Raw genomic sequence first — 72,089 nt, 5'->3', positions numbered from 1 at the left:
CAGGTCGACATGGTCATGAAATAAAAAAGTAAAAGCAACACATTGCAAGGCATTACTCCATGTTGTGCAACATACAATGGCCATCTGTCAATTAGCACTTATGAAGAATTCTAGGGATAACAACAGCATTAATGCTACAACAAGAAGTATTAAGAGTGAGTGAACTTTGACAAAGAAGCATATCCTACTACATGCAGAACATGGCAGCCCCAGTTAAATTTTTGGCACATCCTGGGAATCCTATTTGCACATGGGGAAAATGGCAGGACAGCTTTCAAGTTTACCTGAGAGCAATTGGGGGGGGGGGCTAAATACAATAATGATTTGAAGGAAGCAACATTGCTTAACTGTGTGGGTGCAGAAGCGCTGAGAATTTTTAGGACATTGCCTGAATTAACAGATACTGACGAAGGGTCTGGAGACTATGCAAGTAGTGTCAGGAAATATGAAACTGCATTGGCAAAATTAAATAAACACTTTGGGAATAAAGCCAACATTGTTCTGGAAGGATATAGGTATTTCTCTAGGAAACAAACTAAGGGTGAGAGTGTCAACACCCATATAGCTGCACTGAGAGGTCTTATTTCATCGTGCAATTTTACTGGAGTGGCAGATGAATATTTAAGGGACCAACTGGTTTTGCATGTGGCAGATCCTCGGATTCAACAACGCTTATGGCAGGCGAAAGATCCAACGCTGGAACAAGCACTTGAAATAGCCAGATCAATGGAACTGGGTGAGAAATGCATGAGAGAAATTCAGAACAAACCAGAATATGGTGAAGTGAAGTCTGTACAGGACGTTCATGATGGAGGACATAATAAAGATGAGGAGGCTTTAATTGCCATTGCAAAGAAAATAGTCAAATCTGATTTTGGAATGGGTTCCAAACAAGATAGAGAAGCCACAAACAGAACACAAGGCAGATGCTTCAAGTGTGGTTGGTATAAACCCATGAATTCAGAAAAAGACTGTCTGGCGCTCTTAGCAGAATGCTACAGATGTGGTCAAGTAGGTCATTTTGGCAAGGTTTGCCGGAACAACAGGGGAAGAGGCAGGTTTAATTCACTCTATATGAGCAATGTGCAGAGGTATGCTTATCGTTTTGGAAGAGGCAACATGGCAAGCATAAAGGCATTGGAGGAAATAGGTGGTCCAAGCAGCTTCCTGGCAATCACCAATGGATTTGAGGAAGATGTACAAATACTGACCCTTGCACCAGCTGAAGGAATTGTTGGTCCATGGGTGCCTATGTCTATTAATGGCATAACATTGCAGGTCATGGTCGATACTGGTTCTCCATATACTATGGTGGATGTAGAGACTTTTTTGAATGTTTTAAGAGGGAGGGTAGAGGATTTGCAATTAACCAAAGTAAGAGCGACTGGTTATGGCAAGACACCTATTAATATTATAGGCTACACATGGGTATACTTGGATTTTGAAGGAAGAAAAACCTATTGCAGGTTATATGTGGCTGAGAATGGTTTCTCCGTTGTTGGTTGGTGCAAACAAGTGTCGTTGAGAATTAGAATACATCCTGGTGAAAGTGTACCAATTTTGAGCATAACAGAAAATAGTTGTGACACCTCTGAAAATTTAGCTAGAAGCTTTCCCAAAGTATTTTGAAAGGATTCAAACATTGCATTGTACTTAAAAGAGGGGAGAAACCAGTAGTGCATAAGGTAAGAAATATACCGATTGGCACTAGAGAAGCATTACACAAAAAATTAGAAAAGTTATGTAAACAGGACATAATAGAACCAATTGAGAATTCTGAATGGCTATCCCCAATTGTCATTGTGCAAAAACCCGATGGTTCGATCAGGATGTGTGTTGATTTGAGAGATCTTAACAGCAGTATATGGGTAGACCTCCACCTGCTCCCTAACATCGGGGAAATGCTCACCACAATGAAACCGGTGAAATTCTTGGCAACGTTAGACCTGTCTTCTGCATATCATCAAGTGGTACTACACAAAGAATCCAGGCATCTCACATCATTTATTACTCCATTGGGAGCATTTAGGTACAAAAGAATGCCATTCGGGCTGGCATCAGCAGCCGCGTTCTTTCAAAGGTTGATGCATTATTTGTTTAATGGCCTTCAAGGAGTATATTATTTTCAAGACGATATACTGGTATCTGCTGTGTCTGAAAGTGAACATGACGCAAAATTGCTGGGTGTACTGCAAGTTATTCAACAAAAAGGATTTACACTCAAGATTGAGAAATGTAAGGTAAAAAGGAAAGAAGTAACTTACTTGGGTCATTGTATCAATGCCAACACCATAAAACCTAAGGAAGCATTAGTGGACAACATTCTTAAAATCCCCGATCCAATCAATAAAGACCAGCTCCAAAGCTTTTTGGGTTTGACGGAGTATTATTCCAAATTCGTGGATCATTACTCAGACAAGACTAAACAAATGAGAGATTTGATGTGCAGGGGTGCAAGTTTTTCCTCTTCTGAAGAATGCAGTAAAGAATTCAATACAATCAAAACTTTGATAAATAAAACACCAACTCTTAAAATGTTTGACACTAGCGCCAAGACTATGATATCAGTAGAAACTACCAACATAGGTTTGTGGGGTTTCTTGGAGCAGGTGCAGGAAGGATTTGTGGTTCCAATTGCTTTTGCTTCCAGAACCCTGAGAGGAGCAGAGAGAAATTACTCAACTATCGAGAAGGAGGCTTTAGGAGTCAAGTGGATTTTAGAAAATTTTAAGGGACTCATTTGGGGTATTCCTGTAGACTGATCATAAACCGCTCATACGTGTTTTGAATTCCAAAAACCCACATTTGACATCTCCTCGAATTAGGAGGTGGACTTTGGTCTTCATGAAATACAATGTTAAGATAAAGTATACTCCAGGATGAACAAATGTTGTGGCTGACTGTTTTTCTCAGCTACCATGTGATATTGAAGATGACGATCATAATAATGCTGAAGAATGAACAGAAGATCAAGGTGCAGAATGCATTATAGCACATATACAGCCCAGTTCAAAAGCATGAAGGAAGATGCAGAAGAGGAACACCTGAGGAGAGCAATAGGAAATGGGTGGAAATATGTCAATGCAAGCATTAAATCGTGGGAGAAGATAAAAGATGAGATATCATGTGACAACACATGTATTTATCGAGGTAATCGTATAGTCCCACCAGTGGTGCTGAGAGAGAGAATTTTAGAAATCGCCCATGAAGGTCATGTGGGTAGAAGCTTAACAAAGAGAAGAGTGAGAGAAGCCTACTGGTGGCGCAATATGTGGTGTGAGTTAGAAGTGTTGGTCAAAGAGTGTACTGCATGTGCAGTAGGTTGTAGGTGACTTGTTCGAAATACAAAGGATCAAATGCCTTTTTTTCCGACACCAAAAGTGCTGAAAAAAATAGTTTTGAATGCTTTTTTTATGGGGAGTCTGCCCTGCAACCCCATGTTTTCTTTTTAAAAAAAGTTTTTTATGCATACTAAACTACAAAATATATAAATAAATAAATACATAAAAAAGCATTCAACATTTTTTTTTCGGTCCTTTTGGTTTTGAAAAAAGGGCATTCGATCCTTTTTATTTTCGAAACTATGACTGGACACCAAGCAGTAAGTGATAAAGGAAAATTGACCCGGAATACGCCACTGCAACCTGTAGAAATACCTAGTTTGGTTTGGACAAAATTGGCCATTGACATAACTGGCCCATATGAGATGCTTGAGCCTCAAAAAGTTTATTTCATTGTGTTAGTAGATTATACATCTAAGTCGGTAGATCGTGGAGTTATTGAAGGATCTGTGACGGTTATAAAAGTCATGAAGTTTTTAGAGGAAATATTCAGCAGAGAAGGTGATCCACAAGAACTGATATCTGATAATGGAGTGCAATTTTTATCGCTGAAAGTTCAAAACTTTTTGAAGGAGCGCGCTATCAAACACAGTACAACAGCATTGTACCATCCCATGGGAAACGGTTTTGTTGAAAGAATGAACCGATTTATAAAGGGAATCATTCAATTGGCCATTGCTAATAAATTGCCATGGAAGGAGACGCTCAAGAGAGAACTCAACACGTATAGGGTCACTCCACACTCTGTGACAGAGGAGGAACCGTTCACCCTTATGTGAAGGAGAATTGCTATGAATATACTTAGACCTGCTTGGATGGTGCTAAAAAAAAAAGAGATTAACTTGGAAAAGATTGTGAGTAAAGTAAAGAAAAGACAAGATGAATATAAAATTATTATGATAAACAAAAACATGTGCTGGAAAGCAGGATTGAGAAAGGAGATTGGATTAGGGTTAAAGAACCCAAGAAAGTAATGAAAGGAGAGCCAAAATGTTGTGATCCTCAAAGAGTGTTGGAATGTTCAAGGAAGTCAGTACTTTTAGATGATGGCAAGAAGTGATCTTGCGATGATGTCATACTTGCAAAAAAGGGAGAAATGCTGAGAAGTGAAGTAAGTCAAAGTCCTAGGTTAAAGGACAATTATATGTCTTCGAGAGAAGTTAGAGATGATGCCATCCCTGCTAGCGGTGGTGATGCAGCGGAGAAAATAATAACTCAAAAGTCTTCTGTAGAGATGCTTGGGAACAATTGTATGTCTTTGAGGTCCAGGAGAATTGTGCGGAATTGCAAATAGGATTTTATTTATTATTGATCATTGGTGGTGCACATGTACATTGATGGAGTCGAGCTGAAGCAATCACTTTTGAAAGAGTGCCACCACTGTTGTTTATATCCTTTAATATGTTTTAGTGAGATGTGTCTTTTGATCATTTAGTATTATAACTATTTATCATCAAATGTTCTCTTTTATTAAAACAGTTCTTTTACATGTGTGGTTGTATTTTTTTCTTTTGTTTATCATTATAAAATGAATGTGGAGCAGGAGATGTTATGATGTATTTAACCTCTATGATGTATATAGTTCTATACCCTGGCCATGCATTCGTGCATGGTTCTGGAATCCCCATTCCAGAATCAGACACAAAGATGAACCACCATTGAAGTTGGTCCTCCCAGGGACTTCCTGTATTATATATAATAAACCAAATCCAATAAGAACTTAATGAGGCAATAAGTTCTTCATTTTGTACAACTCCCTTTTGAGGATGGCTTAGGGGCAACGTGCTCGCCTTTGGAAGCAAGACGACCCGGAGCACCTGCTCTGCGCTTAGAAACCTCTGGGTTTTAAGCGCGTTTTAAACGACATATCATATCATGTCATTTTCCTCCAATGCGTGAATTGTCTGGAGGGGACCTGTTTTAGCTGCACTTACATGACTAAAGTTCCCCCCGGGTAATCTCCGTTATTTGCACTGCAAATTTCAAAAGGGAAGAGCAAAATGGTGGCAGAAGTGTCCTTTTAATATGCAGTGCAAATTGAGTAAACGCTGCCTGCCATTTACCAGCAGCAGAAGGCGATTACATTAGAGTCCTATGGAATCAGTCTGCTTGTTTAAAAGGCAGGCAGAGTCCATAGGAACCCATTGGTTTTACACGAGCAGGAAAATAACACGCTGGCATGAACGGCATAAAACTAAGGCGGTCATATTGAGCTGGGCATAACGTAAATGAAAGACATAAAAGCCTTGAGTAAGGCTTTAATACCTTTCATTTACGTCATGCCCCATGTTACATAATTCTTATGGTGTCTAGGAGGGGTAGAATGTAATTTACGTTTCTCCTCTCCCTTCCTTTCCAGATACAAATACTCCAGCATTTGCACCAATATGCCGGCTCAAATGCTGGCCTTTGCACCATTGCAATCCATTGTACATGGCAGGGAGTGTTTACTCAATTTGCACGGCGGAGTGCAAAAGGTGAGGGCAAAAGGTGGGGCAATGCTTGCACTCCTCCATTTGCCCTCCCCTGTTGCACCCCGCCATGCATCTGATGAACATTGGGCGGCAGGAATCTGTGAGATGAGCTCCAAAGGGTTTTATGGATTCAGAGGGGAAAGGCGAGGTTGACAGGTAACACCTGTCCTCCCTCAATGTTTGAAAAACACAAAATGGCCCTGGTAAAGGCAGTAAGGCAGACGTAACACCTTTACACATCTCTTTAGCGCATTTATGTACGCTCTGGGGATGTGGAAAATGTCCTCCCTCATGTAATGAGTTTTCGCGTCTTTTTTACACGAAATTATATTTACTCATCATAGATGGCTCTATTCAGGAATCGTTTGAAAACTGATATGTTTTTGAAGTTGTTTCTTTTTTATTTTTATCATTTGGTGGCACACATCAAAGAGGTATTGAAAAAGGTTGCAGACCTTATTTAATTTAATTTATTTTATTTTATTTTTACATTTATAGCAGCGCACAAAGCCCTGAGGCCTCTAGGCGCTAGTTAGAGTTACAGGAGGTTACGATTTACATGGTTGCAGGACGAATATAAGCTGTAGATCAAAATCAGATACAATGAAGGACAGGGTGTTGTGATTTCAGCCTGCAGGAAAGGATGCTGACACGTGCCCTGCCTACTGGGTCAGTATAAAGTACCATGGACGTGTAGGCTCACGGGAAGGCAAATAAGGGGACATTGGTGCAGCGGTCACCAGGCACCTGCTGGAAAAGCCACACCCGAAGGGTTTGGGGGGTTACATCAGCAGTTGGAGGTGCTGGTTACATTTATAAGCAGAGCCGGCTACAGATTACATGGTTGATGGACGAATTTCCAAAGTAGGTCAAAGTCAGATGCAGGTTCTCAGTAGGCAAATAAGGGGAACATTGGTGCAGTGGTCGCCGGGCACCTGCTGGAAAAGCCGCACCCAATGGGACTGGGGGGTCTAGGGAGCAACCTTCCTATGAAAAAATATTGTTTGAAATAGTTTAGTATTAGCTTCTTATAGTAATACTTTCATCATGGTGCATTTTACTCATGGGAACATTTTCATGAGCCTAATTAAATGGTCCTCATGAGGCATTCCTTTTGGAAACTGCTAATGCTGGTATTTATCAATACATGGGTCCCTGCTCCCAGAAATTGGGATCATTTAAGGATTTACAATGTTTTGTCTCTTTAGCATTTATGAAAACTTGAACCAAATAAAATGAAAACATCATATAGCAAATGTTTTCGTCAAGGAAAGTGGATGGAAATAAGTCAGACTGCAGTTTCCTCTCCGGGCATGGAACTGTTCAGTGTAACTTCTTCACGTTTCATTTTCCTAACTGTTCTGACAGTGCTTCGGGCCGTGTCAATCTGCTGCACAGTTGAAGAAAAAGATGGTGAGACACGAATGTGAGAAAATCCCGGAGCACTGCACCTGTATATGTGTGTTATGACTTCAACGTTGGATCAACAGAAGACAAATAACACAGTTTCACCTTTGTGAGGTTCTTCGTGGGATTGAGTGTTTGGCTCAAAATGTCAGAAATCGCAGTAGCTAACATGATTTCTTCTAATGTATGTTTAATTTATTGGTGTTTTATGGAGCGCAACATCACAACGTTATTTACTGCTCTTTGGTATTAGTGATATGTGAGAAGATGGACAGGTAGTCTCCAAAAACACTCAAAGGAAGAAACACAAAGGTCGATAGTACAGAAACCTTCCACTGGTGCAAGTGGTAATTAGCAGTAGGACAAACATTGCTTTACTGTATAAAACAAGTTTTTCAATGGATTTTCACACCAGGGCAGTATTTGCCCTGGCACTAGTGCAAATATTGGCACGGTTTAAACATGCATTGAAAATATGTTTTTTTTTAAAAAGGGCAATGCTTTCCCTAATGTTAATTGCACTTGCATCCATGCAAACGTCTGTAATAAGGCCCTTGTCCGTGTCCGCCTCTTACTTGCGTTCTAATGTGGGGAGAGTCTATTCAGACATCTCTAAGACACACGCCCGGTCCAGTGCCACCTTCATCCGAATGTTACTTCTAAAAACCGAATATTTACAATAGATTTGGGCAGGTTCTCTGACTAACCCTCAATCGCGATGGGCTTCTTCTGCTAAAGAGGTTTCATATGAACATATGTTCAAGACTGGAAGCATAATGGATAGGGAATCCATGCTTCTTGGTCTCTAGTGTTTCTCCCAGCACCCTCCCTCTCTCTGTCTGTCTCTCTGTCTCTTTCTCTCCCCCTCTCTTGCTTTCTCTTTTGTCCTTTCTCACTTTTTACCTACGAAGGCTGTATCAGAAGCTAAAAAAGAAGAGTCATTCTGGAAAAGGTTGTTAGATCTGATGTCAATGTGCCCGTAATGTAGCTAGCACAAGCATTCCTTCCTGTCTGACTGCTTATTCTGTGGCTGGGATGGTGGATAGCTCTGTTTCTCCGATTAAGAGCAGCCTTGCTTTAATTCCATATCCATCATCTAGTAAGGGGAATGCGCCCGGGTTCGGTGGTATATTACAGGCCAAAACATTCCGTGTATATTCCACAAGGTCAGGAGAAATAAAACCTGTTGATAAAAACATTTAGGGACAATGATTATGATGGTGCAAAAAAAGGAAAAAAATGAGCCAGGGGCTAAAATTGTGGTGGTCTACAAACATGGCACATTATTTACATATTTTGAGAACGGGCACGATGATCCCAAGATCCCAAAGGGCATTTACTATAGACATTTGGTTTAACCACTTTAAGATGTTTTCAAGTGTTAAACGAGGTCTAAGTGATAAAGTTTCAAAGTCATCACCGGTCAAAAAAAAAGTCAAGTCTCCGACCCATATTGGGTCCACATGGAGCTGTTTCAGGAAATGTGGACACGTGATCTCCAATTCTGACCCATTTATTTAAAGCAGTCTTTATTTCCCAACATTTGACAGGTGCCTGGTCCAGGGGATCATTGTTAAAGGTTTAAAAAAGGATGGTCGGAACACTCCTAGCTTTTAGTGACCAACTATGTTGGATGACACCACTGTGATTGGGCCTCATTAGGAGGTTGGAGGTAGTCTTGCCGGTAAGAGCGGCAAAGCTACCTCCATAACGGCATGAAAGACCGGCACCCGCGAATGAGCAATTATCGGGGTATTCTGACCCCACCAGACCCGGTTGCCCTGTCTCGTGTGCCGGTAGATCCCCATTCCCATTTCAGCCTCATATGGCTCAATGGGAATAGGGATGCCTGTAGCACCGGCACCGTTTATAACGGAGCCCGTGCTACAGGCATGCTGTGCTCGCGGTTGCCTTTCATTCCGCCAGGGCAGACCTGGCAGAATGAAAGGCACCCACGGCACAACTCGGAGTTTGCCGGTCCTGTAACAATGGTACCGGCAAGCATACCGGTACCATTGTTACCGGACCGCCAACCTTGTAATGAGGCCCAAAGCAAGGACAATCATATCTTGACCAATTGCCAATAGATTTGCATCTAATTTTAGAAAGTACACGCTGCTCAAGGGCGGGTGCTTGGGTCTGGCATTTATGAATCTTTTGGTAATCTCTCTGGGTGACGATATAAATCTACTAAGCATTATTTCTCAAATGTACAGCCATCTCGAGCCTGCAGTCCACTTTGATAGGGAATAATGTCAAGACCACTAGGGGTGTTCGGCAGGGTGCATGCTGACTCCACTACTCTTTTCATTGTATGCTAATGGTCTTGAGGATGCAAGACCTAGTGTAACAGTGGATGCACATACAATAGGGGAACATTTGCTGCCCCTCCTATTGTATGTGGATGATACTATAATGATACCCAGGACCAAAATTACAGAGACCAGCCACAAATATGTCTCCTTTACGTCAATAGAAAATGAACAGTTAATGGTAAATAATGATGAAATGTGGAAAAGGAACACTGCAAAGACTGCTTCATAGGGTGCAAGTAAATGAAAGGCTCTGTAGATTCAACAACAGGGGTCTGCAACCTGCGACTTTGATAATTTTTTGAAAAGTGATTCCTATGGTCCCACACAATTGACATTGTTGGCTAGTGAAGGAGTTATAGTCCCAAACATCCGGAGAGCTAAAGCATTCAGACCCCTGTTCACTATGTGTTAGGGAGAATTCTCATTCTGTGATTAATTTCCCTCACCTAGTGAGACCCCGAGCAGCTTTGCTGGATTTCTGGAGTTTATTTTTTTCACTTGGTAAGAGTGTGAGCCTTTTCCCACTCTTACATGTGTTTTACCATGTGTATTTTTACGATTTGTGTGATCTTGGGCTCTGGACCACACCACTCCATGAGTCCTACTTTTCTTGTGTGTTACAGAGCACCTTCAGTGCAGTGACACAGGGTTGTCTTTTAAGCTTCCCACTGACTCCATTTTTCTAGGGCTGTCTAGTGTCCCCCAGAAACATGTAAAGTTGCCATTAACTTTATGTAGTCATTTAAAACCTAGAGACCCTGTGCACCCCATTTTACATGGAGTACTGGAAAGGGTTAATTCCTATCCCTGTTTGTCTGTGCCTCTCTGAGAAAAGGGCACATTAATCTAGATTGATTTTTTGTTTGTAGAAGATCAAGTATTAAAGATACAATACAACACCTAATGGCGCAATAGTCCCTGCATTTTGTTCATTTTATATATTATAAAGATAGTGTTCTTGGGTGTGGTCAGGAGAACCCTGCCATCAGAGACACTGGAGCCAGCATAACTGTGGTTGATGAATGTTTTTTCAAGGTAGAGGATGTTGCTAAGGCACCCAAACACCTAACCAAGCTAACTGGAGGCCCTGTGCAAATGGTTCCCCAGTTACCAGGTCTCATCCAGTGCAATGACATGACTGTCAGAATACCTGTAAGCGTGCAAAGTGACGTACCTGGGAGAGTACTGTTGGGTAATGACCTTAAAACTCTTGGAGTTGCGTCTAGTACCCCCAGGCCTCCAAGCAAAAGGAAGCAGGAGCTCACAAGATCTGCTAAGGAGAGAACCTTGAGAGGCTCTCCTGGGGACTTGATAGAAGAAGCTGTCACCCCAAGTCCACAGGACTTACTGCTATTGCAGGACAGAAAGAGACAAAGGGGAAACCCAATTCTGCCAGCAAGAAACCGGCCAGCACCCCTGTGCCCCGAAGGACATCTCCGAGACTGTCAACTGGTGTAGAATCAAAGACTTAAATATCACTAACCTGGGCAGACTGTGATTCGCAATGGAGGCAACTGGCAGAGATTGAGGAATCCCCCGTGGGAGACCTGCTCTCTCTCACTCCCAGGATTAAATATCAGAGAGGAGGGAGGCAGAATCCCCAGGGAAACCCTCCTGGGGAATAAAACCCTGAGTCGCAGTGGCTCTTCGGAACGGAAGGTAGCAGTTTGGACGGTCCCTCTAGGCGAGCTGGAGCGTGAAGAGGATTCGAAACCTTTCCGGCAAAAGAAGATAGAACAGGTAAGTGCCAGGTAGGAAGGACTGAGAGAAAAAGAGAGTACTAAGGTTTGGAAGTGACAAGTACGTGATGTTCAGAATGTGATCCTCAATGGGATGAGGACGTTCTTGGGAGTCTCCGGATGACCGAGAGTCTGATTACTAGTATTAGAACTGTGGTGCTGAGCAAACGGATATGTAAAGGAATAAATGTTAGATATGGCAGGATTGAGTGTGCTGAAGAGGATGCTAAGTTTAAGGGAACTTACTGACAAAGACGGAACTCCTAACTTGAAACCTATGGTGGAGGCGGGATACGGCCTGAGAGTGCGCCTGCGGGTATGGGAGGCAGAAAGAAATGAGGGAAGTTAGATATCAGAGGAGAATGCAAGTTAGCAATATCAGAAGGAGGAAATCCTTGCGGCGAACTTACGGAGCGTCGGTATGAACAGTAGTGACGCGTATGCTAGCAACACTTCCTTCCTTATCAGGAGTCAAATGAGCAGACGCTGGAACGTCAGATGTGCGTGGAACAACTAGACCGCGGTCATCCTTACAAAGGACCGTCGCTTTGGGAGCCTGCATTATAACGTTATGTGCCGTTCTTCCTAATCTCCTGCTTTGCCACCATGACCAACGCTGATAATGTGTAACAGAGATTGTCCAAAGTCACACCTGTGACTCCTCCACCAGCTGAGGCTGAGTGTGAGGTTCAACCCTGTATGGTTCAACTAAATACTGAGGAATCAGATCTAGAAGAAGATCTTACTCTGGTTGGAGATCTTGACCCTGTTGAACATCCTGAGCTGCAGTCTTTGCTGGCAGAAGGTGGACCCAACAGGGCAGACTTCAGCCGAGGACAAAGGGAGTGTCCTACTCTTGAAGGTCTTTGCCTACAGGCAGCTTCTCCGCTCGATAGGACAGAGCCTGGAAAGTATAGGTTGCACTGGTAAGATGGCCTTTTCTACAGTGAACCGACTGAGTCAACCCCTGGAGACTGCAAAAGACTTGTATTACCTCTAGTGAACCGACTCCAGTTCCTACTGTTAGCTCACAAGATACCTTTGGCTGGTCACTTAAGTTTTAAGAAGACCAAGGAAAGGCTCTCTCTCTACTTCGACTGGCCTTAAATGGGTCCAGAAGTAGACCAATTCTGTAGGAGCTGCCACACTTGCCAAACCTCTGGCAAGAGTGGAGCCAAGAATGTGGCACCCTTTGTGCCTCCCCCAGTGGTGGGAGTTCCTTTTGAGAGGGTCGGGATTGACATTGTTGGTCCTCTTGATCCTTCCACATTTTCAGGTAACAGGTTTATCCTGGTTGTAGTAGACCATGCTACTAGGTATCCTGAAGCAATACCTCTGAGGACTGTTACGGCTCAGGCTGTGGCTAAGGCCCTACTTGGTATTTTTAACAGAGTAGGTTTTCCTAAGGAGGTGATATCTGATAGGGGATCCAATTGTATGTCCCACTACATGCAAGCCATGTGGAAAACCAGTGGAGTCACCTACACGTTCTCTACTGCCTACCATCCCCAAACCAATGGATTGGTGGAGATGTTTAACAGAACTATGAAGAGCATGATAGGTGCTTTAGAAGAACCCCTTAAAAGAAAATGGGACCTTCTACTGCCTTGCCTTCTCTTTGCATATGGAGAAGTCCCTCAGGAGGAGTAGGTTACAGTCCCTTTGAACTTCTCTATGGCCATCCGTTCAGAGGTCCATTGGCCCTGATTGAGGAGGGGTTGGAGAGTGCTCCTTCCCCCAAGCCAGTCAGAGTAACTGACTATGTGATAAGTCTCCGAAGGAGAATGTCAAACATGATGGCAAAGGCAAGTGATAACTTGAAAGCTGGTCAAGCATTGGCATGATCAGAAGGCTAACATGGTTAAGTTTACTCTAGACCAGCTTGTTCTTGTTATGGTACCTTCAAGGCAGAGGGCCTTACAGGACAAGTGGATAGGACCCTTCAATGTTGTGGGCAAACTTGGAGAGGTGAACTATCTGGTGGACTTAGGCAATCCTGAGGAGGCTCGTAGAGTCTTTCACACCAACCGTTTGAAGGCTTATGTCTCTAGACCTGAAATGGGAGCTTTGCTTCTAGCTTCAGCTCAGGAGGAGGAGGAGAGCGAACCTCTGCCTGACCTCCTCAGGGGCTTACCTTTAGATGAGCAAGTGGAAGGAGTTAATATCTCTTCTAGTCTAACATCTGACCGGCAGGATGAGTACAAATTACTGTTAAATCAGTTTGCCTCCCTGTTCTCACTTTCACCAGGCTTGACCCCTTGGGGCCAGCATGATATCCTCACTGGCGACTGTTTGCCTGTGAAAAGCAGGGGGTACAGAATGTCAGACAATGTGAGAACCCATATAAGGAATGAGGTCAACAAGATGCCTGATCTCGGGGTTATAGAACCCTCTACTAGTCCATGGTCTAGCCCAGTTGTACTTGTACCAAAGGCAGGATCCAAGGTGTTGAGATTCTGCGTGGACTATAGAGCTCTAAATGCAGTCATCAAGACTGATGCCCATCCTTTGCCTAGGACAGATGAGCTGGTGGACAAACTTGGTGCAGCCAAGTACCTCAGCACATTTGACCTAACGTCAGGCTATTGGCAAATAGCCTTGACAGACCATGCCAAGGAGAAAACTGCATTCTCCACCCCAGCAGGCCTCTACCAATTTAAGGTAATCCCTTTTGGATTAAAGAATGCACCTGCTACATTTCAGAGGATGGTCAATCAAGTTCTGAATGGGATGGAGGACTTTTGCATGGCATACTTGGATTACATTGCAGTGTTCAGCCCTACATGGAAAGAACATATTGATCATCTAGGATATGTTTTGCAGGCTCCTGAACAGGCCCATCTGACCATAAAGGCAAATAAATGTCAAATTGGTCAGAGCACAGTGGTCTACCTTGGACATGAGGTTGGAGGAGGTGAAATAAGACCATTGCCTAGCAAAGTACAAGCTGTACAAAACTGGGCCACCCATACTACTCAAACCCAAGTGTGAGCCTTCCTAGGTCTCCCTGAGTATTACAGGAACTTCATAGAGAACTATGGGACCATAGCTTCTCCCTTAAATGTCATCTCCTCTCCCAAATTTCCTAAAAAAGGTCAGGTTGAATGAGGAGTGCAATCAAGCCTTTGAAGGCCTGAAGAAAGCCCTTTGTCAATCTCTTGTCCTAAGAGCTCCTGACTACCACCAACCCTTCATTGTACAAACTGATGCTTTTAATGTAGGTAAAGGTGCAGTCCTTAGTCAACTGGATGAGAAAGCTAAGGAACATCCCATGTGTTTCAACAGCAGGAAGTTAAAGGATCCTGAGACAAGGTGGGCAACAATAGAACGTGAATGTTTTGCTATTGTGTGGTCACTGAAGAGGTCTAGACCATACTTGTATGGATCTACCTTCATTATTCAGACTGTCCATCAACCCTTGAGATGGCTGATGCAAATGAAAGGGGAAAACCCCAAACTACTCAGATGGTCAATCTGCCTGCAAGGGTTTGATTTTACCATTGAGCACAGCGCAGGAAGTCACCACCAAAATGCTGATGGTCTCTCTAGAAACATGTAAAGTTGCCATTAACTTTATGTAGTCATTAAAACCTACAGACCCAGTGCACCCCATCTTACATGGAGTACTGGAAAGGGTTAATTCCCATCCCTTTTTGTCTGTCCCTCTCTGAGCTTTGTTTTGCTCTTTTAACATTTAGACTTGGCTTTTGGCAGTGGTATCTACCCTAACTTTTCTACCGCGATTATACTATATAAACGTGGTACTGTTCCAGGCTATTATATTAGCCTCAAACATAAACCCGCTTGACCAAATACTCTTTCTTTTGGCTCCGGTTGGGTTTATTCGCCATTTCTTTTTGTTAAAGTCCTTCTTGTGTTTTACTTTGCGCGGCAAACCAGGTTTTCCTTCTTTGTTCACCGTCTTTTGGCTGGATTCTGCGAAGAAGCCATCCTCTTGGCGCCTGGGTGTCTAGGTGGGCTGAATGTGAGGGAGGGGTGTAGTCACCCCCTGCACAGAGTATCCTTGGAAATCCAAGTCACACTTTGTGTCCATTGGTTGTGTGATTGACAGTCAAGCTGTGTGAATGGGGGATTTTCACATAAAAGGCAGGACTCTTGGGCTGGAAGTCAGAGTCGCCACTGGAACTGCAAGGAACCGAAGAGAAGCGGAGAAGAAGACGACTGTTGCAACCCTGAGTCCCGGTGAAGCCCTGCTGCAGTCCTGAGTATCTACCCTTCAATGACCAGAGAAGATCCAGTCCGGAGTCTTCTTCCCTTGAGCCTGGTGGGGTCAACCAGCTCATCTTCCACAGCCAGAGGATCCTCTTCGTGGTCGAAATCACTGCACACTGCTGTAGTGGTCCGGATAGCCATCTGAAGAGCCTCTCCTCTTTAAAGGAGCGCACATTTTATTCACCATTGCTGCTGCTGGCTTCATCCCTGGGTAGTGCAGATCCCTCCCTGAATCTGCAGGAAGCTACCAGGAACAACTGCCGTGGCACCAGCTTTGTCATAGAATATGGTACTGAGTCCGACTATGAGGAACTAGGGTGAGCCCCTCTTCTCCTCATCCAAGCTTTGTCCTTATCTTCCTTCCCTCTTATAACTTTTACCTCCTCTTCTGACAATATCCAAGTACTGCTGGCAACCTTGAATCATGAACTGAATGACTGTGTGATCCTCGACAACAGGAACCCTGTTCCACTTGACTCTGGCGCAGGCCTATTGACTTTTATCTTCTTGTCAGAAAGTGTTCTCTGATTCTGTCTTCCTTGAAAAAAGTATTGCCTATGATTTTTGTCCCCAACTCTCTTGTGGTAACTCAGCTGCTAAGTGTGTTTTAACTCCGGTAACACGTCTTCCCGTGGGTACGCGTATCTTTAGTAAGACCGAACTGTCATTACTGTCAAAAAGTGATAGCATATGTATTCCCGGTAATGTCTTTGTCTCATAACACCGGTCTGTCAAATCCTAAGGTACTTACCTTGAGTTGTTCTGTACAAGGGGAATTGTTTGTGTGTAGTGTATTTGAAGTGTGGGTTTAATTTAATAGAAGTGAAGTGTTTTACAAACAGATGGTTTAAAATAAATGTACTTTTACTTTTTAACCAAAAACCTTGAGTCAGTGTTTGCTTGAGTCACTGTAATTTTAGTCCTTTGTGTAATCTCTACTACTGCTCATTTGCTCTTGAGATAAGTCTGGCTGCTCCGCTACTGCTACCACTTTAAGAGTGTAGTACAGGCTTGTACCAAAGGTGAACTTGTATTACCACTTGCAGTCTTAATTGTGTGTAGTGGTCCCTAAGGGCACTGCATAGGATTCTGCCTAACACCAGGAAGCTGTTGGGCATCAAAGTCTAAAATGCTCTTTCCATATATGAATCTAAGACCAGGGGCATTTAAAATGATTACTGTAAGATCTGGGGTATTATTAATGCAGGCGACCTATTTAAAGAAGAAGAATCATTTTAGAACAATTAGCCAATGATTCTAATGTCCACCACACATGAACCTTTACTTAGCTACCCCTCTGGATTCCATATATGAAAGGAATTCTGACAATGACACACCTGCAGCTCAGGGTGATGGATTTGGATACATTTCACAGGCCCTTTGCCCTCTTTAAAACAGTTGATGAGTTACATCATTGTTTTCGTTCTTTATTTCATCCTCACCCTGATCTTGCTTTCTTTAATTATTATATTTGGAAACTTCTATATATTTTTTTTTAAATAGGGTCCTTTTCCTGATGAAGGCTGATGAAGGCTTGCCACGAGGCATTGTTAATGCAGAAACAGTATGCATACTGATTCGGTTTTGCTAAATTGATGCTTTTGTTTAGTATTAGGTTATTTTTTATTTGTTTGACAGATTTATGTGTGGTAAATGGATGCTTATATTCATTATGATGTATTGATAATATATATTCTTGCTAATTTCATTTTTGTAGGAAACTGGTGTATTCTTGCATTTTTTGTTTGTTCTTCTTGTAATTGTATACTATTTGTTTTCTATTTGTCTTCTGCTGGATTGTGATTCTATCTTCCCAGTGGATGTATTAGTGAAAATTATTTATTTAGTATTTTTCATAAATAATTATATGACAGGGTCTGCTGTAGCGGTCCTGTCATTATGGTTAAGTTGCTCAGCTCATAGAAAGAACACTTTTTGGTCTGCTTATACATCCCCCTGGACAAATACTCAGCAAACTTTGCAAAAAAAGTAATGTACCACTTGGAATGATTCTGAAAAGTTTGGTGCGGTTTCATCAAGCGGGGGAAAAGCTATAGGGGGGTTCCCAAAATGTTTGAAATGCTCATAGACACAATGGACATTTTTTTTGTTGCTTGTGCATACAGCCCAAAACGCTGCATGGATTTTCACTAAACTTGCACCAGGAGGAGCAGCTTGGTCCCGAAAGCGTGCTTTTGTAAATTTGGTGTAAATCTGTCCGGTAGTTTTTTAAATGGCCAAAATTCTGGTCCATCTAATAATTTCCTGATTTGGAGTCCGTGGTCACCCCTGGACCAACCAGAGGGTGGCATGGTGTCTGCGGACACCAAAAACATGCGCTTATGGGTTATCCGAAAACGTAAGGTGTGTCAGAATTTTTAAACAGTCGCCATGTTGGATCTGCATTCAGCTTATGCGGTCAGCTTGTGCTGACGGCAGACACCGCTGTGAGCAAAAAGTCTGAAAACACGTTTAGGGTTATTTGGTGGCACGAAGAGGGCTTGGAAAGAATGGGGGAGTGGAATAAAGTTGATATGGAGCTGTTTTTTAGGTGAAAAAAAGGTTTGCAGGTGCCACCTTGTCCTCAGACATGGCCGCTGACCCCTGACAGTGCAGTGAGAAAACAGTCTGGAAAACATATTTGGTGTTATTTGGTGGGCGAAAGAGGGCATGGAAAGTGTGGGGGAGTGGAATAAAGTTGACATGGAGCTGTTTTTATAGGTGATAAAAGGTGTGCAGGTGCTGGCGAGTCCACGGTCAATTATAGTGTCTGCATATATTATTTGGATTGCAAAGGGTTCTGGGTGTGTCTTATTATTTGAAGGTGTATTGTACATACTTGTTATATGGTTTAATTATATGGTGGATGTTGTGGCTATGCCCCCAATAATCTGGCCACTGGCCATACATACTATAGTAATGTGTGTATAGTAAATATTGGTACTGTAGGAGGAGTATACAGTATTTGTAATATTGTGGAATTATATAATTGACGTATACATGATATTCATGATTTTAGTACAATTGAGAATAGTGCTTATGGAATATGTATTTGTTTCTTTGTGAAGATAACAAATAGGATAATACTTTGAATGGTTACTTAGTTGCATACGGTAATAAAGCTGGTATCTCTGGTTCTTTTTCTGTGAAACAAAACCAGCATAATTTGTTAAGCAGCATAGTTTAAAACCTTTAATTGAATACAATTTTACATATATATTTACTTTGTTGACTCTCATAAATAGTACATTCTATGCACTATGTTTGGTACAACATTAGTGTGTGCTTTACTGTTGTTATATTGACATGAAATTATCATTAGGTCTTTGCGAAAACTAAATCCATAGAGGATTAAAAAACACCTATTATAATTATGTGAGTGTAAGTGTGATAGTATGTTTGTTTGAAGTGTGTTATAATTAAAGGAAATTACAATTAACCTTTTCACAATTGACCGAATTGTGAAGGTCAATTGTAACATATATGCGGGGGAAACCCCCCGCAACCCGCCGCCCAATGCAAACCCCCAAAAACCCCATATATATATATATATATGTATATATATATAGATGCGGTCAATTGTGAAAAGGTCAATTGTGACCCTTTAAAATTGGTCAATTGTTCATTTGAACAATTGTAAACAAATAATTTGCGTACTACCTATATTCTAACTATCTTGGGTTTTAAAAGTACTATTGTAGAATTTTAGATGTAGTTAGATACCAGTTGGCGTATTCTAACTGTTCATTGTACTATAGTTTAGTGAGTACATTAGGGCTGAACGAATATTAAGTAGGAATTAGTTATATTTGGTGGTAACGTTGGCGTATAGTAATTATATTGTATTTTACAAGAATTATTACAGTAACAAGAACTGTGATGGGATATTTGAAGTGTATTGCACAAAGGGTATTTTTGAAGCAGTTAGATACTTGTTGGCATATTTAACTATTGTTGATTTTAAAGGTACTTATGTAGTATTTTTAATTTAGCAAAATACCTGTTGGTTTATTATAACTGTTTATTGTGCCACAGTTTAGTGACTAAATTTGGGTTGAAGGAATATTAACTCGGCATTTGCTAGGTTTGCTTGTAACCTATGTTTTGGAGTACCAGAGGTATTGTTACATTCAAACCAACCCCTTTTTTGACGTAGGCAGTATAGTGGCCTGAAGTGGTTGTAGTACCAGTGTGGTAGATTATGCCCACTGTTGTGAAGGTTTTCTTGCCAAGAGATACTTGGCCATGTGTGAAGCTTATACGCTTACAGTTGTTTTTGATATCACCTGCATTGTACCTTAGAAGCATTTGTATGGGGGGCGCTGTTGAGCAGCCTACAAAATGGCTGCTTAGCTCTGAAGCTCCGTGCCTAGCCGCTGATCATCCGGCTACATCTGCGGTTCTTGCCATAATCCTTCATTTTCATCTGGCCCCCTGCAGTGCTGACTGCCTGGGCTACCTGCACGTCTGATCCTGGAGCGAATCAGACCCCCCAAGGCCCCTAACTGACTAATACGCTGTGCCTCGCTGGAGGTCGACTCTGGGCCTGCGGTGTGCCGCTGTGGCCACTGCGAGCTGGATGTTCGCCGCCCTCTGGAGTTCCCGTCTGCTGCCCCGGACCTGGCGCCTCCAGAGCCAACACTTCCTCGGAAACTGGGCCGCTCCACACGCGCAGCCTTCCTGACTGTACCCGGGCTGCCAGAGACCCCCGCCCCTCGCGTGTGGAGCGTGGCTGCTGCTCGCCCTGGCAGTGAGGTGTTCCGGCCCTGCGCCGATCGGCGGTGGCTGCATTTTACCTCTCTTGCTCCGTGGACCTGCGGCGAGGATCCCGCTCTGACCGCCGCGGGGGCCCGCGCCCGGCGCTCTACGGCGGGCGTTCATCCCGCCACTACGTGCGGGCGCTCCGCCTCTGCTGAGCCGCTGGTGTTGCGTGGCGGCGCTCCTGTCCTGGGTCCTCTGCCCACTGCTGGAACTCTGGTGCCCCTGCTGAGTTCTCCCCGCTTGGGACTGCGGCCTACAGGTGAGGAGCTTTGCGATGGGTCCATCTGCCGGCCCTGTCCCCGCTGCGGCTGCTCCCCCCCCCAGACTGCCTAATAACAACTTTGGTCCCTATGGGGCTGTGACCCACTGGAGCTGCTCACGTCAACGAGGGCCCTCCGCCGCCCCCGGTGGCTGCGCAACTGGGCTCCCTAGACTGGGACCCCTCCATAATTTGACCAACTGGATGCTCGATTAGCTGCAGTCCCACAGTAGCTGGTTGCCCTCACTACGCCTAGCGCAATCTGCCGACACTGTCACACCCGCTGCAGACCCTCCACTCCACGGAGGCCCGCTTCCTCCACACCACCATCTTCTCCCACGGTGCGACCACACCGCATCCAGACTCTTACTTCCTACAATGTTGAGACGCTCCAAAGGAACTGCCAAAGGGGGTACCATGGATAAGTTCACTAAAGCGATTCCTCGAGCTGAAGCGGCCCACATGTCGCCCCCACAAGAGAAGCTCGATAATGACACCATTCCCGGGGTTGTGGCGCCAGATCTTACCACACTAATGGAATCGATGGCCAAAAACTTCGCCTCATTCCACGAAAAGCTTGACGACATCAATGCAAACGTCGCCTCACTAAAAACCCGTGTAGACCAGGCGGGATCTAGAATCACGGAGGCCGAAAATAGAATCTCCACTAATGAAGATGCTATACACACGCTCCAAGACACTGTGGCCTCCTTGTCGCGGGACATGAAGAGTGTAAGGGCGAAATGCGATGATTTGGAATCTCGTTCCCGCAGAAATAACCTGCGCATCATCGGGGTCCCTGAGAACGCCCTCAAAGGGCGGATGGAAGACGCTGTGGAGAAACTGCTTAAAGACCTGCTTGACAATCCGTCCCTCTCCCCATACTTCACGGTGGAGCGAGCTCACCGAGCCCTGTCACCACGACCTAAACCGGCCGACAGCCCTAGGCCCATAATCGCCAAAATTCTCAACTACCGCGACAGGGACCTCATCCTCCGCCTGTCACGGGAGAAGGGTGACCTACGACTGGAGGCCCACACCATTATAATCTTCCCGGATTTCTCGGTGGCGGTGCAGCAGGAGAGACGCCAATTCCTCAGTGTTAAGAAACTGCTCAGGGAGCGCAACGTCCCATATGCCATCCTGTTCCCCGCACGGCTCAAGATCACCCATAATGGCAAATTGTACCTTTTCACCGTCCCAGATGAGGCGGTAAAATTCATTGAGATGCAAATACCGCTCCACAATCCGGGGGACGGCCACGCTGGCGGCATCTGAACACGCACTGTGTGGCTCAACGGAACTTACTGAATCTGCTGATCCCTGATTCGTGATATGCTATTGGCAACATGGTTCTGTTTACTATGGGTTTGTGGTTCGCTACTGCATGCATTTGTATCGTGGTCTGGCTCCTGAAGGGTGGGTGCTGGTCACTCCTTTCTGCTGGACTCGGGGGCTGACCATCCGCCCCGGCCTTTGGCCTTGGCTGACCTGGGGGGTGCTCCTGGGCTCCAGGGTCCGACCCTATAATCCGCCCGTTGCAGTAACATGTCCCGGTCTGCACATGTTGCCTTTAGTATGCTTAAATTGACGGCTGCGTGGTGTCCACTCATCCCACTAATGCAAAACCATGGTCCGTGCCTTTTAGGTGCTTTGCTTACACTTGATCCAGGAATCTTACTAGGCAATGCTGGCACCCCCTATTAACCTCGTCTCTGTATTCACCATGATACATAGCCCTGGTACGCACACTTCATTTGTCATCTCAGAGATACACTCCATGGGGCCAATGCATTATTGATCCGGCCTGCCCTTTAATAATCGCTGTCACTTGTTGCTTAAATCGCAACTCTCCGATGCCTCTGCGGCAGCCCTTGTTTCCCACTTGGGATGACGGGGCATCCACCACGTGACTGTTGTAATTGTTTGTATTGTAACTGAGTTGCTACGACGCATATGCCGGTCCCGGTTTCCCACTTAGACAGGTGGGTCCATACATTACATGACCGCCAACACTGCTCGTCTTGTAACGGAACCATTTGGTTCCAAGCGTGCTAGTGCACGGCAATGGCGCACCACACTGCGATTGCACTGTTCTTGGATACACCTTTGTTGTGGGTTAGCCCCTGTTGGGCTTTTGGACAGTCTGAGCCAAGTTGGGGACGGCTCAGATGCGTACAGCTCGGGGAGGGTGATGTTCACACTACTAATCTTGGGTTGGTGGTGAGGGTGGCGGGCGGGAATGGGGTGTTATTGCAAAAAGGCACACAAGGTTTCGCGGCGCATGTATTGATGGGCAGCAAGCACACTTTCAATTCCAACTCCTTGGGCTCACACTATCACTGGACATGGGATGTTCACTGAGTCGTGCGTTGTGCGATTAGATATTTACCTATGAAATGTCTACCGTCATAATGTCCTGGAACATCCGGGGTTTAAGTAACCACACCAAGGCCCGTAAAATCATGGCCTATGCTAATAGGCATAGCTGTAGGGTACTATTTTTACAGGAGACACACTCCAATGGTCACATCCCAAGAACTATAGCCCCATCATGGGGCCCCGCCAGATTCTTTACCTCTTACTCCTCCCAGTCTAGGGGCGTACTCACGATGATCCATAAATCAATCAAATTCATATTGCATAAAAGCTACATAGATCCTGAAGGACGCTATGTTATATTACATTGCACTCTGATCAATAAAGAATATCTTCTGGTCAACAGATACCGCCCCAACATAGACTCTCCCGAATTCTTTGGCGCTGTAGCCACCATACTGCTGGGCTTCGTGGGTGTACCAATTATATGGGGAGGAGATCTGAACCGTATTCTGGAGCTCTGTCCAGTGCTGCACGTCAGTTACGCAGCCATATACAGATACTAAACATCTGCGACGTCTGGAGGACACTGCACCCCCAGTGGCTGGAGTACACCTATTACTCGTCTGTGCATGACAGCTCATCTAGGATAGACCTGTTCCTGGTGTCAAGGGAAATCATGGGCAGAGTGGGGGGCTCCTGGATCCTACCTCGCACACTATCGGACCATGCCCCAATTACAGTCTCGGTGGAACTGGGGATGCCCATCCCGACGTTCAGCACCTGGCATTTTAAATCTGAGGCCCTCAAAGACATTGTCTTCAAGGCCGAAATATTGGCTGACATCGAATCTTTCTTTGAGTGCAACTCTCTTCAAGATACATCAGCCGCGGTGAGATGGGACGCCTTTAAAGTGTATATTAGGGGAATGTCTATCTCCCGAGAGGCTGGAGTACTGAAAGCAATAAGAGCTGCCCTTGGGCGCTCTGAAGCCAAACTGAAACAACTAGAGCTGCAATGACCCACGGCTGCTGACCCCGGTGCACTCGCCCAAATTAGTGATGAACTCCAGATATATAACACACATGCTACCAACGAAGTCCAATACTTCAGCCGCCCACAGGCTGCCAGGAAGTATGGGGAGGGGGAAAGGACCTGGGAGAACACTAGCGACACTAGTAAAAAGGGAATCTGGTCGGACGCAGATTACCTCCGTCAAAGATCAACATGGCAACCCACAATGGGCGGACCAACGTATCTTAGACATATTTACCAAATTTTATAGGTCCCTCTACTCCCAACCTACCGAACACACCGAACAACACATGCGCGAGCTACTTGACCAGATCCCCACCACTGAGATATCCCCTCATACCCGGGATCAACTGGACTCCCCGATTACATTGGACGAGATTGTGACGGCCATTTCAGACCTGCCCAAAGGTAAAGCACCGGGCCCCGACGGGCTCACCACTGAATTTTTCCAAGAGCACATCGCTATTTTGGCCCCTAGGTTGCTCGAGGTCTGGGACGAAGCACTACGCGTCTCCATCCTTCCCCCTTCCATGCGTGAAGCTGTCATCACGGTGCTGCTCAAACCTGGCAAACCTGACGATGAATGTGGGTCTTACAGACCTCTTTCCCTGATGAACCTCGACACAAAGATCTTTGCTAAGATCATAGCGAACCGCTTTCTCCCCATCATGACAGACTTGGTTCACGAGGACCAGGCAGGCTTCGTCCCCGGTAGGTCCACCTCCCACAATATTAGAAGGTTGTTCAACGTTATGTCCCGTATAGACCAGGACGTCCAGGCTGTAGCGGTAACTCTGGACGCTCAAAAGGCCTTTGATATGGTCTCCTGGAACTATATGTGGCTGGTACTTGAAACAATGGGCGTTGGCCCGAACATGATCGGATTCATCAAATTACTATACACTTCCCCTGTTGCACGAGTAAGAGCTAACTCACTGACATCTGACCTCTTCACACTTTTTAGGGGTACCCGACAGGGTTGCCCCTTCTCCCCGATCCTTTTTGCACTGGCGATAGAGCCGATGGCGGATTATGTCCGTTCACGACATGCCCGCAAAGGAATAAGACTGCTTGATGATCCCGAAATCATTTCCGTATACGCTGACGATGTCCTTCTGTATATCAGGGAACCCACGGCCCATCTTGACCCTATACTAACAGATATCACCCGCATCGGCACCCACTCCGGGTTCACAATTAACTACTCGAAGTCTGAGATCTTCCCTCTTACTAAGTCTACTATACAACCTACCACCGAATACCCCCTTCCCTGGTCTCCAGATGGTGTCAAATATCTGGGTGTGCAAATATCCCTAACCAAATCCACCTTGCTCGCCGATAATTACTCAGCTGTAGCACAGATAGTTGAAACTAAGCTCTCACGGTGGCGCACCCTCCCATTATCCATGACAGGTCGTCTCTCCCTCATTAAAATGATTTTGCTGCCTAAGCTCCTCTATACTTTCAAGAACGTACCCATATGGCCTGGGGTGGACTACTTCTCCAAACTACATGCACTATGCACACAGTTCCTATGGCACTCCGGTGCGGTACGCAAGAAGTGGACTGATATGGGGCTTCCATACAAACGAGGGGGAATTTCTGCTCCGGACCTGATGCTGTATTGGACTGCGGCCCAGGCCCAACACGCCACTCATTGGTACCCCGGTTCTCCTGCTCGCCCACATGTTAAATTGGAACGACTGGCAGCCGCCGGCAATAACATAATGTCCCTCATACTGCATCAGCACTATATATCTGACTCCCCCATCGATCCAATCAGTGCGACCCTGCGTGCCTGGGCACGCCTGTTGTGTCTGACATCCGACTCCTTCCCTTACTATAAATGGCCCCCGGTATGGGCGTTCCCGGGCCTGGAACCCACACATGACACTGCTCTTGCCCGTCACTGGGGCGCACTGGGATACCAGGCATTATCGGATTTCTATACGGAAGGCAGGTTCATTAATCCCCAAACATGGAAACAGGGGCACACCAGATCCGCTCTAGAGACCCTCCAATACTATAGGCTCCGAGCTGCGTTTCGCACTAAATGGCCCTCATTTCCAGATGAGCCTCAAGATAATCCGGCGATCGCATATATCACCAACTCGGGCGGCGCCCGCGGCGTCGTCTCCTCATTATATAAGATCTTACAAGACGTCACCCCGATCCCAGCGCTCAGAGCACGCGACGACTGGGCGGCTGAACTGGGCCTAGAAATTTCCAATAGGGTCTGGGAGGAAATGTGCCTACACACCCAAAAGGTCTCTCTCAATTTCCGCCACTGGGCCATGCAATACAAACTCCTAAATAGGCTTTACTATACCCCGCACAGGACTTCGAAGTTCACCCGCACCACGGTGCACCCCTGCCCTCGCTGTGGAGCAGAGGGAGCCCACCATCTACATATGTTTTGGTCCTGTAACAGACTATCTGAATTCTGGGAAAGTATCCTAAATACACTCACCGAGATTATCGAAACGGTGGTCGACCCTGATCCCTTAGCAGTCCTTTTCGGGGCCTGGAGAACGGTGGACACTAGACGTCTGGCTAAATTTTTAAACATAAGCTGTATGATAGCCAAGAAATGCATACTCCAGAGTTGGAAAAGTTCCTCCCCTCCGGCCTTTAAGAAATGGCTGAATCTGCTAACCTGGTCACGAAACTGCAAGGAGGAATACCTGACCATGCTCCCCTCCCACTCTCGCCCCAAGAACACCTGGGTTGAATTTAACACCTATCTTAACAAACAAAGTGAAAGTACACACACAACTGACTTGTCCCCTGCCTCACAGGGGACATCCCCCACATCATGAGGCCTTATATCCCCTGCTTAAGGTTCGCCCTGATGCTATTGCTATGACTGCTGTACTGTGATTACTGTATTGCTCAAGAATAATATGTTATACACATGTGTTGCCTTGATGTATGTGCCTTGTGAACCTCTGCCTGCAAAAATAAAAGTTTAAAAAAAAAGAAGCATTTGTATCACATATGTGCCATGTGAGTTTATTTGTATGTTGGAATGATTCCTGAATTACAAAAAGGGTATAATATGCCATGATTTGCAATCTGCAGAAGCTGGTCAAATGGAACAGATTCAGAATTTGGTATGGATACATACAAAAATCGTTCTTAGGGATGTGCTCTTGTGAAAAAATGGTTGCAAAGAGTACATGTATGTTTTCACGTTTATAAAATTTGGAAGATTTCATTTACAGGGATGATTTTGGTTTCCAGTACTTGTAGTAAGTACATTAGGAATTCTTGTGTGTTTATGGTGAATGCTACCATTCCTGTACAGTAGTCCAATTCTTTCCTTATACCTGAGACATTATAAGTCCTGTCAGAATTATTTGTGGCATTTCTATGAAGGACGAGCGTTTGCAAACACAACTGTTCAGAGCCGTTTAAGTAAATGTGAACAATTGGTGGCAATTGGAAGAGAATATCGATTGCTACATTTTATAGCAATTTACTCCAGTTGTGTTGCTGAATTTAAGGGCCTGCAGATGTTTTTTGAGAAGATACTTTGTCTCTTTGTCTTCTGATGGAAGTGGAGTTGATTTTGAACTAGACAGTTTTGTGGTTGTATTATCTGATGGAGCAGCAGTTCTTTGTTTCTTCAGCTGTTTTTATGGGAGATCTGTAATAGTTCCTGTTTGTACTTGTTTTCTTTTTAAGGTTTTTCTTTTTTGAAATACAGCGCACATATCTAGAAGGGATGTACAGTGCACGTAGCCTCCTGTATTCTAGGATGCAAGGAATGGCAGCGCTGACTTTGTTTGCATCAAAGTTACATAGGAATAAACCATTGAATGTATGCAGACATAAAAGTTCTACCTAACTCCTACCTTCTTTAAAGACTGTGCTGCCAATATCAATCAATGTGTGATCTAGAGTTAGACTTTGCGATTTGTGAATAAAGACAGCATATGTAAGAGATAGAGAGAATTGTTCTCTTTGTATGTAAATGTCTTTGAAAAGATGGAAATGTGCTATTGTGCTGACTTATTTTTTTAACTTCTGTTAGTTAGTCAAAGTGGATGTTGAACATCTGTATGTTGTTGTCATGTGGATATGTTTGGAAGCCAACATCTGTATCAATTGCTCAGTGACTAAACCTTGTTCTGTGTCAAGGTTACATTTTACAATTGCTCTGCAGTTTAGACACCGAGTTAATACTTTTCTAATCCAGCTGTAATGGAGATACATTTGTCTAAGCTATTTAGTCATGCTGTTGCTTGTTGACACAAACGGAGTGTCATGCTGTGCTCTTCTAGTTTGTCTGTGGAGCTGATATGCAGTGTAGGTTGCATTTCGTTTTTCAATATCGTATCATTGACTTGACTACAGCTTGCAAGGGTTGGCATTAAGGAAAATGCATTTGATATTTTGTTCAGTTAATTGTTTCATGACATCTGGAGGACATGTGTTTTGCCCATATAGCTCATGGATTAGTCTAGTATTTAAGATGGAATCTGCATCTTTATTAAGCAGACCAGTTCTAATGCTTTTTTTAAATGTTAGCATATTTGAAATCTGCAGACCAATGCATGTTTTGAGTTAGTTCGCTGAAGCAAAATTGTTGTCAGAGATTTACATTTACAATGCTGCTGAGTCTGTTAGAGCATTGTTTGTGTCTTAATGTTTTGAAAATAGGTTGCCTGTTTACTTGTGTTAACTGTAGGAGGTCTCCAAAAACAATAACTTGTTTTCCTCCAAACAGTTCTTTGTAGTCGGTTTTTAGGACTTCTTGCATTCTGAGATAAATTAAAGCCAACATGACATGGGTGCACAACATACGGCCCGTGGGCCATGCTGTTTTTTTTGGCCCGCGAGGCACAAAGACTTTCCTAATGGAGGGCAGCCCGCAAGCAGCATTGGCCGCCCTCCATTAGGAAAGTCTTTGTTGTCTTCCGGGCCGGACAAAAAACTGGCCGTCATTGGCTCAGCACACATGCACCACGTCGCTCCTATGGGCCACGTAGTGCGTGTGTGCTGCACCAAAGGAGGGCCAGCACTACGGCTGGCGTGGCCAGTAAGACTTGATGCCGGAAGGCATTTCAGCCTTGCTTGCCACGCCAGCCGTAGTACGACTCCACTTACCTCGCCAGCGTTCCAGCGTACATGCCTACCAGCACGTCTCTGGTAAGTGGTCTGTGTGTTTGTGTTTGTGTGTCGGGTCTGTTCTACTGTATGTTTGTGTTGTGTATGTTGAGATGGGGGTGTGTCGGATGTGTATGAATGTTTGTTTTTGAGTGTTTGTGTTGTGTATGTTGAGATTGGGGGTTGAGGGGCGTGTCGGATGTGTATGAATGTTTGGTTTTGAGTGTTTGTGTTGTGTATGTTGAGATGGAGTGGGGGGGCGTGTCGGATGTGTATGAATGTTTGGTTTTAAGTGTTTGTGTTGTGTATGTTGAGATGGGGGTGGGGGGCGTGTCGGATGTGTATGAATGTTTGTTTTTGAGTGTTTGTGTTGTGTATGTTGAGATGTGGGTGTGGGGGGGGCTTGTTAGATGTGTATGAATGTTTGTTTTTGAATGTTTGTGTTGTGTATGTTGAGATAGGGGGGTGGGGGGGCCTGTCAGATGTGTATGAATGTTTGTTTTCGAGTGTTTGTGTTGTGTATGTTGAGGTGGGGGGGTGGGGGGTGTGTCGGATGTGTATGAATGTTTGTTTTTGAATGTTCGTGTTGTGTATGTTGAGATGCATGTATGGGTGCATGCTTCAGAGTTTGTGTGCTGAGTTGGGGAGTTTGGGTCTGTATGGGTGCATGTTTGAGAGTGTGTGTGCTGAGTTGGGGGGGTGGGGGGTTCGGGTCTGTATGGGTGCATGTTTGAGAGTGTGTGTGCTGAGTTGGGGGTGGGGGGTTCGGGTCTGTATGGGTGCATGTTTGAGAGTGTGTGCTGAGTTGGGGGTGGGGGGTTCGGGTCTGTACGGGTGCATGGTGTATGCTTGAGAGTGTGTGCTGATTTAGGGGGTGGGGGGTTCGTGTCTGTATGGGTGCATGTTTGAGAGTGTGTGTGCTGAGTTGGGGGGTGGGGGGTTCGGGTCTGTATGGGTGCATGTTTGAGAGTGTGTGCTGAGTTGGGGGTGGGGGGTTCGGGTCTGTACGGGTGCATGGTGTATGCTTGAGAGTGTGTGCTGATTTGAGGGGTGGGGGGTTCGTGTCTGTATGGGTGCATGTTTGAGAGTGTGTGTGCTGAGTTGGGGGGTGGGGGTTCGGGTCTGTATAGGTGCATGTTTGAGAGTGTGTTGATTTGGGGAGTGGGGGATTCATGTCTGTATGGGTGCATGTTTGAGAGTGTGTGTGCTGAGTTGGGGGGTGGGGGGTTCGGGTCTGTATTGGTGCATTGTGTATGCTGAGAGTGTGTGTGCTGAGTTGGAGGGATGGGGGTTCGGATGTGCATGAATGTTTGTTTTTGTATGTTTGTGTTGTGTATGTTGAGATGCATGTATGGGTGCATGCTTCAGAGTTTGTGTGCTGAGTTGGGGGGTTTGGGTCTGTATGGGTGCATGTTTGAGAGTTTGTGTGCTGAGTTGGGGGGTGCGGGTTCAGGTCTGTATGGGTGCATGCTTGAGTGTGTTTGGGGCATAGTGTTTGGTTGCGGGTGAGGGGGCCATGGGGCAAAGTGTTTGGTTGGGGGTGAGGGGACCATGGGGCATAGTGTTTGGTTGGGGGTGAGGGGGCCATGGGGCATAGTGTTTGGTTGGGGGTGAGGGACAGGGGCCATAGTGTTTGGTTGGGGGGTGAGGGACATGGGGCATAGTGTTTGGTTGGGGGTGGGAGCCATGGGGCATAGTGGTTGGTTGGGGGTGAGGGGGCCATGGGGCATAGTGTTTGGTTGGGGGTGGGGGACAAGGGGCATAGTGTTTGGTTGGGGGTGGGAGCCATGGGGCATAGTGTTGGTTGGGATGAGGGGGCCATGGAGCATAGTGTTTGATTGGGGGTGGGATCCATGGGGCATAGTGTTTGGTTGGTGGTGAGGGGGCCATGTGGCATAGTGTTTGTTTGGGGGTGAGGGACAGGGGGCATAGTGTTTGCTTGGGGGGTGAGGGACAGGGGGCATAGTGTTTGGTTGGGGGTGGGAGCCATGAGGCATAGTGATTGGTTGGGGGCGAGGGGGACAGGGGGCATAGTGTTTGGTTGGGGGTGGGATCCATGGGGCATAGTGTTTGGTTGGGGTTGAGGGACCGGGGGCATAGTGTTTGCTTGGGGGTGAGGGACAGGGGGCATAGTGTTTGGTTGGGGGTGGGAGCCATGGGGCATAGTGTTTGGTTGGGGGCGAGGGGGCCATGGGGCATAGTGATTGGTTGGGGGTGGGAGACATGGGGCATAGTGTTTGGTTGGGGGTGAGGGACAGGGGGCATAGTGTTTGCTTGAGGCGTGGGGGCCATGGGGCATAGTGTTTGGTTGAGGGTGGGAGCCATGGGGCATAGTGTTTGGTTGGGGGTGAGGGGGCCATGGGGCATAGTGTTTGGTTGGGGGTGAGGGACAGGGGGCATAGTGTTTGCTTGGGGGGTGAGGGACAGGGGGCATAGTGTTTGGTTGGGGGTGGGAGCCATGGGGCATAGTGTTTGGTTGGGGTGAGGGGGCAAAGGGGCATAGTGCTTGGTTGGGAGTGAGGGGGCCATGGGGCATAGTGTTGCACTCCAAGAGTGAACTCAATAATAAAGCTAAAACAGGCACAGTTAGGAGATGTACATCCTTTGCTTTTTTGAGGAAACGTGACTCAACGAAGGCCATACTCCTCTTGGGCAAACCAAACAGTAAACTATAGCAGTCCAAAATAACGGAATGTGCAATCAAGGGTCAATAAAATGTATATAATTTAATTAAACATACGATATACAATAACTAAATCGAAATAAATGATAACAATGGAAAATGTGCAATACAAAATGTAAGTTTGAAATGCAATACAAATCGTTACCCCTCAAAAACATATTCTTTTTCCATGTGTTTAATACAAATTGGGGGTTGAGAAAGCCTCCTGACATGTCCCGCCTACCGCCTTGATCACTTTTACTTTTCGGCCCACTATAGCCCTCATGTAAGGTACTTTCGGCCCTCTGTCAAAATCAGTTGTGCACCCCTGCAACACCAGGTTGGAAACCATGCTTACTTTATTTATCAGGAGCACTTTCAGAAATCTGCGTACTTCATAAGCAGCTTCTGCTAATAATTTGTACTATTCTAATTTGGTTTTCTGTTCTACTGGGAGGAGCAGTAGCTGGTGTAATGTTACACCTCCCATGTTGTAGGCAGCTAAACCTATTGGGGTTGTTACAACAGATGAACGTTTGATTTTTGTTAAGTTCTGTAGAAATGTGCTGTTTATTTTAAATAAGAACATTTTACTAGTACCAACTTCACCACTTACATACAAGAACAGGGGTTTATACGTTTTACAGCTACAAGTTTTAGTTTGATGTTTAAAACCTTTTCTAATGTATTCAGTGACTTCTAGATAAATGGTGAGTTGTTCATCATTTAGCTGTTATATAAGCACTGACAAGTTCTTCAGATTGTTTGGATTGATATATTGCATTTTCTACCTCAGTCACATCAATTCCTGCTTCATTTAGAATTAGTGGCTTTCAAAGTGGTTCTTGGCTTCCTCTAAGAGAAGGTTTACTGCCCTCAGGAATGTCTTTATCTAGTAGAGCTACAATGTATTCTTCTTGTTGGCGTTCATTGTCTAACATGTCTTTGTATTGTTTTAAATTGACATTTGTAATTCTGCTTTCATTGAATGCAACTTCAAATGAGTCACGGCCACCTAATAATTCTTCTTCTTTCTCCAAGGTTTAAAAAGTTGCAGTAGAGCCATGCAATAAAGTTCTCTATGTTGCAGAGATTTAAATGATAACTTGATATCATTAATTGGGTTGGTTTTGCAACGTTTGACAAGGCTTCCTTCACAAATTGAGACTGAATATTTGGCAGTTGTCTCATCTTGTGTGACATAGTTTTTGTAGGAGTAGTTTTGGGCTGTGTCGTACAGGCACATGTTTTCCAAAGCAGTACTTCTGTTTGGGCAGTATGTGTCAGCTAAATTGTCCTGGCTGTTGGGATCATTTGTGGCTAGTGTTTATATCTCTTGGTAGTATTTAGTACTCTTTTTGGGGATGAAGATGTACCAAGGTTTTGCCAGACAATGTATTTAGCTTTGCCATACAAGTTTGTACCTGTTGTATTGACCTGAAGCTTCATAGCATCAGCATTTGATATACGAAAGCATTTTTATACCGAAGCTGTACAGTTTTTGTGACAGTGTTTTGTCAGATGATATGTCATCCCAGAGGTCTTTTAGCTTTGTTTTCTCAGCTTTGGTGAGATGGGCTGTGACATATCTTACAACTGCAGTGGCATTGTCTGCAATGTATTTTATGTCTATGTTTGCATTCCACAAGAGAGAAATGATTGCATTGCAATCATAGATGTACTTGGATGCTTCGTTCCATTTAATGTTGTATGTGTTTTTAGGGGATTCGCCTTTTACATTGTGTCTAACAGAAGATATCAAGCTATTTACTTGTCCTTTTGCACAAACTGGTCTAGGGAAGCCAAAACCACATTTGGTATAGTATTTATCTTTGTATTTCTACGTCAGCAGTATTTGCCAAACGTATGTTTTTGGAAGCGTATGATTTGTGTACGTAGGCCACTATGTGTGATTTCTGAAGGGATGTCACAGGTTTTCAACAAACTGTAAAACAGTGGCATCACTGTCATGTTCAGACTTGGGAGCATCTTTTATCCATAAAAACATGTGGCTGTGTGGTGCTCTTCTGGATGGATATTCTTTTCTCCAAAAGAAGTGTTCCACTTCTCTGAGTGGTACGGTAGTTTTATAGCAGATGAAGTGTAGCATGGCAATGAAGTGATGGTGAAAGGACCTTGATACGTTGACAGGGTCAAGTGAACAGAGTTCTCCTGTTGTTTTTATATCTATCCTCTCTTTATTTTGTTTTGTAGTGTGTAAGAAGTTGTGCAGGTCATCCGATGTGTTTTCTGAACAACTTCAAGTAAAAAACCATGTGGGTGGGTCTAGGTCCTTTAACATACAACGTACATAATAGTGACTTTAGAACCAGTATTCTTTTGTACCACACATGTTTGATGACAGATTTGTGATACTTGACTGCAAAACTTCAACTTTGTTTTTTATCTTTCAAAGCAGTTGGGTAGCAGACATGTTTAAAAAATTAGAGCCCCTTTTTAATGTGTGTGCAACCCTGAACAAGCCTTTGGTACACCCCAAACAGTGGTAAAAAGCCACCACACCCATGACTCACTCTGGGCACTGGAGGTAGGCACTACTTCTACCTCATCGTGTACTTCCTCTTCATCCTTTCCTGCCTCTCGATGCCTGATCCCTTGTTCAGACCCTTCAAATGGTTGTTGTGGTGGTGGTGGAGGCTGGGGAGGAGGAATGGCTATGACAGATGCTATTGGAGCAGGGTTTAGACATTCTACAAAGCATGTCTTCTCCTGGTACTCTCTCCTGGGTAGCCAGATTGATAATTACTTAAATTTTGGGTGGATCCCTTCAGAGAAACCTTCTGTGTACATTGCGACTGTCCGCAGACTCTCAAGTTGAAAATAGCCTTTGGAAGGTTGTAAAAAGTTGACAGATCAAGTGAGAATGGGTCTAGGGGCACTGCAAGGGTAAATTGGACAAAAATGCAGCTTTAAACTGTCCTTGGTGACAGAGACTGTCCACAGTCACGCCATCACGCTGCATGGGTGTGATCAAATGATGACATCCCTGGATGTCCAAATCACCAATTCTTAAAAGAAAAGAAAAAAACCCATGATTAGATCACTACTACACGCGTGGACTATACCTATCAAAACTTACAGTGAACTCAGCAAGCGCTCATAAGTATATGTACTGTGCCAATCATGTAGGAACCCAACACAAACCTACCAAATCTAGATTTGAAATTCTCACTATCAGTGAACAAAAATAACTAGCCTAGATATGTCAGTGAACAAAAACAAGTGGCTCAGACATTTGATGTCATCAGTGATGTCATAAATGACATTTGTGAAGTCATCTTTGATGTCCTGGGTGTTAGTCTTAGCAGTGCACAGTGGTGGCATGAGTTATGGTTGGTAAGCTTACCAAAACTGGCAAATGTCTGAGGGATTTCATTTTTTTTTGTAACCATAACATCCTTTTAACAGAGTTGTTTCACTGAATATATATATTTATGCTTACATATAATATTGCAAATAAGTAGAGCAACATTCTGAGGGAAGTTATGTATTCTTATTTTTTTAATACTGCTGTACAGCTAACTCAGCATGTTATCAATTATCTTCTTTCTCATTTGGCAGCAGAGAATGTCCTTTGGATAACTAATTGTTAAGTGAAGATTGAGTGCCAAAGGTTGGGCACATTTCTATGATGGGGGTATTATTCTGGAGGTGCAGTGTCTAGACATGTGGGCAGATAACTGAAATCTGAATTGATGGAGCATATTCTATCTAAGAGTAGAAAAATACCTTCAATTGAGACCTACCTCCATTTTACAATGTGTGTTGGAATGGAACAACATTGGAATGCGTTTTGGTGGAATGGAACAACATCTTCATAGCTCAGTTTGCCAGAAAGGAATACGTTTGAAGACTAAAGTCACGTATGGAGCATTTCCCAACAGGCTCTCTGCTCACCAAGAAGATAGGAAAACCCCCTGCTTCAGTCATATGTGATTGAGAGAATAAAACATCTGACACTCCATTTGATATGTTGTTGTTCTGTGACCACTTTCTCAGAACAGTTTCTGAACCTGAAGATTAAACAAATAATGATCACACGTTATATCTGTCTCAGATGATGCTTTAGAAAAGGGCAATGGCTACCTAGTTAAACTGCGTCCAGCCTTACAATAGAAAAATGAGTGAATATTACGAGCAACTGGTTGATACTTGGTTATGGTGGGGAGGATAATATTTTTTATATATTTCTTTTTAGAAGGCTGGTGTAGAAAATCTTTATATGACTACAGATTTGTGTTATTTATTCATCATTATAATAATGTGCACATGTATTGTGAAGCGTTTATGAGATTCTTTCTATTTGAAATAAAGAAATATTGATATTGAAAATTCTAATTTCTCAGTGTCTATCTGCATGTCCACTTCTTCATTTCTTCTCTACCTCCCCTTCTTGTTTCCTCTTTATCTCAGTATTTTCCCTTAATTCTACCTCTCTCTTTCGTGTTGTTTCTTTCTCATCCTTTCTTATTACAGGTTATTAATGGTTATAATTGATCCCCTGAAAACTGGTAACTATAGATAGTCTACACATACAGAACCCAAACGTACTCTTTGGCAATATGCAAAAAAACGGAAAAAAAAGTGATCAAGGACCTGATAAATTCATTAGTACTTGAGCAAGGAAATAATTGTGAAAGAGCAGACTGAAAAATATGCGCACATGTCCACAAACATGATGTGAAGGATAGTGAAAATGAGGTCCTCAATAACTACCTCGATACAATATTGCTTCTTCCATTTTTTCCTTTCATTTATGTTTGGTTTCTTGTTTAAAAAGTAGGTAATAATTATGAAATATATTTTCCAAATATAAAACAATGGTTCATTATTTCATTTCCAAGCAAACAATTTCACTAATCATTATGTTTCCGGTTCTGACCGAAATGCTTGTTAAATTTAATTACATTGCAAATCGCATGGCGTTTACCTTTTCATCAAAACTGCAAGCTTACTCACCATTCTCAAACTGGATTTTAATAATACGAGTTTGAATATATTTTGCTTTTGACAACATCAACAACATTATATTTAAGGAATAACACCTACATCTGTGTACTAAAGCTGAGGGGAACAGACGGTCAGCCCAAGTTAACAAGACTGCGGTGCCGTTATAATTGAGCACAGCCTTCAGTATTGAGTTTTATTCTGCATTGCCCCCACATTTCTTAAATTAATGAAAAAACACTTGAGTGTGAGAGTCTTTAATTAATTGTAAAGTGAAACCGAATCCAACAAGGCCACTGAAGCAATGGGAGTCTTAAAGAAAGCCCCTTTCTATATCAATGTTACCCAGCGAGCAAAGGATGAGTGGGCATGAGAAGAACAGTTAAAAGGACGTTTTTGGGTTTTGGGTTGACAGTTCAGATGAATTCCCCAACCTTACTATGGGGGCATCTAGTGGGATGACCAAGAGCTAGGTGCATGCCGGACTATTGGATGATAGGCCCAGGGCTGGTACAGGGAGGATCCCCTGGTCACCTACACTCAGTCCCCATTCTAGGGTAGTAGACAGTCGCATAAGGCTATTTAGGGGCATTTTTGCTTTAAGGCGGACAGGTCTGACACTTGGGAAGCTAAAACAGAATTAAATCTGGGATACGATGTTTCTACTGTCCCCAAACATAACTACTTTATGATTTCAAGGGCCAGATAGCATTTTAAGCACTGTGCCTTTAAGGGAGTGGACTGAAGGAAAACGTGTAGCAAAGAAATTAGCTTCCTTGGACACCGGTAGAAGACAATGAATTAGACATAACAGCCACCCTGCTAATTCGTAGTCCACACACACTATGAGAACGTGCAGACTTCAGAGGTACCCCATATTTCCCTTTAGAACTCACAGCAAGTTCACAAAGACAACAGAAGCAAACTCAATTTTTCTATGGTGCTAACCCGTTGAGTCAGCTGAACAAACTGATGCTATATTTGTTTTCCTGCAGTGTAGGGACAAATAGCACACGCAGGGAAACAGCACAGAATTCAAAACTTACTCTGCTTCTGAACATTAGTTACTCCGACACAGTGTGAGCACAGTCTCCATGGCATGTATAAACAAGAGGAATGCTGCAGACAGCCTGGGACAGCTGCACCCCACAGTTGATGAGAGCGAAATCCAAAATGTTGGATCAAACATTTAAAGGCTTGGTCTGGCCCCAAAGACCTACATCCAGCACAAGTGAATCAAATAAAAATAGCACATCACAGCCACTGACCCATTCTTATCTATAAGTGTAGACCATAACAGAAAGCCCAACCAAAGGGAAGGGCTTACAGGGCTATATAAGTTAAGCTTTTCAGTCAGCAATGTTGTGTTTGGAGAAGGTGATTGTGGCAGACATTTGGAGAGAGTTGATGGTTTTTGAGGCAGGCGATGGATGAAGTTTGGAGACACAGAAAATGAGTCTGGAGAAGACAGGGGGAGAAGAGACATCAGGAGGATGGTTTGGGTAAAAAAAGTAGGAGCAGGATGTAGCTGAATACCAGGGGAAGGTCTGTGTTGAATATCCGGGGGCAGTTGATTTGAAAACAGCAGAAGGAAGAGGGTGTATTATACCAGGAAGAGGTTGGAATTGAATATCAGGATGTGGTTAGCTTAGAATAACGAGAGGAGAGTGAAGCAGTATAACATTACTTAACTAGTATATTTGTAGAGCACAAATTCAACCCAGATAGGTGTATCGGCACTGATAAAAGTTGTTCCTTGTTACCCAATTCAATGTTACTCATTGGATCAACCTCACAAGGCTAAGTAGACATGCAGGGATTCAAATCTGTGACCATGCGATCATAAACAGAAGCCTGTAGCCAATATGTTATTGCACAGAGCCAAAGAGAAAGGTGGCAGAAGGAAGTCAGCACTCAGAATTAGGAGTCAGTCGTTTTCGAATACCAGATGAAGGTTTTAGTTGACCATCACTAGGCGGGGGATGAGGTTGGGGTGAATAGCTTGGAGGAAAGGAGGGAGAGGGCATGCTTTGTTCAAGGCAGGTAGTAGGGGGTACACTATGATCTGAATGGCTTTAAGCCACAGTGGGAGGAGGAATGAGCAGGCGACATAAAATTGTGGAGGAGCAGTACTAGAGAAGGTGCTGAGAGGTTGTGAAGAGGGAAGAAATCAGGACCCTAAGAGAGGAAAGTGATAAGGCCCTACAAACCTCATCTGTGGAAGCTGGGTATGGGAAAACCCAGTTGGCTCTTTCCTAAATTTGAAGAACAGGTCCACTCATATGTAAAGACTTTGGCTGAGTTAAAGTGGTGTCTAGGAGAGCTACATGGAGAACAGGAGGTTGCTCTCCATTAAAAACAGTGAAAAGCAATATAAACCATGGCAGGTAACTTTAGAGCCTATGAATGACAGGGGTTCCCTGAACCCTTGTTAACATTATAAGGGGAACCCTCACACTCCTGAAACTGTTGTGAAGAGAATTTCTTGAGACACTATGATTTAAGTTTGACCGTGGAGAGAACCTGTGTATGTTAAATTAAATCTGCTTATTTCGGAAATTGTGGTTGGCTTCTTTGGTGACCCCACTTAGCTATATGTCACAAAACATACTGCATTTCAAATATCTCCTCTTTTTAAAATTCCACATCATTTGAGTTGGAAACACATCCAGTGTATACATTGAAAGTACTGCCTGGTGTAAATAACATATATTTAGCCGAAGTAGTACTTTCTATGTTCCAAAGCTGTATGTATCTCATGCAAAACCAATACATAGTTAAGTGGTATTTCATAAAGAGGATGTTTTTAAAATACCTACTCATAATGAGCCCCTTCCTGTCAGGACAGAGAAAAAGATGAATTACATAGTGAAACCTATTTGCAGGCCACTAACACGGGCCATGCATGGAAGAATTCCTAATGGGACAAACCTTTTTATTGATTGTCCTTAGGAACTACTAATATTTAGGGCTGAACAAACGTTTCTGCTAAAACCTCGGATTACCAGAATTATGGGAAATTCAAACACCTTGCACTTCAGATAAATCTCGTAAGAAGGTTGATTTAGTTCCACGTGATGGGCTAGAAAGGGGGACTAGTAGTTGGAGTTTGTTTTCAGTCTGTGGCCACTTAATGGAGACATGAAGTTGTTGCTGGCACCATCATTATATAATTTAGGGCAGGGTAATCAAAAAATGGAGTGGAGTAAAGTAGTTGATTTGAAATAAGGTGGTGAGAGATAGTTAATGACTGAGGAAGGATGGGAGATACTATTCAGTGTCGATCTCTTAAAGGGAGAGAAATTAGACACAACCTATTGGGTGACACTTGGGTGAATGACAAATGTAGACATGTCTGCAACACCCAAACAAGCCAGAGTCAGGGATGAATGTGCTGTTTGTGTTCTTTTAAACTCTGCAGAAGAAGTTCGTGTGTGTACTTTGGATGACACAATTGCATGTAGTCAATTGAAGGTATCATCAATTTCACGGCCCACATCCAGTCACAAGTCCCTATGGAGCACATGCACCAGTACAAGTATATGAACTGGCACTTCAGTGCAATGATGAACATCAGCTGAGACCAACAGAGAAGGTGGCACTTTTAGTTCCATCCACTAGCTCAGGGCAGAAAGTGAAGATGTGCAGATCTAATCAAATGAAGAACAACACACAGTGCATTTGAACAGTGTTCGAAGATAAACCATTCAAGGTCTTTAGTTCTGCTGCCACATCAATCCATTGATACTTCAACCAATAGAGACAAGGATCATGATCAAGGCAAATATTAGGAACCATCAGAGTCTAGGCAAGATCATATGTTGCTGCTAGACAGTAGTGATACTGAGTAGGAGGAGAAGAACCCCACCGGTTGTAGGAGTGCCAGAAGAACACTTACCACCTTTGAACAGTGTCTTCCCATCTTGGATCATAACAGGACATGTATTGTTAGCCAACAACACAAATCCAAAGTGTGCAGTATTGCACAGAAAATAAATATCAGCACACTTGCACACTCCGAATGAAACGGGTGTGTCAAAAAAAGGCAGAATCCAACACGGGTAACATATTTATATGGGCCCAAACACTGCAGCACCAGGTCCAGCCATGGGAACCATTGAAAAGATCTAAGGTCAACTTTCCCCATACAATTAGACAAGCAGGATATCACCACCAGTCTGCCCAATTACCCCTGAAAAAACTACATATGCGCCGTCCTTCTTGTGTCACCACGCCCTAGCCTACACCGGTGATTCCACATTGTGTCAGGCAAGTCATGTGGAATTGTTTTAGCGGTGACAACAATATCACAAGTCAGATGACAGATTTCGCCGGCTCGATGCTAACTTTGCAATAATGTTGGAAATAGTCATGTTGCCGTGCCATTTTGTGGAAAATCTGGATTCCAGTGGCATGGTATGGGAAATGCCAATAACTGATGGAGAGTTCCAGGTCACCATCTATTCTCGTGAAAGGCAGTACCAAAATTGTATGACTGGGTTATGGCCATGGTGGGGCTGGTACAACAGATGCCCATGGACTAAAACATGTATTTCATATTAAACAGCATTGAATAAATGGCCATCACAACATTCTGGATGACATGCCATTCCTCTAACAGCCAAGAGGTATGCCATTGTAATGCAAGGGGGCACAGGTGTATGCAGTTCCAGGCCAAGCTAAGATTTCAGGACAGAAGTCATACAGGAGATGATATAGAAGAAGGTAAATGAGGTAAAGGCAAAGTGCCTAAGGCCACATAATTTGCATGTGTTTCAGTGGGCAATAGATCAAATGGCCTCAGCGCCTTGTAAATTGTGAGGATAATGCACTTCCCCTGTGATGATGTCACCTTGTTAAAGAAATGTTTGCTGAGGCCAGAAGATCAGCTAACATTTCTGCCTGGATTACCGGGTGAGAAATGTAAAACCTCAATTGCAGGCTTGCCACAAATTGCCACAGCATAACCTAAAATACTCAGCCAGGCCATGTGAGCAGTTCAAAGCATCACATATTTGTGCAACACATTGAGCAGAGTTCTAAGTGGTGCATTTTTGAAATGGTGTCAGTGGCTGGTGCTAACTTTTTTAATAGGCCACCAAGTCCTCAGGGAGTGTCACTCTCTGGAGCAGCTGCTTGGCTGAACCTGACCAATATGGTGAGGGACCTACTTTTCACTTTTCGCTATGATCCTTAGGTTGTTGAATTTAAAAGTAACATTGAGTACCTGCTGGCTTCTTGTAAAGACCCATATTGCAAGGGAAAAGTGAACACTTTTCATCCATATGTTTTGATGATGACGTCAGGAGAGGAGGACTTGCAGCAAACATCCAATGGAGACAGTCGGAGCAGACACACTGTGCAAATGTACAATGATATTTGCTGCAGCAATTACAACATTGATTGGAGAATGAATGCATGCAGCAGGAAGAATACCAACCATTGCAAATTCTTCCAACTTTATTGGGAAGGCCAACCTCAAAATCAATGGTGTCAACGTGAACCGCATCACTGTCACCCATTGAAGGTTATGTGCGAAGTGCGGCTGCAGGCTATGGGGAGGAGATGCTGTGAAATATCTTCCCTTTTGACTCCGGCAGCTTGAATATAGGTGGTTCATCAACAGGAACAGACATTGGACCAGTTGCCTATCTACCCGAAAATGCAGCTGTGGAACGAGATGATGTCCCAGTAAACTATTGTTACAACAAGAGCAAGAGGTATAATTGAGAAGTGGCACATCTGTGAGTTGCTGTTAAATTTCTAAACTCATCCAACAAGTGTGCAGTCAAAGAGAATTTTTATGGGGTCAGCAGAGCAATTGCCTCTAATAACATTCCCTTGTTGACACATGTTGAACAATTTACTTTTATTTAATGAACAGTAACTTCAGCCATACAGTGGGATATATTTACCCACTCAGCAGTACTTCCCCACATCACCAAGCTGCGCATCTGCAGTCAACAGCAAAAATGTCTGCGCTGGCTCCTGTGAGCACCATGGCCTCAAAACTGCGTTTTGCTGTGACAAAGGGATGGCTGCACCACCTTGCCAAACAGGAAATGGGCGAGTTGGAACAAGGAGAACACTGAGAAAGATGCCTGTGTGTGCTCTTGTGTGCACCCAAAAAGAAGCAAATCAAAGCGGCCCTGCTCTACTGTTTACAAAAAGTCCCCTTTGAAAAGGGGATATTTTACCTTGACAAAAATGCTGTTCTGAGGCTAGTTTCATCTGTTCTTCATCAAACTACTGTTATTAAGAAGGTCCTGCCTTGCCCATTCATACCCCATTGTGCTTTAGCAAAAGAAAGCATGACTGGGAATGACAGGCTCTGTCAAACTAAATCTGGAGAAAGAAAAAAACAAGAAATTTCACTTTTACCCGCACAAGAAACACTGTACCTTTTGAACTACAAAGTGCCAAGGATCAATAATTCAAATAAATTCCAGCCCAGTGCATCTGTGTTTCAAACAAACTGCTGCCTACCAGAAACTATGGATGCAAAAATAATATTGGAGAGGCAGATAGAAAAACCGAATTTGAAAGTAAATTGCTAGCAGCTTGCACCACATGTGTCAAAATGGGCCTTTGCAAACTAAAGAAGAAAATGCCTGTGTAAAAAGTAAAATGCCTAGCAATGTGAAAGGGGATTGTGCTGTGAAAATACATGTATGAGATGGTTTTACTCAGCAGGTGTTCTTCCAATTCAGAGCAAAAATAAATAAAATAAATCAAACTGCAGTGGCTACATGGGGGGAAAACTAACCCAGACAGGTCTGCTGGGAGGATGCTAGCAACAGAAGGACCCCACAGTAGATCCTCGAACACACAGGTAATAATTACTAGGTTGGACAGACTGCTGTCTGTGCTCCAGTCTCTTTCAATAGAAGTTCTGGGGCACCAAAGTGCGAAGTGAATAAGGGGCAATAAATCTTCAATCAAGCTGGGAAACCCAATTCCTACTCTGGAGGAAATGACAGTCGTTGGTACCTGAAGAGAAAAAAAAGGGTCCAGTGAAGGACAAAGGCCAGCCCATTTCTTTCCAGAGACTATTTTATAAACAAACTTCAAAGACTTTTATCTTTGCCATATGACTTTGCAAAAATGTGAAAATTTAACAGTTTTAATATGATGTTATGGGCTTTCATTTAAGACGTCATAGACTTAGTTACCGCATGGGGAACAGAAATGGCAGAGAATTGGGGATTTTTTATGAAAGGATCCAAGATGTCATTGCAAATTTTCATACTTACATCCCTAATGATAATCCACACATATGTATAAAGTTATGGAATTTTAGGCTGAATATTTATCCCTAAAAACAACAAAAGACTGTTAAACGGAGAAAACAATGTCTCACAGACTGGAGAATTGGACTGCAGTGCTCTACATAAAATATATAATCTGCCCATGTGATTTGTTACCATGCCACAACTGTACAAATGTGTAAATTCTGTTATGACTGATTTTTGGGAAAAAAGACTGTGGGAAGGCTTTGTACATCATAAAATGCAACCCCTAAACTGAGTCACATCCTAGAGGAGACAACCAACATTGATTGTCCAATTCAGTTGTTTAGAGGTGTGCTAGGCTAAGCCTGCCCCACCGTATCTGCAATCCTCTTTGACGTATCTGCCGCTTTCGGCACAATCACTCAATTCTTCTTGACCGCCTCCACTCCCTAGGAATTCGTGGAACTGCCCTCAAATGGATAGCATCCTTCCTCAATAACAGAAATCAAATAACCCTACTCTCAACCTATTCCTCCCAACCCCGACCAGTCTACACCGGAGTGCCACAAGGAGCATGCCTATCCGCCCTCCTGTTCAATCTCTACATGGCCACCCTCCGACGAATAATTCGCATGCACAACATCCTGTGCTACAACTACGCTGATGACACTCAACTAATTCTGAAACTCCTGAACTCAAATCCCAACTGCCGACCTGACCTCGCATCCTGCTTCCTGGACATAGAGCTCTGGATGACCACAAACCACCTATTGCTAAACCCCTCCAAAACCGAAATCATGGTATGTGGCAACACCAAACTTCTTCCACACCCACTACTTCTAGCCATCTGCCATGGGCAACTCACCGACCCCCTCTAAATCAGTTAAAAACCTTGAATGCGTCCTAGATTCTGACCTCACACTCTCAAGTCAACAACGTCTCAAGGTCCTACCACTACCACCTCAAAACACTTAAGCACATTTTTCTGTACCTCTCCTTTCCAAACAGACTCTCTGCTGTCCAATCAGTTGTTATATCTAGACTGGACTACGCTAACCCCCTCTACCTTGGAGTCCACGCATACCAACTAACTAAACTACAAAGAGCACAAAACGCCACAGCCAAACTGCTACTAGCGCTTGGCCTGAGAGACCACATTTCCCCAGCCCTCAAAACTCTGCACTGGCTTCCGGTCGCCCGAAGGGTGACTTTCAAAACCTTATGCATTTCTCACCGAGCACTGCACAAAACCGGACCACAATATCTTCAAGATAAACTAAAACGCTATCACCCTGTACGTACACTAAAATCTAGCACAGCAGGCCTCCTAGTCATACCAAAAACAAACTCAGTCAGGTTAGGCAGATCATCATTCTCAGCCTTGGCTCCCAAACTGTGGAACGCACTCCCGCCCCACATCCGACTCACTGAAGACCTTATGTGTTTCCGCAAATTGCTTAAAACTTGGCATTTCCCCTAAAACCGACCCCAAACTCAATCTAACTCGAACTGGATAACAGCATCTCATAGGCGTTGCCAAAATACTTGATCATAAATATCAATGCAATATCACGATTCCGAGCATGAAATCGTAAACCAATAACCTCCACCGATTGGCTAAAAAGGACAAACTAAATAGATTGAGTAAAATCGATCATATCTGTAAAGTAAATAGAAAGAATAAGTTGTGTGAAGACAGTAATACCGCTGACATTAATGAAATAAACAAATAAATGTAATGGACAACAGGATCTATGATGACGTAAGGAATAATGTGGATAACAACCTGTCAACTAACCCAGATGACTAGATTTAATTAACATTAAAACAAATAGCAATACAACATCATGAACGAAGTGAGAAATCAACAACAAAAAAAACAATAACCTCTAATGTAATCTAAAAAGGACATACAGAATGGAATGAATAAACCAAAAAAAATAAAATGGGTTTAGGAGAGAGATCAGTCCACAGACAGATGGCATTGATTCTTTGAGTGCTTGGCATGAATGGACGATTCGAATAGATGAGACGGGTGTAGGGCATGGGACTGAACAAGAACTTGAAACAAACTGAATGCGTACGACATGTGACTTGGACTAAACTGATAATTAGGATTATTGAACAAAATGAATGGAGTGGATGAAATAGGTGGAGCAGATGAGTGCATTGAACACTGCGCTGTGCAGATGAATGTATAGAGCCGATGAGTGTGTAGAGCCGACGAGTGTGCAGAGCCGACGAGTGTGCAGAGCGGACGAGTGTGTATGAGCGGATCAGTGTGTATGAGCGGATCAGTGTCTATGAGCGGATGAGCGCATAGAGGTGATGATTGCGTGGAGGGGATGAGTGCATGGAGGGAATGAGTGCACGGTGGGGATGAGTGCGCGGAGGGGATGAGTGCGCAGAGGGGGTGAGTGCACGGAGGGGGAGAGTGTGTGGTGGGGGTGAGTGGGTAGTGGGGATGTGTGGGTAGTGGGGATGAGTGGGTAGAGGTGATGTGTGGGTAGAGGGGATGTGTGGGTAGAGGGGATGTGTGGGTAGAGGGGATGAGTGGGTAGAGGGGATGAGTGGGCTTAGGGGGTCAGAGCCTAGGGGTGGTATGGGCCTAGAGGTGGTGAGAGCCTAGAGGGGGGAGTGTTGAATGCGGATGAGCGCGCAGAGCAGCTGTGTGCATAGAGCGGCTGTGTGCATAGAGCGGACGAGTGTGTAATCCAGATGGCTGATACAAATGGCCTTGAGCACAAGAAACGGTCGGAAAGGCATAGAACAGTTTGAGTACATGGAGCGGATGGCGTACATGGAACCTTTGGAGTGAGCGCGACCACAAGCACCTAAAATAAACCACCATATCACTTCTCCACGCTTACACTTTTGCTTACACCACCACTCATCTAGAACACAGCGATACTATGACACCATTCGGTATAGCTGTTCTCATACCATCACTCTGACTCATACCGCCCAACACCCTATCTAAACACTGCTGGTTATACACCTCCCAGCCTAGGCGTTCTACCCAGGCCTAACGCAGCCTGTATCGGTCTGGATAACAACCTGCCAGAACGAACACATACTATTGATCTCTCAACCACCACACCTACCGCTAAGAAGCAGCTATCACACGAATATCACACAAGCTGCACACATAACTGGTGCTCACACATGCCCTTTGACTTCCTCTATCTCTCTCTACTGACTTGAACTTCGGTTCCCGAGGGCGTTCAGCCTACCAGCGCCTTGAGACCATACCAATGGTACATAAGGCGCTATATAAATGCAAAATAACATAACATAACATAACATATAGTCTATGATGTCACTATGCATTATAAAAAAAAGCCCCTAGCAGAACTCTAGACACACTCTCTCCTGAATTCCTGTGCTGCATTCCTGATCTGCTATTATTCATCTTCCTGATCACATATTTCACTGCAAAGCCAAAGCATAGCTGAGTCCTACTCCAGCAAGGCCAAAGCATAGCTGATTTTCTCCAAGCAAGGCCATTGATCCAGAAAAACCCACTGAATCCCATTAAAAACGGCAAAGCTGTGGTACCTTAAGCATCCTGAAACCAGACCAGCTTCTTGCCACTACCTGCATGCCCGCTGACCTTTATCATCCGGTGACCAGACCTTGCCCAGCTGTCTTTTGCCAGGAGAGTCTACATCCGGTCACCAGAATCTTTTGTGACCAGAAACTGTTGGCTGTCCAAAATCCCTAAACTTAAGTGTGGACTGTGAGTATAAATCCCCACCCTATAGAAACAAATAGCCTACCTTATCTTGACCTTTTTGTCTCTATCCTACTCTGTAGGCAATCCTATCTTACCCTGGTAACTTGTTGAAACTGTTCGAATTCTCTGTGCACCCTGTCCTTAATTTCTAAGTGCTGGCGCCATCTCTTTATTAATTTTGGCTTGTGTAAATCCTAAGCCATTAGTCATATTTTGAGTGATCAGACTGGTTTCCGCCTAAGGTTGAGCGCTGGGGGGACAAGGTTGAGGTCGCAAATTAACCTTGGGGCTTACTGTGTACCTCTTTGGCTGTCTAATCTGAATACTCTAGTTTAAAAGTAAACCTGCTCTTGTCTGAACTGATTTTCTTTCCTATTTCACGGCTTCATTTTACTCCAATTGAACCTGTTTCTATCTTGCATAACTCATCCAATTTCATAGCTAGAGACGTCCTTTGACTTTGATATTGTCCCTGTCATATACAGCTTTCCCCCAGACCAAAAGACTGAATTGTGATTTTCCATATTTCACCTGTTTTTATTAAAAACTGTTTGGGTCATTTAAATGGGAATTGTGAAAATTGGAACTTTTCAACGTGTCATTCGGCCGCTGCATGTTTTAATTTTCCACTCGTTTTCTAATCGTATGCTTCTTGTTGATCCCTTGATTATTTGTGGGTTGAGGGAACCTTGCAGGGGGAAAACTTACCTTGGGTGCTATCTATCCTAATTCAAAAGTGTTCCTATTCAATTGTGCTTTGTATATGTTCTACTAGAAGGTTAACCAAGTGCATTGCTTACATTTACATTATCATTATCACCCTATTGGTGATTGCTGCCCCATGTTAAGATTTGCGTGATTTTTGTGAACTTTAAAAATAAATAAATATTGGATTTTCACCAAACGGCTTGGTTCATGGTCCATTGTGACCCAGGGTATTTGTAAAAGGGGGTGTGAGACGGGTCGGATACCGGCTCAATTTGAATTCAATTCAATTAAAGAAGAACCAAGTGTCCTGGTCCAGTGTGTGATGCCCAATTGAAATCCTTAACAAATTGGGGGCTCGAGTCGGGGATTGAGTTTATTTATTCACCCGTGACAGCCTAACATAGCAGACTAACCTCTAAGGTAGGAACACTTTGTGTGGTTGGAATACTGGGTTACACTGTACAAGCGCCTCCCCAAAACAAAAATCCTAAGTGCCAGGCCTGTGTATAAAATTAAAGTTAAATCAACCCCAAAAATAGACAAAAAGCAATAGAATACAGATTACCCTTCCATTAATAAATTCATAAAGAAAGAACACTTTCCAAAATGGCCACTGTAGAGATCAATATAGCTAGGGAGCACCTTCTGCACAAACTATTTGTCAGGGGGGGAATGGCTAGAATAAGATGAAAAAGTCTGGATAGAAGAAATAGCTCAACAGGTCACCACCATAGAAATGGATACATGGCAGAAAGGTGGCCTATTTACCAAGCATTGAGAGAGTTATATATGACTCCAAAAATTAAAGAGGAGCAGAGTAAAATTGTTAGAATTGCGGTTTATGTGCATCTTCATATGGGAGTAATGCGGGAAAAGCATGATGAAAATACAATGCTTGCGCAAAATCAATCCAAACCTCTAGCTGAAATCCAGACTGAACTGGAATTGGCAGAACAAAAATTAAAAAAGAGCAAAGAGTTTGAGGCAGAATCTGTAGATTATATCAAAAAGCTTAAATAGGACTTGATTCTCCAACAGCAGAATATTGCCGATCAAGATACCCAATTAGAGACATTGAAAGAGGTGTGTAGGGAAAAGGTTGACTCTCTGCAAGAGAGTCACCAGAAGTTAAATGAACAAATAAAATATAATAGGGTCTGCGCAGAGCAGATAGTTACTCTACCAGATCAGTTAAGAAATTGGAAAATCATAAATTAATTATGAGAGACCTCCACTCTCAATCCGAATTTGATGAGGAGTGCCAGGAATTAGGCGCCATAATAAAGAGATGACCTGGATGAACAAAGGGGCACCCTGTGTCAGGAGAAAGAGGCACTATACCAGGAAATTTGCAGTTTAAAAATCAATCTGGAGAAAAGGGAGTCAGACCTTCAGGTACTGACTGGTGTAAAAAAATTATGTGATAAAATAATGGGACACAGGAGACAAATGGAACTCGAGTTAGAGCAGGCCTTGGAGGCTCCTTATGGGTAGAAAAAGGAGGTTCACTGCCTGCAACAGAAATAGTCTCATTGTTCCCAAACCATACAGGAAGCGCAGAGAGACAATGAGGCCCTCTGTGAGAAGAAAGAGCGGCTCCACCAGCAGGTGGCAGCTCAAGAGCGGGTCATAGAGGCCAGTAAAGCCTTGATAGCTGAGCGAAAGGCTCAAATCTTTGCTTATTATCAAGAAATAGGGGCTGAAAAAGAGAAACTAGTGAGGTTGGAGAAAGAGGGTGCTAGATCTAATAAAAAATTGGAGGGTCCTCGAACAGGTAGAGAGAGAGAGACAGATTAACCCCTGATCATAATACGATGACCTCTGTACTAAGGGACTAAAACCCATCTAATGCATTGAACACTGCTGACTTCCTGTCTACTGCTGCACATGGACCAGAAACCATGAGGCCGACAGAATTCAATAGGTTTAGTCAAATGGATCTGACAGGTCAGTGCCCCCCAGAAATTGATGGACGGGTGTCCCTGTATAGATACCCAAACATTAAGGCTGATGTCTCTGACCAGGAAGTCTCCTATGAGAGGAGAGTCAGGGAATTTGATCCACAGAAATACTAACTTCCAAGGGACCAGTTGGTTCAATTTAATGGAAAACTGAATGAAATGAAGCCAAAAAAGAGCATCCTGAAGGCCTCCAGCCAATTAGGGCAGTGGGGGGATACTCTGCCAACCCTAGAAGCAGGGAGGTGTCAGAAGACTACTCTCCTGTGCGCCACAGGAGTGAAGAAACAAGACCCTCCATTCTGCGAGCCCCTCTCAAGCTCACAGAATCAGGGAGCATCAAGAAGATCAGGAGGGGTCCTCTAACAGTAGCGCCTCTGAGTCTGAGGGCGAGTGGCCTCGGGTGACTAGGCCAAAGAAGGCAAATAAACAAAAGAAAATTATGGCAAAAGACCCCATTAGGCAGATTAACGCCATTAGGATTTTCATAACCCCATACCACAAAAACGCCAAATATTCTGTCTGGGAACATTTGGAACTCTACAAGCAAATGATGGACACTTTTCACCTTAAAGACAATCAGAACTGCATAGAGTATGTTAAATGGACATTCTCTCCAGAGTACTCCAGCTTCTTTGCTGGACTGGAGGACCAGAACCATTCAAGATGGTCCACCTACAGGGAGGCCATCTTGAAACATTTTTCTGCCCACATAAACCCCCAAGAGGCTTGCAAAGTGGCCTACAATTTGCAGTGCAGGGAAGATCAGGCCCCACGAGAATTTACACAGGAGCTAAAATGCGCCTTTGACCAAACCACTAGGAGGGTGCGCACGATAGCAGGGAGTTCATAACTACCTTTTTTCATGCACTCCCAAAGTATATTATGACCCAGTTGGTGAGGGATTTCCAAGATAAAATATCTCTGAACTGGGTCATAGAGCAGGCAACCCGCATTTATGAAGTCCAAAAACCTGCAGAAAACAAAAATCAGACCAAAACCCCAAAGCCAGCCAACGCCCTTGCTGCGGCTAAGGTAGCGGAGGTGAAGGTTGCCCCCATTTTAGACCTAGAAGTGGGGGAGCCTAAAAATACACCAACACCAAATCAGCAAAACCAGAGGCCAAGAAGGCCTTCAGCCAATCACAAACAGGTGGCAGTCAGGGAGGTAATCCCATTAATGGGACCCCTAATTCTCCAGAGTATATCAGTCCCAGGTACAAGGGCAACTGGCCTATTGTGGGGTATTTATGGACACCTCCCACCCAAGGAGGGGGTCCCACCAGGTAAGTACTTCCCCCGGAAACTTCCCTCCTAACTTCCCGCAGGAGGGCAGTAATCCCCCAAATCCAAGGTTAAGTTTCTTTCTACATTACCCTCAAAACCCCAACCTGCAGGGCAACAATCCTTTCTTGCCCCAGTTTTAGGAGGCCAGACAACCCAATCCGGGAGCTGGGAGGCCAAAGGGGGAGGGCTACCAAAATCCACCATCTCCAGGGTACTACGGGAGAAGGGATAGTTACCCTTCCCATGAACATCCCAGGTATGAGCAAAGACCCCGTACCAGCTGGAACGGGTGTCCCAACTGCAGCACCAGGTCCAGAACCTTACCCAGGATCTAGGTCGCATGTTGAGGGCTCAACAGAACCCTCAGATTGGTGCCTCAGAACCCCACCAACCAAGGGCCTGACAGCCCAGAACAATGACAGGCAGGCAACCCTGACAACTCACTGGTTCCAGAGGAGGAGGCACGGGGGAAGTGGGGTGTAAAGCCCTAGAGGAAGCTTCCTTCCTCACCTGTGAAAAGCCCCTGGACACCCCGGAACCAGAACAAAAATCTACTGCCCCTGAAAATCTGCAACCCAGGGAACAGAGGGTGGTTAGGAGAAATGAAGACCTTAAAAAGGCCCATTTTATGGAGAAAGTTAGTGTCCTCCAGTTTGAAGGGGAAGAATCCTCAGAGGATCCTGGGAAAAAAAATCTTCTCCTTCAGGGACGGGGGAACTCCTCCTAAAGAAAAATGGGTCTCAAGAGATCTAAATGAAGACTGGGTGGATGGGGCGACTGGTTCAGAATCGCCCATCCTTGAACCCCAGAATGAGCATCCAGAGAATCAAATATTAAAAGAGGATTCCCAAACTTCCCAAATCAATTAAATTCTGGTGACTGCCTCCAAAAGGGGGGGGGGGCAGCTCAGAATCAGAAAAGAAGGAGCCAAATTTTGCTTTCAGATTCCCAAACTCCAACACAGAATTATGCCCAAACTACCCCTGTGTTGGAATGTAAAATAAAGAAATTGACCACCAAGCTTGCCTGGAATGCCCATTACCTTTGCCCATTGCAGGAGAAAGAGGGTAGATTTTATGGCTTGGGATCCAGTGTCCACCAGCGCTGAAAATGTACATTGCCCCTGCACTTGGACCGGATTTTATGCCCCGGTCCAAGTGCAGGGGCAATGTACATTTTCAGGGCTTGTGGACACTGGATCCCAGGCCACTCTTCTGTCAAAAAGGGCCTTTGGTCAGCTAAATTCAGGAAGTGGGGAGAGATACCAGAGCCCTCTGACCCCTCTTCCTGGACAACTCCAGAACTTTGACAGGAATTAAATTCCTGTCGAGGGGAGAGCGGATTTGGAAATAAAAATTGGGTGACACTAAGTGAAACACCCGGTCATAGTTGTGACTCCAGAGGGCACACTCTGTCTACTAGGGAATGACATCCTGCTCAGGTTGTCCCCCCCAATAGACTGTGTGAACAAGGTCCTCTGGACTCAGACTAACAAGCCAATACAATTAAAACAGAGTGTCAACCATGTTAGTTTAAATGACTCATGCCACATGGTTGAACAAAAACCCAATCATATTGAGTTTCATTTCCAGAACAATCAAATACCTGATGTGACAGTAATTGCTGTAGGACAACAGAGTGGTGATGGGAACTCCTCTCCATTCCTGAAAATCAACCTTCATTCGAGTCTCAAGTGGCATTCCACACTGGAAGGAAATACTTTGAAATTTTATACTGATTCAAAATCTGAAATCCCAATTCTATAGTCAGAAGTGATGAGAAACCACCTCGAAGTTTAGCTGACATTCAGAAATTTAGAGAACAGTTGTTCATCCCTATTCAGTTAAATGAGGGGAAGGAGGCTGTTCTCGCCTGAGTGTGCATGAACAATGGTAAGAGCTTCATCAGCGAAGCCACGTTCAGGCAGCTCCCAAAAGATCCAGCCGTTCCCACATTTAAATTGATCGATAAATGGGAAATGGGCCTGGAAACTCCCAATTCCAAACATCTCCTGCCTAGCAGGTTTATGCTCAAAATGTCTATAGGTAACAAAAGCATCAAACATATTTGTTGGGTCGTGCGAGATGTCCCTGTTGCATTCTATTTAGGCAGTGACATTCTCAATAATTTTGCCATTAATTTGGATCTGATAATTTACAAAGCATGGTCCCGACTAAGGGGCAATCCCATGGATTTTGATGATTCAGAAAAATCATTTCGGTCAGCCCAACTTCTGCCGTATGAAGTTGAAGTTCAAATTGGGGAGGTCACCATCCCAGGACGGACACAACTATCCCACTTGAGCTAAAAATTAAAAGGGGACAGAAACTGCAAAATCCTGACGTATATGTACATCTCAATGCCCATCTCCAACAGCAAGGGTTGGGGTTAAATCCAACACCATTAGTCGATGTAGACTACAACACCATTCCAATATTGATGGATAACAGCGACCCTAGAAGAATAACTCTGGGCGCAAGCACCATTATTGGAATGGTGGTTGAGGACCAACATTTTTCCATGGATCTAGGTAATGAACTGATAGGACCAATCCCCAATGACTGTTTTGACAATGATAGTGACAATGACCTACCACCAGACAGGATCTTCACCCGGCAAGGGGGGAATTTCCTGGTGTACTCTTCCTGCCCTTACATTGAGGAAGAGGTGACCTGTGACATTAGGCAGTATGAGGTGAACTTGCAGGTCCACAATGGCCCCCTCTCCTACCTGAAATCCTCTGTCCATGTCAATACTCTAACCAGGGACCTCTCCACCCAGCTGGAGGAGGCCACTGAGATAGCAAAACCGGAAGTCTTTCCAGGCTTCAGGCAAATGGTTGAAGAGCGGGTCAACCTAACTGATGCCTGTGAGACTCCGGAGCAAAAGCAAAAGTTGAAACAGGTGTTCTTAGATTTTGAAGATGTCTTTGCGGTGGACTCGTATGACTGTGGTCGCACCAAAATCCACACTACAATTCCCACTGACCCTAGAATGACTCCAGTGTTTGTGAAGCAATACTGCTTGCCCCTCGCATCCATGGAGTCCCTGACAGAAATCATCATAAGCCTTGAGTCCCGTGGGATAATTCGTCCAGTCCACAGCACCTTTGATAATCCAGTGCTGGAGATTTTAAAACCGAACGGCCAGTGGAGATTCTCTGCTAACCTTAGGGTGCTAAACAAATGGGTCCACATGTTCCGATGGCCTCTCCCATGCATTGACCAAGGACTGGCCCAGATCCAGGCGTCAAAGGTATACACTGCCATTGACCTGACCAATGGGTACTGGACAGTGTCAGTAGGGAGGACCAATACAAGCTGGCCTTTACCTTCGGGGGGCAGCTGTACACGTGGAACAAGACTCCCTTCGGATACATCAACTCCGGAAATTAATTCAACATCTTCCTACATAAGGCCATGTCCGACTTGGATGAACGGGGTAACTGAACCTATGTGGATGATGTCCTGATATAAAGCTCAACTGTGGAGGAAAATATAGTGGAAATCAGTTATGTTATGACCCAGTTGAGGGTTACTGGAGCAAAACTGTCCTTCCAAAAGGCACAGTGGTTCAGGACCCATGTCAACTTTTTGGGGCCTGATATACATCCTGAGGGTCTCTATCCCCAGGAAAAGAAAGTGGAAGCACTCCTAAAACTGAAAGACCCCACAACTCTGCGTGAGCTAAGAAGCCTCCTTGGACTGACTAATTAAAGTAGGAAGTTCATTGAAGATTACGCAGAGGTCACAAGACCCCTGATCCATCTGTTGAAGGGGGAGGGGGGTGAAGTGGGAGTGGGACCGAGAACAAGCCAAGGCAGTAAAGCAACTCAAAAGAAGCCTCTCACAAGTGAATTGTCTAGCTTACCCTGTCAAAAACAAGGAGTTCTTCTTGGAGACAGAGTTATCAAATACAAGCTTGACGGCAGTATTATATCAAAAGCATGAGAAGGTCAATAAAGTAATCTCCTATGCAAGTAAGACTTTATCCTCAGTGGAGGAAAAATTCAACGATTGTGAGAAGGCACTCTTGGTAACAGTGTGGGCATTTTAAGAATTACCGCCCGTTCATCCAGAGGGAACACATCATAGTGGAGGCTCCACACCAGCCTTTACAATTCCTCCAAAGTGACAGAATCTGGGCCAGAAATGTGAGTAATTCCAGAATTACTTGCTGAATTCTGACAATGCAAGGCTTTCCTGTGGAGGTCAGATATGGCCAAAACAAGAAGAGTCCCCTCGTGCAAGGACTGGCTGACTTGCATGATTGTGCCAGAGAAAACTGTCTTGAGGACAAAAGTCTTAAAACCCAGGACAACATGGAGGCATACCTGAATTCCCCGCACAAAGTCTATGAAGAAGACAAGTGCGAGGGAATGCCTACGGTTTATGTGGATGGATGCTTCTACCATGTTGACAAAAATGGGGAAAAGGAACTGGTGGCCGGCATTGGGAATGCCTGGGTATATGTTCCCCCGCAACCCTCCGCTGGGTACAAAATTGGTCCTCGTAGTAGTCAGGTGGCAGATTTGATGGCAGTTCACCAGGCCATCCTCAGTGTCGTCCAACACCAACTCCACAAACTGGTCATAATCACTGATTCAGATTATGTCCGGAACGGGTTAGTGGAGAACCTGGTTAATTGAAAACCAGAGGCATGCTATGTGCTAACAACAAACCGCTTAAATATGGCAAGCTAATCCAAAATATTGATGATCTGGTCACCTCTAGTGGGATGACCGTCTATTGGAAGAAGATCAAAGGTCATTCCAGAATAGAGGTGCCAGACAAAACTGGAAACGATCTAGCTGATCAGCTGGCCAAAACCAGAGCCATACATCTCCTTGAGATCGAGTTCCTGTTGGGGGAAATCCAGGTCACTGCTATCACTAGGTCCCAGACAAATGCTCACAATGAACTCTCAACTGCCCAGTGGAGTAAGGAGACCCCAGATGCTGATTAAATCAAGGCACAAAAAGGGGATCCAATTATTGGAAAATGTTATCAACACATCGAGGACCCTGAGAACTTTCACCTGACGGATACCGATTACATTGGGAAAGAGGACCTCAGAGTGTTGATAAAGTATCCCAAAATGTTCCTAATCCAAGACGGTTTGTTGGTAAGGAGATCCATATCTGGCTGTGACCAGTGGGTGGTCCCTACCTCATTCCGAAGTCTAATGCTTAGTCATGCCCATGATAGAGCCACAGCCGGTCATCAGGGTTTTCACACTACTTTAGAAATCTTGCGGGTGGTTGCATACTAGCCACACATGGGGCAGGATCTCGACCAATACTTAAAGGGGTGTTTTGTGTGTGCACAATTTCAGCCAACTTCACTCAGACACAGAGTTCCCCTCTAGAAGAGGGAGATGACACTACCTTGGTCAGATTTACAAGTAGATTTCATCAGGCCTATGATTCGCTCCTCAAGGGGGAACAAGTACATGTTAACCGTCACATGCTTGTTTACCAAATGGGTGGAATGTCTCCCTGCCCCAAATTGCAAGGTAGAAACAGCAGCTGCCCTGATAATCAACCACATCTTCTTGCGTTTTGGCCTACCTCAAAAGATTGAGTCAGACCGAGGAAGTCACTTCACCAGTGAAGTGACGACAAAGATGTGGGAGATACTTGGGGTAAAAAGGAAACTTCACATTGCATACAGCTGCCTCTAGTGGTGGAGTTGAGAGGTACAATGAAACCATTGTGAGCATTCTAAAAACGTTTGTGGCAGATTCTGGGCCAAGTTGGGACATCCGATTACCTCTTTGTTAAGGATTTCAATCAGGCAATACAACCGGGTTTCAGCCTAGTATGCAGTGCGCAAATGAAATACTTATTTTATTGTGTCTGTAGGTTCAATATTCTGAAAAAAAACATGTGTTTTAATACATGGGTCAGCAATCACCAATGTGGTGACAATACAAATAAGAAAGTAGGTAAGGCAGTTGAATTGAACCTTTAGCAACACAGAAGAATATACAACACAGAGAAAAGAACAGTTTTAGCTTGTTTGAAAGATAGCACTTAAATTAAGATTTCCGCCTGCAAATTTCTCAACTCGCAAATAAGCAATTCTACAAAGATGTAAGGGAGCAGCAGGTATTCAGGAATAAAGAACAGTGTACAGGATTTGAATACAACCTTCCCTCCCCAAATCAGAGAGAAAAACGGTTTGGAAATCTTACACTTTTAAAATGACATTCGAAAATGGCTGAGCAAAACAATGAAAAGTGTGCAAAAGTCCTTAAAACAATATAACTTCCTATGGGAGCAACACTGAAAAGATCTAACAAACATAAGGTATACTATGAGCAAAATTAAACACTTTTAATCTTAATGGAAGTTTGGAAATAATTGAACTTGAAAATCACACATGTAAACTTTTGCAGAAATGCGAATTCCCGCCTAAAATGCACTAAACGGTTTTTAAGAAAAACAGGTGAAATATATTTTCAGATGCACTTTTTGTGTTGTGGAGTAGCTAAAGGTCTTATGTTTAAGTCAGAGTTGAAATGAAGTCTCTAGCTATTAAATTGAGGAAGTTATGCAATGTTGAATGAGAGGTGTTTTTAGAAAACTAGAACAGAGAAAAACAGAAAATCGGTTTTAAAATGACAAGTTGATTTTACTTAACTAGATTAATGGCAAAGAAAAAGATAATGCAAACAGTAAATCTCCACAGTTACACGGCTGCTTGTAACTCTTCACGTGGCGGATACCCCGTTTTCTTTATGGGAATTACTTTATTTAATGAAAATCACTAATGGCTTATGGTCTAGTAAAACAAAAATGAGTAGAAGATCGGCACTAACACTCGGAATCACAGACAGGGTTGTAAGAATGATTTGGACAATATTACAGGTTCTTAAGTTAATGATAGGATGGTTCAGAGATTGGGATAGGACAAGGCAAGGCAAAATATGCTATGGTTTACTATGATTCCTATTAATACTTACAGTCTACTTTAATTTACAATTTTGGACCGTCAAGGGCTCTGGTTATCACACAGATTCGGTCGAGAGGACAGCAAGGCACATCTGGCGGAATTGGGTCAGCGGGGCGGTTCTGGTCACCTGGACTGATACCTCGGACTGGAGACTGCACTGGTTACTGGAGACCGGAGATCAGTGAGATGGCGAGTTTGGAGCAGGCAAGCATTTAGTGGCAGCAAGCCAGACTGGATCAAATTGCTTCCCTTAAGTTTTGGGATGGTTTCAGAATTTGGGCCTAGCTGAAAAGGAGTTCAGCAATTCTGAGGCCTTGGCTTTGCAAAGAAATATGGAATCAGGAACAAGATGGAGAATTCAGGAACAGGGCGCCACACGGAAATCAGGATGAAGTCAGGAATCAGTGTGTGTGTGGTGTGAGGTTCCCTTATTTATCATGCCAAATGACATCACTCAAGTTTATGGTAGGGGCAGACTTACTACCCACACCCACAAGGCTATGATTGGGCAAGAGCACAATTCCGGCGTTGCACTTTGCTGGTTGAATGACAGAAAGAACTGTCATGTTTTATGAGATGATCTGGAAACCTCCCATAAGTATTTGGACCAAAATCCAACTTTCCCACAAATACAAATTTATGTAGTTATGCCCTCTAAGAAAATCAGATACATAAATGACATATTTCGTGGGTCCCATTCCAATCCAACTCCCAAGTCGGTGGGAACTGGTTTAGTCTTTCTGTTGAATTTTGCCAATTTTAACCATAAAAGGTTTGGCCTAACATTTCCCAATTCTGGACATATATACGCTTTTACCACTAGAATATGGATACACAATATTATATTTGCAACATTAATAGTTTCTGCGCAATTGGTCATTCTTTATAACTTCTGTTCCTTACACAGTAAGAACTTCTAAGAAGTTTTCAAAAGGATAGCATATTCAGATTTAGATGTATGTACTTTTCACTCATTTTCTTATTCTTGCTGCCACGTTACATGTCTTGAAGTTCAGTGGCAAAATAAGCATTCTAAACCCAAAAGTCACATGTCAGGTTTTTTTTCTTTCTTCCCAAGTGTGAGCAAATGGAAAATCCTTTGAAGTTGAATGAGGGGCCTCTCCCTGGAGAGTGGAGCTCCCTGCCCCTCCCTTGAAGAGTGAGTGTCCAAGCCTGCTATTGTCTTTTCCTGGGGCACAGACGAATGTCGAATGAAATCCCTTTGTCATGAGTATGCAAGGCCTCCCAGCAGCAATTAGCCTTTCCTGCCAGCAGTGGAGGTGTCAACCTGTCTCAGGCTAAGAACTGTCAGAGCAGGGTTGTTTGTTTTATATAGTTGATTAACTCAGACTGGGTTTAGCTCTAAGTTTCATCTTTTAAATCTTTCATTTAAAAATATAAAATTAAAACAGTTTATAGGTGGATTTTTAACACTAGCAATCCTTTGACATTCTTAAAGAATTAAGCCTTTACACAAGAATATACTTTACAACAAAAGCACATTAAACTTATTTCTTTAAATCAGATTTACATCTGCAGCAAATACACAGTTTAGTCAGCACTAGTTCTTCCCTTGAGTGCTGGAGTTGTTTGCAACCTGGATACATGTATCATGCCTTTGCTTAGAGCGTCTCTATGCACAGCTTATTCTGATACTTGTTGCACAGTTTTAGCCGCATTTCCCGTGGATAAATGAAAACACAGTCCCTGGTTTGCCTTTATAAAGATACTGCTGCCAGGAGCTGTCATTCAATGAGGCCCGGTTCCTCTGAGACACACTGGATGATCCTGGACATTGCAGGGCCCTTTTAATCTCAACGATTCAGTAGAAATTAATGGATCTAGCGCCAAAACAGCACTTTTTATGGTGGAAAAGCTGATATTTTATAGAGGCATTTTGGGTTTACAGCAAAGTACTGCTGCTTCTTTCCTTTGCTCCATGTTGAATGTTGCAGAGCAAACTGGCATGCTCCTGCAGTGAGAACTCTGTTTTCACCCCACCTGAAATGGGATTGGCAGGGTGGTGCAGCCATTTTCTGGTTATTACAAAACACAGTTTCAAGATTTTGGCATGTTCAGGAGTCAGCACATCCATTTTGGGCTGTTTCCTTCACCATTGCAGTAAAGTGATGTAGTGGGGCACATAGGAATGGGTCAAAATATCCCACAGATTGTCCTGATGGCCATCAGATCTACACCTTCTTCTGCAGCCAAGATGTATCCATTTGAGCTGATGACTGGACAAAGGATGGTGCTATCGCAGCATCTGATCTATAGAAGACAAGAACAGACACTGATAAACGCCTTCACAACTCATGAGTATGTTGATAATCTCAGAAAACACCTTCAACATGCGTTTGCGTACGCTCAGCGGAATCTAGAAAAACCTGTAGACGGTATGAAGACTCAATCTGATTTAAAAACAACCAAAAAGGAATACCAAGTAGGAGACAGGGTCTACTTATGGCGAGGAACTTTTGAAATTGTAGATGAAATTTCACTTGTCGCCTACAGAATCCGCATCCCCGAAGGAGAACTGACAGAAGAGAAATGGGTCTATATTAATCAGCAAAACAGTTGTCACCCTAGGCGTACTTTTCAGCAAATTGAGGAGCCAAGAGAAAACCAAATCAAGGAGACATCTGAAGAATAAGAACAAGAAAGAGATAGATTTATAGGTTTAATTATTTAACAGGGAGTATTGTTCATCATTTGTCTCGTTATCTAAAATGCAGTAATTTTTAAATATATGTGTGTCCCACTGCTGTCAACATTCTTTGTCAGGCAGTTAGTGGGAAAATATAGTAACCGGTTCTTTATTTTATAGATTTGTACTGGTTGTGCCCTTCGAAGTCCAAGGAGGACCTCGCAGGGGACCTGGAAAGGAGAAATTGAAGGAAATCTGGGGGTGTCGTCCAAAAACACCATAAAGGAAGATCGAAGAGAAATCTGTGTGTGTCGCTCCATAATGCAATGAGAGACAATGGGAGGATCGTGGAATACCGCTCCCTGATGATGAAAGGACTACACCTGTTGGACCCCGTTTTGCCCACCTGATGAACCCCGTTTTGCCCATTGATGAATCCCACCTTCCCCTACTCTCCCTCGACATGGAATCTCAGTACAGTCGGTGGGGGGTTTGTGGGATATATTTACCCACTCAGCAGTACTTCCCCACATCACCAAGCTGCGCATCTGCAGTCAACAAGAAAAATGTCTGTGCTGGCTCCTGTGAGCACCATGTCCTCAAAACTGTGTTTTGCTGCGACAAAGGGATGGCTGCACCACCTTGGTAAACACGAAATAGGCGGGTTGGAATAAGGAGCACACCGAGAAAGGTGCCTTTGTGTGCTCTTGTGTTGACCCAAAAAGAAGCAAATCAAAGCGGCCCTGCTCTACTCTTTGCAAAAAGTCCCCATTGAAAAGAGAATATTATACCTTGACAAAAATTCTGTTCTGATGTTAGTTTCATCTGTTCTTCATCAATCTACTGTTATTAAGAAGGTCCTGCCATGCCCATTCATAACCCGTTGTGCTTTAGAAAAAGAAAGCATGACCTGGTAATGACAGGCTCTGTCAAACTAAATCTGAAAGAAAGGCCCAAGAAACTTCACTTTTACCCACACGGGAAACACTGTACTTTATGAACTACAAAGTGTCAAGGATCAATAATTCAAAGAAATTCCAGCCCGGTGCATCTGTGTTTCAAACAAACTGCTGCCTACCAGAAACTAACTATGGCTGCAAAAACAGTATTGGAAAGACAGATGGAAAAACCGAATTTGAAAGGAAGGTGCTAGCAGCTTGCACCACATGTGTCAAAATGGACCTTTGCAAACTAAAGAAGAAAATGCCTGTTTTACAATGTTGAATGAAAGCTTGTCCGTGCCTAGCAATTTGAAAGGGGATTGTGCTGTGTAAATACATGTATCAGATGGTTTTATTCAGCAGGTTTTCTTCCAATTCAGAGCAAAAATAAATAAAAAAATCAAACTGCAGTGACTACATGGGAGGAAAACCACCCAAACAGGTCTGCAGGAAGGATGTTAGCAACAGAAGGACCCCCACAGTAGATCCTCGAACACACAAGTGATAATTACTCGGTTGGACAGCCAGCCCATTTGTTTCCAGAGACTATTTTATAAACAAATTTCGAAGACTCTTATCTTTGCCATAGGAATTTGCAAAAATGTGAAAATAGAACAGTTTAAATATGATTTTATGGGCATTCATTTGAGACGTCATAGACTTCATTGCCGCACAGGGAACAGAAGTGGCAGAGAATTGAGGATTATAAAGAAAGGATCCAGGATGTCATTGCGAATTTTCATACTTACATCCCTTATGATAATCCAAACATATGTATAAAGTTATGGAATTTTAGTCCGAAATGTATCACTAAAAACAACAAAAAACTGTTAAACGGACAAAACAATGTCTCACAGACTGGAGAATTGGACTGCTATGTTCTACATAAAATATATAATCTGCCCATGTGATTTGGTACCGTGCCACAACTGTACAAATGTGTAAGGTCTGTTATGACTGAATTTTGGCAAAAAGGACTGTGGGAAGGCTTTGTACATCATAAAGTACAACCCCTAAACTGAGTCACATCCTAGAGGAGGCAACCAACATTGATTGTCTAATCCAGTTGTTTGGAGGCATGCTTAGCTAAGCCTGCCCCACCATATAGTCTATGATGTCACTATGTATTATAAATAAGAGCCCGTAGGAGAACTCTAGATACACTCTCTCCTGAATTCCTGCGCTGTGTTTCTGATCTGCTACATTCATCTTCCTGATCCCATATTTCACTGCAAAGCCAAAGCACAGCTGAGTCCTACTCCAGCAAGGCCAAAGCATAGCTGATTTTCTCCCAGCAAGAGATTGATCCAGAAAAACCCACTGAATCCCATTAAAAAGGGGAAAGCTTTGGTACCTTAAGCATCCTGAAACCAGACTGGCTTCTTGCCAATACCTGCATGCCCGCTGACCCTTAGCATCCGGCAACCAGACCTTGCTCAGCTGTCTTTTGCCAGGAGAGTCCACATCCAGTGACCAGAATCTTTTGTGACCAGAAACTGTTGACTGTCCAAAATCCCTAAACTTAAGCATGGACTGTGAATATAAATCCCCACCCCATAGAAACACATAGCCTACCTTATCTTGACCCTTTTCTCTCTATCCTACTCTCTAAGCAATCCTATCTTACCCTGGTAACTTGTTAAAACTGTTAGAATTCTCTGTGCACCCTGTCCTTAATTTCTAATTGCTAGCGCCATTAGTCATATTTTGAGTGGTCAGACTGGTTTCCTCATAAGGTTGAGCGCTGGGGTGACAAGGGTGACGTTGTGAATCAACCTTTGGGCTTGCTGTGTCCCTCTTTGGCGGTCTAGTCTGAATACTCTAGTTTAAAAATAAACCTGCTCTTGTCTCAACTGATTTTCTTTCCTATTTCACGGCTTCATTTCACTCCAATCAAACCTTTTTCTATCTTGCATATCTCATCCAATTTCATAGCTAGAGTCCTCCTTTCACTTTGATATTGTCCCTGTAATATACAGCCTTCCCTCAGACCAAAAACCGCATTGTGATTTTCAGTATTTCACCCGTTTTTATTAAAAAACGTTTGGGTCATTTAAACGGAATTGTGAAAATTGCAACTTTCCAACGTGTCATTCGGCTGCAGCATGTTTAAAGTTTCCATTTGTTTTGAAATTGTATGCTTCTTGTTGATCCCTTGCCTTGTGATTATTAGTGGATATGCATTCATGCTAGTGTAAGAAATCAGATGTGCCTCAATGATTTAACCGCACATTAATTATTTATTTGTCATTTCCGAGTGTCATTTGATGCTATTGCAAAGGGTTTAAGATCCGCTTTCGCCCCTTATTTTGTGAGGGAAGGTCGGATTTTGAATCTTTTTGGCTGATTATTATTCCTGACTACCTGCTGCTTCTATCCACTCAGAATTTGATTATTTGTGGGTTGAGGGAAACTTGCAGGGGGAAACCTTACCTTAGGTGCTATCTATCCTAATTCAAAAAGTGCTCCTATTCAATTGTGCTTTGTATATATTCTACTAGAAGGTAACCAAGTGCATTGTTTATGTTTCCATTGTCGTTATCACCCTATTGTTGATTGCTGCCCCATATTAAAATTTGTGTGATATTTGTGAACTTTGAAAATAAATAAATATTGGATTTTCACCAAACGGCCTGGTTCATGGTCCATTGTGACCCTGGGTATTTTTAAAAGGGGGTGTGAGGTGGGTGGGATACTGGCTCAATTTGAATTTAATTAGATTAAAGCAAAAACATTCCTATTTTGCACCACATCTCAGGTCAAGACCAAGTGTCCTAGTCCAGTGTGTGACGCCCAATTGGAATCCTTAACACTACGCAAGGCACTAGCTCTGATGATGATGACTGTTTACTACTTAAATATCGGACACTGAAAAGTGGACTGCGGTTGTTTCATGGTGAATTTGATTGGGCATCAGATAGGTGTAGTAGTTTGAAGCCCTGACGACAAGTTGCTTTCTTGCTGATGAAAATTGCCTTTTGTACTAGCATTAGTTTTGAGTCCTACAATCGTCACAATCACAACTTCCACATGTCAAAGGTTTTCAGGCTTTCTCACTGAATATTGCCACCCCTGAAAGTGTTTGGGATCTTTCAAGAGTGCAGATACCCTGTTACGTTCACAAGCTCACCCACAGAGCACAGCCAGCTCCTAGATTACAAATGCGCTTTCTACAGAGCACTACCACTCTCACATGTGAAGAAAGTAGGTCCTCCATGACTGCCTCAATCCTTCTGCGCTGCACAGCCACCTAAAAGAGGGAAGAATGGTGTTGCAAGAAATACCTCTCCACAACAGACTCAGTTGCCATGGATTCAGACTGAGAGGCACCAGCGAATGAAAGCATAAGTTCCTGCATGCCTCATCACCAATCCTGTGGATTCTCCCCATATTCAGAACCTGTCATTGGTATTAAGTGTCCAGCCACTGCCTTTTTCAGTCACCTTTGTCACTGGCGCTGATTGAAGAGGTTCCCTACTGATTGGCATGGCGTGCCTGAGAATGTTGTGCTGCTCCTTGGTTCTGGGACATAGCAGCACCTGCATCAATACCTCCACTACAGGTGGCTGGGGTGGCAGCTGGGTTACTGGTGGAATTGGTAGTAGTAAGAGGCTTATTCACCTGATACATCGCTTAATGCCACCAGCAAATGTGGTTGTGCATGGCCATCATTCCTATAGTAAGACATTTGTCTCTCTGCACCGACTCAATTTCTCGGTGCAGCCCTTCACCTTGCAGATGACCATACACTTGATGGTCTTACCTGGTAACAGATTCAGAATACTGGCAGACCCAGAACCATTAGGGTTGTACGAAGGGTACATTTATTTGCTCTCTCAGACTCCAGTGGCTGTCTTGCTTTCTCTGCATCGGCAGGTACATCGTGAGACTCTACCTTGACATTCTTCTCAGCAGACAGGGTCACTGCCTGCCTAGGCACCACTACCAACTGTTTCACCTCCTGAGGCATCTTCAAAACATGATGCTCATCCTCAAGGACCACTTCCTCAGCTGCACTCTTTCTCTGTTGGATGAAGATTACTTCTGGCTAGGCAATGGCCCCAACCATACAAGAACTGTCTTACTGTACACCTCCAAGGTGCTTGTAACAACTGCCCCCTTCTGCCACACGAGGATCATGTTGGCCTCTTCCTACCCCACCTGTTATCCCACCTGATCCATCAAAAATGACGTGCCTCTGTGGGATACCTCATCAGAGGCCCTGCCCCCCGTACTCCTGTGGAAGACTTTACAGGAGAACAGTCTCCTATCAAAGAGAAGGAATTCCAAATGAGATTCTCACAGACAATGGTGTTCAATTCCCATCAAACCTGATGAGAAAATTATTGGAGAACATGGAAATTGAACACCATAGATCATCACTATTCCATCCTTCAGTCAATGGCGTAGTGGAGAGATTTCACAGAACGCATATCTCTTTTGATGGAGGAAGAGACTGGGGGCATGAAATAAACAAGCTTGCTCTAACATACAGATTGACTCCACATGTGTCTACTGGGTTAATACCATTTGAAGTTTTAAGGAGAAGAAAGGCAGCAACTTATGTATGTCCCCGTTGTTTGGTAAGGATGAAGTTCATTGAATAGAATGACTTAGAGTTGAGAAAAAAGGTTCAAACAAAATCTTAGATGGCAATGAAATGGTACAATAAAAAATGTGACACAAGGTTGTCGAGGATTGAATATGGTGACCAAGTGTGGGTCCGCAGATCAGTTGGTGTGCTTAAGGAAGAAAGCAAATTTGCTGGTCCATTTAAAGTCGATTGTGTCTTAAATGATGCTGTGATACTTCATGATGGAAGGACTTGGAATAAAAAGCAGAATGGCCACTCGACATACATAAAATTATAGAGGGAGGGAGGTGTGTCATATACTTTTTTCATATGTTGTAAATGTATGTTTGCCTTATTTGGGCATTGATTACTGTTGTGTGAAATGTGTATCTGTATATCTTTATAAACACATAAACATGTTATGATGCCAAATCCTTATATGGACATGAACAGCTTGGTAAACATCTTTGTTTTTCAGGTCTGTATTAAAGGTGCACCGTCCTGTGTTGCCATGTCCATGACAAATCAGAATAAACGTGTTTTGTAATCTCCTTGGAGATATAGAATCTTCACAAGGTTCTATAGCATTGTATATATATGTTAACCAGCCTTCTGGAGTTGAGAATCAGCTGCAGCAGAAGAGATTATTTTCTTTATAAAAATAAGTATCACTGTGTACATATGTATTACTGTATTATGTTTTATTGTTTATGTAAGGTATTAAATGAATAAATAAAATATTTAAAAAAAAAAAAAATACTTCAGTTGGAAAAACATATCTGGCTGCTGCAAATCACTTACTTCAAACACGTTCTAGCAGATGGTCAGAACATATTGTTATAAATCTGTACTGTTCTTAAATATAGACTTCTTGAGATAAGGACCATTTAAAAGGCATCAGTGTAAGGTTCATCAAATAAATATTTGTTTTGAGGGCTGATGCAATGTATTTTTTTTAAAGAAAATCTTATAAGCAATGATATTGTTATAAAGATTCAATAAAGCAGTCATGGAAAAACACAGCCAAAAATGAGATTCCAAGCATCTAAATGTAGTAACAGTAAATATCAAAAAACATTTTTTAGACAAGTTAGATCCCTTTACTATCTTGGGATAATCAGTTGAATTATTCCCCCCAAAATGTTTAGGACTTTCAAATTGAGAAATCATTGTATCAGAAATTTGGCACAATGATTTACACAAATTGGGGATGATTTCAATGATCATCCAATCAGATTTCATCATACCATTAACTAGGCATAATATTGTGTACATTTTTCTTTTTTATCTTTATTTACTGCATATAGCCATAACAAAAAAAGAAGAGGTCTGAGAAGTTGTGTAAATTGATCAAAATATCAACAAATGTTAGAAGAACATTTAATACAGGTGATCCATTACAATTTTTCCAGGGTCATTTATGTAGAACGGTTAATTATGTAATGGGTATTACCAATCATGATGATTTGATAAATAAGTAAATTGCCATGAATTCCTCCGAAACTTATAATTTAACATGGACATTCATTCATGAATGAAAAATATAAGCTAAAAGTGACATTACCCTTTTCTTTTAATTTATTTAATTGTATATTGCAGGCATTAAAATTACTTTTTACACAACATATTATAATACTACTTGAAAGAAAAGGCATTGTAACGTAGATGAACACATTTCACATATAGCAGAACACCTATACCATGTCTCATTTTTTTGCAGTAGGTGTGCAGTCTCTCAGGAATCTGCTGTAGTTTGTCAATGTTTATTGGCACTTGCAGCAGTTCCTTAAAAACCAGCCAAAGTTTAGTAAATATACATATCAGCAAATAGTCATTGCCCTGAATATTTCTCCCCTGGTGAGTTTCACTTTTTAACTGGGTAAGGTCCTTCTCCCTGTAGGCTTACAAATGTGAACATCAAAGAACTTCCAGAGTTTCATATGTTGTGAGTAAATGTTTACATGTTTCAAGGCAGGTTCTTCTACATATTGTGCAGAACCTGTTTTCCTTACTTAAACTTGCCTTAGCTTCCAGGAGCTCCACTGACGCTACAATATTGAATTTTATTTTCATGTACTTTCTTCTTCTAACATGATTGGGAAATGCTTTAACGTAGTCCACAATTTTGTATTGAGCATGCACATACAGGATATAATGTGGCGAGATTACCACTGATGTGTTCCCAGTTTATGGACCCCACATGCAGTTTGATCATGGCTTTAAATTATGTATTGTTGCCAGGTTAGGAACAATGTTTAAAAGCCAACATGAGTACCTCCCTACTGATATTAAATTGTCTCTAGTTGGGCCAATATCTTCATCAAGGAGTTAGGCTCAGATATAACCATTTTCCTGAACAAGGACATGTGTCATTTTAAGATTAAGGACTGAATGGAAAATAGTCCCAATTCCATTAGCAGATAGTCGACCGGCAGACTATTTGACATGTTGTTCATAATACGTAAACAGTCATTTTATAGTTTAAATAGTTATTTCCCGGATCTGTTTCCCCATACTTCCACCCATTAAAACATCAATGGGATTATATATAGCTTTATATATAGCAATCATGGAACTTAACGAATATCCACTATATGTTTTTGAAATACGTCTAATGGCCCCGATTTGCTGGTGAGTTGAATTGATAATAGAGCATAATGAATTATATTTGTATATTCCATCTTTGCCTGTAATCTATAAAAACACCTACATATTTATAGTGGGCAACACATTTCACTAGCTGAACTCCAAGGTTCCACAAATGTTTACTTCTCAATTGCTTTATTGGGAAAAATAGTCGGATTTGCTTAAGGAATATTGTTTATAACAATGTGAGTTACTGCTGAAGACCTCTGAGGGTAAGGTCCATCAGAACCAAAACATCAGCATACCCTAACCACTGGAGACGCGTCTTGCCCAGTTTAGGGGATAGCAATTTTACCTCTTTGGTGCCAGCGATAGATCTGCTAGGTATGCATACCACAATATAGGATGAAGAATACATGCCTGTTTCAGTCCCTTAAATGTGCAGATAGTGTCGGTTAACGAACCAGCTTGGTTAATTCTAACTTTAACCATGGTATTCCGATGTAATTTGATAATCATATTAAGGAATACGAGTGGGATTCCCCAAGCAAGTAGCTTCTGTCATAATCATTTGCGATTAACTGTGCCAAATGCTAATTTATAATCAATGAATGATACATATGTTGCTTGATCATAACGATTCCATGTTTCCTCAGTGATTGATACTAGAGCTAATATATTTGTTAGAGTGGAGGGACATTTTCTCAACCCAGTTTGGTTAACGGGTAGGATTTGTTTGGCAGTGATCCATTCATTATGCTCTATTAACAGGACTCTGGCAAAAATCTCAGCGGGGGCATCCAACATAACCAGAATCCTATAATTGTTAGGGTCATCATTTCTTCCTCCCTTGTGTACTAGAGGGGATTTTGTCTAAAAAGCGGAACTATTTTTCATTAGTATATAGCATGCAATACCTGAGCCTGGTGCTCTGTAGTCATTCGTTTTGCTAATGATAGTAATTATATCTTTAGCTAGAAGGTTATAGTGCCAGTTCTGATACAGGATGTGCATATTGCGGCTTATCTGGGACATATTGCTGATGGACATATTAAAGTATCTTTCCAATTGATCTCTTGAAAGCTCCCCAATTAATTGTTTAAAACCATGTACACCTTTCACCAATTCCCAAATGTTTGTGAGTAATTTATTTTACTCACTTCAAATAACAATTGCCCTTGTTCTATTTTTTCTTTTTGATATGTGACCATAACCATTTTTGATATAGAGCGTTTATCTTTCTACTGGCTTTGCATATCTGCAAGATGTCCCTTTCGGAGTTGTGAATAGAGCGTACTCACTTCCTGAGATTTTTTTTTGACAGCAGTCATTTCCATATCATTTTACTTAAATTGATGGTCAATATGAAATGTAGATAGCAGCAAACAAGTATTACCAGCGGTGTATTATGACATGTTAAATAGGATTCAGCCAGCTTCATGACTGGACATTTAATCTCATCATGCTTTTTCTTTTGTCCTGGTGGATCATATATGTGTATAAATAATATACACTCAAACGGGCCAAACCATTTGCCCTTAACTAACCCTGCCAATATGTATTCTTAGGGGCATCCAATTCTTGAGAAATGACAAGTTATTTTTTCACACTAATCAGCAGACCAAGATTGGGTCTGACCAATTTGCCTTTAGTAGCTACCACTTGTGTCATATTGCATCAATAAAAATGTAGTACATCCATTTCCCTAGTTTCATGTAATGCCACTAGATTATGCTGTTACATTATTTCCCCAAGACCATTCCTCGGCATGTATTGGGTGTATCATGCGTATGACTTCATGGAAAAGGGGTGCTTAGGGTATTATTACTCTCTTGAGATGGGGCACAGAGGGTAGCCAATTCCATCTCCTGTGCTCAGGGTCATTTTCCACCATGTCTGTAGTTCGCTTCAGAGCTGTAATTCTGCAGCCATCCTCTTTGATTGTAGCTGTTAGTGGATCATTACTATTTATATGAATTCGATTTAACGACATATGTTGCTCATTATGCAGAATATCATCCGGCAGAGTACAGTGATAACTCATTTTACCAAACTCACTTGCATATGAAAATATGGAACTAGTAAGAAAGTGCACTATAGATGTAGCATACAAGGAGCTTGATTTACGAAGTGTTTTTCAGTGGGAATACGTCATTGTAAGAGGCTTTTGTAAATCCTTCACAAGGAGTCTTCCAATTGTTCCACAATCCAGACATCATCTGGTTTAACCATGTGTAGAGGGGGGAATGAGGTTACATGCATTTAAAACTGCAGATCGATTTATATGGCACTGATTACTTTGGCAAAAGAGACTTTGTAGCCTTATGACCATCCTGCTAGATACTACTCTTTTTTCATTTAAAGCTGCACATCCATTCATATTTTGTTGTAGAGTCATCGCCATGCTGTAGGTGTCTTTTCTTTCTTTGTCTTTAATTTCAAGGTGAGTACTTATTTGCACGTATAGGACTGGGTCACGTGACTCCACAAGGAAGTTCAAATTGTGCACAGAGCCGCCCGTGCGGCGCTGTGAATTGAGGACTCCTGCTGGTGCTTTTGTCCACGCTGAACTACTGCCAAGCTGTGTTGTTGCAAAGACAGCACTGCGAGCATCTTGCTCTTGCTGTTTTTGAAGAGGCGGACCCTCGCGCGTTCACGTGACTGGGTCACGTGACAACACAAGGAAATTCAAATTCTGCACACAGCCACCCTTGCAGCATTAAGCCCTGGAGGCTGTAAGGGCTGGAGCTACTGTAGCTATTGTTTACCTGTTTGGCTGTGACCTGTGTACCTGTTTACGGGTCACCCTACAGACGTGTGTACATGACATGAGTTTTCTTG

The sequence above is a fragment of the Ambystoma mexicanum genome, chromosome 1p, assembly GCF_040938575.1.
Source record: "Ambystoma mexicanum isolate Mex_15411 chromosome 1p, UKY_AmexF1_1, whole genome shotgun sequence".
In the NCBI taxonomy this organism is placed as follows: Eukaryota; Metazoa; Chordata; class Amphibia; order Caudata; family Ambystomatidae; genus Ambystoma; species Ambystoma mexicanum.
Note: the sequence above shows the minus strand (reverse complement) of the source record.